The sequence below is a fragment of the Capricornis sumatraensis genome, chromosome 12, assembly GCF_032405125.1.
Source record: "Capricornis sumatraensis isolate serow.1 chromosome 12, serow.2, whole genome shotgun sequence".
Classification (NCBI taxonomy): Eukaryota; Metazoa; Chordata; class Mammalia; order Artiodactyla; family Bovidae; genus Capricornis; species Capricornis sumatraensis.
In genome coordinates this window covers 70166258-70238346 of record NC_091080.1, presented here as the reverse complement: position 1 = coordinate 70238346, position 72089 = coordinate 70166258, and the positions used below count along the sequence as shown (strand labels likewise).

Here is a 72089-nt window from a genome sequence, read left to right as displayed (position 1 = left end):
TTTTTGGTTTCCTATTATGCACATGTTAACTTTTAAGAAACAAATGTTATTTTAAAAACCTTAAAAAAATAAAAATAAAAATAAAAATGATAAAAAATAGTTTTGCTATTTAGTTTTATGTAGTTTACTTAGCATTTAACATATAAGAGCATAATCTAAAATATAAAAGAATATAAAAGAATCAATCAAAAGAAAAAAAGAATATCAAAGAATATAAAAAATATCAAAGTATATCCAAGAATATATCAAGAATATCAAAGAATATAAAAGAATCAATTAATTACTCTTATTACTGGATTCACAAATATTCCTGGTTTAGTTTATTGGGTTTATGCTTCTCTATCTTTTATCTACTTGACAGTCTTGTATTTAACCCATGATAGTCTTGTATTCAAACCATGAATATATATTTTTTTATAGACAAGACTTAGTTCCCCACCTCCTTCTGTTCTTTGTTGCCCACCCCACCCCCCACCAGGGGGCAAATTTGTTTGCTATTTAGTCTATTTCCACCCCCAGTAAAACTATTATCAACTCAACTACTACTTTATATTTACATTAGAATTAGGTACTAATTTTTAACAGAACTCACAGTTCTCAATGTTAGTTTCTGAGATGTAATATGCTTCAAATTAGTCCAGACATGATCTTCTGTGTTTTAATAAAGTTTTGCTCTTTTAACAAATAATATACAATTATTTTACTAATTTTAGTTTAGGCATTTTATAATTTTATTTTCATGTCAAATGAGATAATTTCCCACATATCTTCAAATTAACTATTACAAACATACTGGAACTTCCATGTTTTTGCTCATATGTATTTAAACATGTTAAACCTTCTCTTTAGATTTACAGGTTTCCTCATTGATATCTTAAATCTGTGAATACAGTGTTTCTTTTGAGCACTTTAGATAATTCAGTGTGTGGTAAAGCACTCTTGGAATTTGGGTAAGGTTTTATTTATACATAGCATTCCCTCCATTTCCCAATACCTATTTTTTCCAGCTTTCTTTAATTTAGCTATGATTCAGTTTTCATATTTGCCTACTTAGAAAAAAAGAATTGCATATGTGCCATATGTGCCTTCTAAATCATTTTAAATGTGATGGATGATTCACATGCGTCTACACGTGACACACAACCTGGGTTCCACCATGATTCTCCAGGGAACTGACTACAGAGATATAGTGTGGCAATTTTCAAAGAAATGTTGTTGTTGTTGAGGCAAGAAGTTGTGTCCAACGCTTCTGACCCCGTGGACTACATAGCCCATCAGGCCCCTCTGTCCATTGGATTTCCAAGGCAAGAAAACTAGAGTGGTTGCCATTTCCTTCTCCAGGGGATCTTACCGACCCAAGGATTGAACCTGCATCTCCTGCAGTGGCAGGCAGATTCTTTAGCACTGAGCCACTAGGAAAGCCCTCAAAGAAATAGTACTGGTGGAATGAATGAACTTAGACAATTTCAGAAGAAAGTTTATATTACATAAAATGAAATCTCTATGAGAGCTGTGCATTTTTATTGACATAAATTTATATATAAAATGGAAAACCATTCATAATAATCAGGAACAAATTGTTCATAGAGACAGAATTTGTAGCTTTACCTGGTTTATGAGATTTTTCCTTTCCTTTCAATACCATAAGATTTATAGTGTTAAGAAACTAAAATTCTTGTAGAATTACTGAAAGACTAAAAACATAAAAACTGTAGCTTATGAAGGTGTAAAAATGAGAAAAATAAAAAAACAATTAAATTATTATATAACCACTTTTGCTTTACATGTGTTTTTAGTTTTACACCTATGGTGTGTATATATTTGGTTTCACTAGTTTTTGACAATGAATATAACACTTAAGAGAATTGAATTCATTTGCTTCAAAATTTTAATTAGAGAGATAGATCATTTTGCTTAATAATTTTGTAACCAATCTATATGTATTTAGAAAATATTACTTTATTTGATCCATAATTTTAAATAATAACTAATGCATTTTAATGATGCTAAAGCTGAAACTCTAGGACTTTGGCCACCTCATGCAAAGAGTTGACTCATTGGAAAAGAGTCTGATACTGGGAGGGATTGGGGGCAGGAGAAGAAGGGGTCGACAGAGGATGAGATGGCTGGATGGCATCACTGACTCAATGGGCATGAGTCTGAGTGAACTCTGGGAGTTGGTGATGCACAGGGAGGCCTGGCGTGCTGCGATTCACGGCATCGCAAAGAGTCGGACACGACTGAGCCACCGAACTGAATGCATTTTAAAATTTAGACTGATGTAAATCGCACATTTAAACAAATGTTAATCATTAGAAAATCATCTGATTAATTCAGTGCTAAGCAAAGTCAAAACAGTAAAGAGTGGTTTTCTTTTTATATTAGAGTCATCCACACATTAACTAACATACTGATATCTTCTCAAAAATAGTATTTTTAAAACACTGGTGGCTCATAGAGACAGAAACAATTTTTATATCACATTTATCCTGACAAACACCAGCTTTAGATGAATATCAGTCCTTTTAATATATATTCTATATGGTGTGCTTAATAACAAAATCATACTATAGAATTTACCATGATTAAAATCTACCAGACTAATCCCCTTAAGATCAAATTTCATAATAGAGAGTCAGTGAATTGTGACTGCATTGAGGAGGGTAACTATTACTATTTTGTGCTTCATATAAGCTAGAAATTAATACTAGACTTTCTAGTGCCCAAATATTCGTTTTTAAATTATATACATGAAGAAATTATGTGCCTTAATTATATCAAGAAGAAGGACTGAAAGTAATATACTAGATGTGTATAAGTGCTCTTTTTAAAAATTTCATTAATGAGAGAAATAAATGTTTCCCTTCACTTTATAAAATATCTGAACACAAAATCCTAAAAAATTTCCTTATTAAAGGGCTAATCCAGTGAACTAAGAAAGCACAACATAATTAAAACAAAAACTAAGAGAGAGAAGTGTCACAGATGTATAGGGACCACAAATAACTAAACATCTATAACTCATTTAATCTCCCTCATGATTCCTTTTTGGTCTCCCTAGTTGAATAAGGTACATAAAACATTGTAATATACGAATGAATTATCAGTGTCTTTTAGCAGTTGGATAAATATTCAGGTTCATTTGTTGTGTCTTAAGATTGATGATCCTCCTCTGCTCACTCAGCCCCCAGTAGCTCTTACCAGAACTATGGAAGCTTCTGCATCAATTTAACCTTCTCCTTCTAGCCCCTAGATACTGTCCTCATTATTTGTAATGCAGTCATCTTATCACTTGCCATTCAAATGAAGATCCCAAACTTTCGAGCTTTGGAAAATCACAGTTCAGATAAAATAAAACTATCTCTAGCAAAGACCTCAAGAGATGCTATTGTTAGGAAAGGGTATGAGGGCATAACCAAGCCAAGAAAATATTCAGCAATGGCACTTAGTAGTCAGTGCAGAGAAAGATGCTGCATGTGAAACATAGTTCTGAGAGCCATAGAGGTGCTTCACAAGAAGGATCTCACTCTGTTGAGGACTAATATTTGTATTATTTGAATTTCCAGGACTTAAAGAATCCTGACTCAGTCAGAATTCGAGTGTTTAGGAATGTTCCCTAAACCTGCTTATTTAACTTATATGTGGAGGACATCATGCAAAATACCAGGCTGGATGAATCACAAGCTGGAATCCAGATTGCTTGGAGAAATATCAATAACCTTAGATATGTAGATGATACGACCCTAATGGCAGACAGTGAGGAGGAACTAAAGAATCTCTTGATGAAGGTGAAAGAGATGAGTGAAAAGGCTAGTTTAAAACTCAACATTCAAAAAACTGACATCATGGCATCTGGTCCCACCACTTCATGGCAAACAGATGGGGAAAAAATAGAAACAGTGACAGACTATTTTCTTGGGCTCCAAAATCGCTGCAGATGGTGACTGCAGCCATGAAATTAAAAGACACTTGCTTTTTGGGAGAAAAGCTGTGATGCACCTAGACAGCATATTTAAAAGCAGAGACTTCACTTGGCTGACAAAGGTCTGTATAGTCAAAGCTATGGTTTTTCCAGTAGTCATGTATGGATGTGAGAGCTGGACCATAAAAAAAAGTGAGTGCTGAAGAATTGATGCTTTCTAACTTTGGTGCCAGAGAAAACACTTGAGAGTACCTCGGACAGCAAGGAGGTTAAACCAGTTAATACAAAAGGAAACCAACCCTGAACACTCATTGAAAGGACTGATGCTAAAGCTGAAGCTCCAATACTTTTGCCACCTGATGCGAAGAGCCGACTCACTGGAAAAGACCTTGGTGCTGGGAAAGACTGAGGACAAGAGAAGGGGGTGGCAGAGGATGAGATGGTTAGATGGCATCCCACACTCAATGGACATGAGTCCGAGTCAACTCCAGGAGATTGTGAAGGACAGGGAAGCCTGGTGTACTGTAGTCCCTGGAGTTGAAAGAACTGGACAAAACTTAACAATTGAACAACTCTTTTAAAACGTGGACAGAATTAGATATCCTAAATAAAAATATTTGAGTTTAATTTCTGCTTTTATCAATGATAACCTTGAGAAACATTTTGTTCAGTGAAATACATGTGTAACAGAGAACAAAAAATCTGACCATACCACATACGACATATGTCAAACTCAACATCTAAACATGACCATGGAATTATAAACCTGATTCTAATTATAACACCTACTCGCTCATTGAGCTAGGCATTCGCTATGGCAGAAATAAACAACTAGAAAATTATTCTTTAGTATATTTCAGGGCTGTACCACTGGTAAAAGAAAAGTGCTAAATTTCAATTTTTTTTTTTTTCAAAATGGAAAGGTAGGCAGGTAAATGATATCTAACTCCATCTTATTTTTTATAACTCTATTGTGCTAAGAGAAAATAAATGCTCTAAAATAGTTAAATATGTAGTAAGTATTATCAAACATCAGGCTCTATACTATGACCTACAGTGAGTCAACTTAAATTTAATCAATTATTCATAACAAATCAAAAGACAGATATTTTATTATCCCAATTTATAGATAAGGCAACTAGCAAAGTGAATAGAATTTCAAGGTTAAATAGTTTTGCCTGCATTCCAGTTCCTCTTTTAACCATTGCATGATACTGCCTTGTATCTGTAGAGGACTGCTGCTAAGTTGCTTCAATCATGTCCGACTCTTAGCAATCCCATAGACGGCAGCCCACCAAGCTCCCCCATCCCTGGGATTCTCCAGGCAAGAACACTGGAGTGGGTTGCCTTTTCCTTCTCCAATGCATGAAAGTGAAAAGTGAAAGTGAAGTCGCTCAGTCGTGTCTGACTCCTAGCGACCCCACGGACTGCAGCCTACCAGGCTCCTCCATCCATGGGATTTGCCAGACAAGAGTACTGGAGTGGTTGCCATTGCCTTCTCCCTGTAGAGGACTAGTTACCTTAAAATTGATTCCAGGGTCTGTAAGTTTTTTTCTCCACTTGCTGGAGACTTCCTTACTGGGAATAATTTGTCTTGGGCAAATCTCAACCATAAATTATCCTCCAGGGGGCAATCTAACATGGCTGTTAAGAAAGTGTAGACCTGGAAATCAGACAGACTTGGATATGCCTCTTGAGTCTTCAAAAATTTATTTAAACATCAGGAAAATCCCTTCCTTTAACCTTAGTACACTCCTGAGATGTCTCAGTGGTAAATAATCCACCTGCCAATGCAGAAGACACAGAAAACACAGGTTCAATTCCTGGGTCAGAAAGATCCCCTGGAGGAAGAAATGACAACCCATTCCAGTATTCTTGCCTGGAAAATTCCATGGACACAGGAGCTTGGCAGGCTGCATTCCATGCGGTCCCGAAGAGTCGGGCATGACTGAGCGTCTCAGCACACAGACATATTAAAAAAAAAAAAAAAGCTTAGGTATATTAAGTGAAATACCCACAATTACACAGATTGTGATTTTAAAAAGGAAAAGCCTATGTTAGCTGGTTCTCAAGTCAGTTTGATTTCAACTCAACAATGCTTTTGAAATAATCTGTGAATATTCCTAAATTTTCAAGTCCTTAAATGGTTTACTATTTTAAGCTACATGTTCTTTTTGCCTAAAATGTCTTGAGGGGACAAGTATCCCCCTTTTTATTAACTGTATTATTAGAGTACATATGTATATTCTCAGGCCAGAGTTCATATGTTTGAGGTCACTGGAGATACTCCAATCATTATTATTTATAAAATTCTGAAAAGTATGTATCTGGCAATAAGAGAAGATGCAACTCTCGAGTAGTCTCATATTATTCTTGTGTGCAATTTTTTTCATGTCTTAGTATTTTCAATTGAAACTCAGAGTAACCCTCAACATTAGCATTACAACTAGTTTCAGACCTAAATTCTCATTGTCCCATTTATTCCATCAACCAAAATCCTTTCTTACTCTTTCTTCCTCACTCATATTTCTGGGCTTCACTCAGCATCTCCTATGAGCACCCTGATTCACAGATTATGAGAAACTAAACCATACTCCTTTGCAGCTAGAATTCTGCATATAAAGTTGATTCCAATGAGATGCACTGAAAGGAGATTTGGATGATTAATTAACACAGAGGCCATATTCTTACTGCCCTTTTGGTGACGGAATGAGGTTGAGACTTTCCTATGAAGCAACAGAGACAGCCTTCTAAATTTGCTCACAGGTGCTGCCACTGTGTGGTAGCAGAACCAGAAACACAGCTGGATTATCTTCTCATTTTTTTTTTTTGTATTAAATTCTTTTCTGATTTAAATATTTAATGATTTTTGTTCCATGCACTGAATTCACGCTGATACTTTCAGATAGTCTGTCCCCATAATCTCCTAAATACTTGTTTACACTTTCTAAAGAGACATGCAGTTGACAGTTGACATGGAAATCTCCCTCACTCACGTCAGTGGCCATGTTTCTTCAATAGGTGGTTCTCTATCCATATATGCACTAACTCCGGGCTTACTCATGTACTTTTTGATAGCATTTACTTAGAAGAGGGCTGAAAAATGTTCCTATTTTTCTAATCTCACAGTCTGTTTTCTTCTCTAATTTTTGTTATGGTAATTTTAGATATGCATACCATCTATGAATTTTCTTTAACATGTTTTATTTATCCTCATTACAATTATCTTTTGTTAATGCCAACAAAACACAAACATTCAAGATAAGCAAATGTAATAGATTTAAAGCTGTGATGAATTATGGATTTAATAATTTCCATTGTCCCTCTACTTAAATTTCACACCACTTTCTAAAGCAAAATATCTCTGTGTCAGTATCTCTTATCTGTTTTTATATTATATTACTATCAAATTTAAAGTCTAGTTAACTACATTGAAATGTTGCCTATATTTCTAGTCTTTCTCCTTGTCTTCAACCTCTCTACTCCAAAACTGTTAGAATCGCCATATTCTGAAAAACTTTTTAAGGTACTGCATCATGAGATCCAACTCACTGCCAATAATTCTTCTAGCCATCTCCATTTACTTCAATTCTACTTAATTTTATTCTCTATACTGATTCTATACTTGTAATGCCTCACAGGAGTGTAATCATGTGCATTCCTCCACGGCAAATGTAATCTATATAATCAGTTCAGTTCAGTTGCTCAGTCGTGTCCGACTCTGCGACCCCATGAATCACAGCACACCAGGCTTCCCTGTCCATCACCAACTCCCGGAGTTCACTCAGACTCATGTCCATCGAGTCAGTGATGCCATCCAGCCATCTCATCCTCTGTCATCCCCTTCTCCTCCTGCCCTTAATCCCTCCCAGCATCAGACTCTTTTCCAATGAGTCAACTCTTTGCATGAGGTGGCCAAAGTACTGCAGCTTCAGCTTTAGCATCATTCCTTCCAAAGAAATCCCAGGGCTGATCTCTTTCAGAATGGACTGGTTGGATCTCCTTGAAGTCCAAGGGATTCTCAAGAGTCTTCTCCAACACCACAGTTCAAAAGCATCAATTCTTCGGCACTCAGCTTTCTTCACAGTCCAACTCTCACATCCGTACATGACCACTGGAAAAACCATAGCCTTGACTAGATGGACCTTTGTTGGCAAAGGTCCGTTGCCTGCTTTTGAATATGCTATCTAGGTTGGTCATAACTTTTCTTCCAAGGAGTAAGCGTCGTTTAAGTTCATGGCTGCAATCACCATCTGCAGTGATTTTGGAGCCCCAAAAATTAAAGTCTGACATTGTTTATACTGTTTCCCCATCTATTTGCCATGAAGTGATGGGACCAGATGCCATGATCTTCGTTTTCTGAATGTTGAGCTTTAAGCCAACTTTTTCACTCTCTTGTTTCACTTTCATCAAGAGGCTTTTTAGCTCCTCTTCACTTTCTGCCATAAGGGTGGTATCATCTGCATATCTAAGGTTATTGATATTTCCCTGGCAATCTTGATTCCAGCTTGTGCTCCTTCCAGCCCAGTGTTTCTCATGATGTACTCTGCATATAAGTTAAATAAGCAGGGTGACAATATACAGCCTTGACGTATTCCTTTTCCTCTTTGGAACTAGTCTGTTGTTCCATGTCCAGTTCTAACTGTTGCTTCCTGACCTGCATATGGGTTTCTCAAGAGGCAGGTCAGGTGGCCTGGTATTCCAATCTCTTTCAGAATTTTCCACAGTTTATTGTGATCCACACAGTCAAAGGCTTTGGCATAGTCAATAAAGCAGAAACAGATGTTTTTCTGGTACTCTCTTGCTTTTTCGATGATCCCGTGGATGTTGGCAATTTGATCTCTGGTTCCTCTCCCTTTTCTAAAACCAGGTTGAACATCTGGAAGTTCATGGTTCATGTATTGCTGAAGCCTGGCTTGGAGAATTTTGAGCATTATTTTAGTAGTGTGTGAGATGAGCGCAATTGTGCGGTAGTTTGAGCATTCTTTGGCATTGCCTTTCTTTGGGATTGGAATGAAAACTGAACTTTTCCAGTCCTGTGGCCATGGTTGAGTTTTCCAAATTTGCTGGCATATTGAGTGCAGTACTTTCACAGCATCATCTTTCAGGATTTGAAACAGCTCAACCGGAATTCCATCACCTCCACTAGCTTTGTTTGTAGTGATGCTTCCTCAGGCCCACTTGACTTCACATTCCAGGATGTCTGCCTCTAGGTGAGTGATCACACCATCATCATTATCTGGCTCGTGAAGATCTTTTTTGTACACTTCTTCTGTGTATTCTTGCCACCTCTTCTTAATATCTTCTGCTTCTGTTAGGTGCATACCATTTCTGTTCTTTATTGAGCCCATCTTTGCATGAAATGTTCCCTTGGTATCTCTAATTTTCTTGAAGAGAGCTCTAGTCTTTCCCATTCTGTTGTTTTCCTCTATTTCTTTGCATTGATCGCTGAGGAAGGCTTTCTTATCTCTCCTTGCTATTCTTTGGAACTCTGCATTCAGATGCTTATATCTTTCCTTTTCTCCTTTGCTTTTTGCTTCTCTTCTTTAATATATAATAAACATATATTAATACTATCTTAGACATTTACCATTCATATTTTCTTGTCTTGTAACTCCTTTACGGTATTTACCTCCTATTTTAGTACTGACTTTCTATTGGTTCTCTAGGCTCTTTGAGACCATGAAGCCTTCCATGGCTCTTCCACAATAATTCTATATTTTATCCGAAATATATTAGAGGTTAATCTCTTCTCATGTTTTATATCACCCTCCCTCAATTTTCATATTGTCCTATTAAATTCAAAGGTGTCTCAATAGATGAAACAAGTTATATTCATTTTGTGCTTTCCAAATTTCTCATGTCTCTCTGTAGCATTCTGTATCATACATTCAATTCACAATTTTGCACTGGCTTTATGGTTTCAGTGGCTCCATTCACTTAAAATAGTGTTTCTAAGACCCACTTATCTGTTAAACAAATTTGTCAACTGCTAATTCACAAGTTTAGTCTATGGTCCCTCTTCAATTTGAAAATTAGGTTCTGAGATAATGTATTAGGAATTTGGTATAACTTTTCTATTGTGTTACTTTGGTGTATCTTAATAATTTTATTTCTTCTAAGTTGCTGAGAAATTTCTACCTTTTATGATAGACAGCTTTACTGTAATATCATGTAAACATCAGCAAATAGATAATTGTTTAATAAATAATGAATTCAATTTTTAGCCATAAGATTCATCTGATGTATTTAATAAAGAGTTCTGGTCAAATCTCTGGGAAATGAAAATCATATTTTCATCAACTAACTAAAGGAAAACATGCCACAATTTATTTAATTTGTGCTAGTGTTTCCTTAATTAAAACACTACATTACTTCCTGATTTTTGTCATGACTATTTAAATACCTTTTAAGGTATTTTGGAGATTTTCAATGTTGCCATCTGCTGGAAAAGTATCATATGTGCTGTTATGATGGTTGATATTGATATATAGCTTTTAATTAGAATCATTTTAAAGCATTATCTCAAATAATTAATACTTTAAAACATTAAAATAAGTTCATAAACTTATTTCAGACATATTTCTATGAAATTATTATTATCAGTTCAGTTCAGTCGCTCAATCGTGTCCGACTCTTTGCGATCCGATGAACTGCAGCACGCCAGGCCTCCCTGTCCATTACCAACTCCCGGAGTTCACTCAAACTCACATCCATAGAGTCGGTGATGCCATCCAGCCATCTCATCCTCTGTCATCCCCTTTTCCTCCTGCCCCCAGTCCCTCCCAGCATCAGACTCTTTTCCAGTGAGTCAACTCTTCGCATGAGGTAGCCAAAGTACTGGAGTTTCAGCTTTAGCATCATTCCTTCCAAAGAACACCCTTCATCTCCTTCAGAATGGACTGGTTGGATCTCCTTGCAGTCCAAGGGACTCTCAAGAGTCTTCTCCAACACCACAGTTCAAAAGCATCAATTCTTCGGCACTCAGCTTTCTTCACAGTCCAACTCTCACATCCATACATGACCACTGGAAAAACCATAGCCTTGACTAGATGGACCTTTGTTGGCAAAGTGATGTCTCTGCTTTTGAATATGCTGTCTAGGTTGGTCATAACTTTCCTTCCAAGGAGTTAGCGTCTTTTAATTTCACGGCTACAATGACCATATGCAATGATTTTGGAGCCCCCCAAAATAAAATCTGACACTGTTTCCACTGTTTCCCTATCTATTTCCCATGAAGTGATGTGACTTTAAAATTTAAGAAAAATTGTACATAGCCATAGGTCATTAATAATCTCAATTTCTATTCTCCTAGATGTATTTTTTTCTCCAAATTTAAAAATACATACATTTTGGGACTTGTGTAATTCAGATTAATAAGATTTTTCTACCAGTAACTTAACTTCAAAATTACACTTGTAATCACCTATAGCCTGTGAAGCAAGCAAAACTGTTGATATCAGGCATAGTTAGACACCCATTTCTTTATGTGATGATGTAGAAAAACTGACCACTCTAATTCTTCAGAAGACACAGTGCAATATATTGAAAGTTGTTAGGAAGTGACAGACTGTTTTTATAGTCAAAAGCTATTGGTGAATTGATATATTTTACAAATTAAATATTGAAGCATTTAAAAAATATTCTATCTCAATAATTTATTTTCTAAATTTATATAAGTTTTGGGGTAACTTGGAATTCCTGTACAGTATTCTCTTCAGTTAAGCTTAGAACCATTACCACACTGTTACCTCATGTCTATGATAGCTCTTTTACAGCAGATGGCAGTACTTGCAATATTATATTTTATTTAAAATTCTATTAATATTCAAATAGTTGAATTCAATATATTTAAATATTTAAGCATTTGTTACTTGATATATTTATGAATTTAACATTATTAATACAATAATAATAACAGATAATACATCTTCCTGAAATATTTAAGAAATATTTAAAGAAAAAAATGCCTATGTATTTAGTGCCTCAACAGACCTACCACTTGTTATGCAAAATGTCATGCTAAAACTAGTATTGTGAATGGGATTATAAAATTATAGCTCTATAAGTATTTTTAAAGAGATAATAATAATCAATAATAATGAACATAATAGAACAAAACCTTGTAAATTTCATTTGGAATAATTCCATACAAATCAATTTCTATATGAATTAAATTTATCATGTTAAGAAACCACATTTTTTTCATATTTTGTTCACTTTAAAATAAGACAGTCTGTATACGTATACATCACCTCTAATTAGAATGCCCTTATAGGAAACTCATTCCAGTTAAATAAAATGCAATGCCAATAATTAGATGGTTGCAGTAAATAATTTAACATGGAGCTTTTTAGTAATATATCAAATATCCAAAAACAAGAGCCATGATTAAACATGCCTCAACTCCAAAGATACCTACTACTGTTTTAAATATTCCTAAATTTTACTAGCCTGTAGATTAAAACAAGTCAGTTTTCCTTTTCAATCTCAGACCACTGTAATATCCCCCAGCATGTTTCTACTGTTTCTACAGCATCTCTCAGCATCAACATCTGATGCCCACAAGCCAATCTGATCATGCCAGTCTTACACGTACTACTCCTTTTCGTAGCTTCACATTTTTATTGTCTTCTCTATTACTTTGAGATAACCTCGTCATAATCAGAGGGGTGCTCTTCTCATGTTGAGTGTGCCTTTGCTATCTGAGCTCCAGAGGAGCTCTGTATTGTATTTAGAAGTGAGTAACTTTCTCTTCTGGCGCACACTTTGTCACATTTTAACAAACAAGCAAAAACAACAGTAAGACTTGTAAACTTTCCACCCAAAACTTTATCTAACGGAAATTTCCTTGAAAACAGCATCTTCTGATTTTGCCCATAATTCCTCCATGCACATAAGCACAAATTTAGCATCCCCCAAAGCAAACTTAAAGGACTCATTAGGTTGAAAGTATTCAGTGCATCATAAAGACTTTTCATTTTTATCACATCTTTTTTCCGGTCTTGGTATATATATTTATTTCATCCTGACACAGGCATACATTTTTGTCTACCAAAGACAAAACTCAAAGAGTTCTTCAAGAGACATACTTCAACATATATAATTAGAAAACTTGAAATTCCCTTATGTAAAACTGTAACTATAAGGGATTGAAGTAATGGAATAAACATCACCAAGTACCCGTGCCCTTCATTCTCCATACTAACTTCTGATCTACACATATTACAATGGCTATGATGGGAATGTTCCAATTAGACAGGACCAATCATTTAAGAAGTGCACTTGCAATCAAGGCTCCTCAAATCAAACTGAATGGGATACGTATTTTCATTGACATTCAGAAGCCTCCAAAAGACTTCAAATTTCCAAAACAGTTTAACTGAAAGATTCATCATAAGAGATTAGTGCAAAGTTGAAGACAGAAGAGATACTGAAAATAAGAGACTATAATATTAACATGAATCCCACTGCTCCCCTTTATCCTTCTATATTCTGTCTACAAACCTTCTATCCGAACTGCCTTTCCTCTCTAAAGAAATCACAGACTGGAAACAGAAGTTTCACAACAGCAGCAGCTGCAAAGCTGGAAACAAAACACCTGTGCCTCCCCTACTCCACCCTCACAGGGGTCCACTATCAAAGCACTGGCAGAAAAAAATAGTTTCTTATTTTCAATCAACTAGGACATTGGGGAAAAAAATGAAACTGTCCTTGAAACTTTGGTCAAATACCAACTCAAATGCTCCCAATCTAGCCTTGAAGGAAGCCCCATATGAACATCTTCCATGGATAACAGAACTCTGCCACCAGTTGTTCCTTTAAATAATTAAGGAGAAGCGAAAATTAACACTGATGAAAAACCATGCCAAATTCTCTTAGTTACTGGGGCTACATTCCTTACTTTACACCCGTCTCACTTTGGCGATCCTAAGATGGGATCTTAAGAAAACTAGCAGATGTCAGCCAAGAGTGAGAATTTTTACCAAAGTCAGCTCTCTCGAATCTCTGGAGTGTCCAGTTGAGAGAAGAAGATAAAATTTCACATTGCCTGGTATTGGTTATTGATTCTTCTCTCTCCCAGGGATAAATATTCCATTCCAGGGAAGGCTAAAAAGACTTCTTGTTTGTTTCATTTGTGTCCTGAGAAGGTGGCATGGCTTTCTGCTAACCTTGGACACTCAGACTGTCAGTTCTTGCAAATGCAGGCACCTCAACCTTCTGGTTGGGAATCCAAAGACATGACAAGGAAAGAAATGTGGGTTTGGCACCAACTGTAATTAGGTATGGCCTGACAGAAATGTGAATTGTGCTTTATTTGCAGTGTGGGTCCCATGGACTCCTGCCAGTTCTCAGGTTTAAGTCTTTTGGGCTCTTTGGAAGTGGCTGTACATCTTGGAAGGGTAGTATCTTTTGCGTCCTCTTTAAGGACATCTCTCTCATTTATTAGGTCATTCAATACTGCCAGGAATATTTGTTGGTTGTCCCAGCAAAAGCTGGCCAAATTAGAAGCTGATACTAAAACCTGATTTATTTTTTAGGCCTTCTTCTCTAAGAAAAAATGAAAATATTAACCCAGACGGAAACATTCCAATGGCAAGCAACTCTTAATCTAGAATGTAGATATTATCTGATTTCTCTCTTAGTTGAAGGACTTCTCCCCATTGTAAAGAAGCAAATTGAAGAAAATGCAATTTGGGTTGCAACCCAATTCTTTGAGGAGTTAAAACATCTGTCCTACAAATTGCAGACAACTTGTGTAACTTGTCTGAAAAATTGAGACTGGAAGAACAGAAAAAACCGACCTATTTTTTCTCAATCCTAAAACCTCCCCTTGAATGCACTGTAAAAATTCTGTGCTCCAGAAACAAAGGTCCTTCTTAGAGGAACTTTCATTCTTTCTTTGTGTCTTTGAGATGCAAGTCTTCTCTAGGAACTAAGAGACATTTCTTCAAAGAACAAACTTCAGAAGAAAAAAATCCAGAGAGAAATCTATTCAGAAACTAAGCAAATGAAAAATCTTTGAAGTCTTCTCCACAAATATTAGAAAAAAAGTTTATATCATCTGAACAGGTAACCATTACTTACTCTACCTGGCAGAAACTCAATTTAAATACAACTATTCTTTTGTAACCTGGTGACTTTTGCATTATTGGATTTTTTCCATGGCTAAAATATTAAAAGGAAAGCTGTAAGGCCTCTGTTCGTGTCTGTGTGTTTATATATGTCTACATTCCTATGTTATAGATGTATATTTCTCTACCTTCAGTTAGTATTACCAAAATGAATTTATAAAGAGCACCATTTCATTGGCTTAAAGAAATTTAAGTGTTGATTTAAATATATAATCAAAGTGTCCCTCTAAATGCTCTGCTTGATCAGAAGTATAGTATATCCAGGATGCCAATCCCCAAACATCAAGCCTAATCTAGGCTTTCTCACTGCAAACAAGACTGACTGTGTACCCTCAGCCAATCAGGTATTTCCTGTTTTCCTTTTCTTCATCTTTATCCTTTGTTCTATAAAAATTTCCTGCCTTATGCTGAATTTTGCAGTTTCCCAAAAGAAGACCATTCACATCAAGAAGTGTTAAATAAAATTGTATCACCTAAATTTCTTTCTTTATAACAGAGATAAAAGCTCAATCTTATAGATTTTCTCTATCTCTTACTTTCCAAGAGGGCATCTATCTGTATAGGGAAAGAGTTTTGCAATCTGTGCCGATGGGGACAGTAAGAATTACATATATGATTAATCCACTGGATTCTCTTTGATTCTTGTCATGGATTATCTCACCTATTCTATTTCTACATTGGCTTTTAATGAGATAGTTGGCTCTGTTTAGCTCTTTAGAAGGCATCATGCAGGAATTTACTGTTGCAGTCATGTGATTTTAATAGAAATATAATCTTTTCCTACACCCTCCAACAGAGATGGAAGCAAAAGACCCTGGCCTTTGGATTTCCATTTAAATTTTTCTAATACATCCCTCCATGCTCAGAAGAAGGCCATGATAGATTTGATTAGGACATGTCCTTCCCTATATTTTCTTTTTTACCTGTCAGATATTATTTTGGTTTTAAGTCTTCTTTTTCCCCACTCTGTATCTCCTATACATTCTATCACATTTATTTCTGCTGTAGAATTTCTTCTATAGCTTCTGGAGCTAAAATGACATAATAAATAAAAGAGACAAGTATTCACTTGACAAAAGAATGCACATCAAATCAAACTGATATTTAATTGGAGCTCAGGTGTAAAAATTGGGTTAAAGTTCTTAGATGATATCGCATTATCATTTAATTTTAATATTGTAACACACTGTTAAAATGTGACTTGTTTCAAATCACTTTTGGCTGAGGTATCAGAACACCATGATAAGTAAATATTTGGCAAGGATCCCCATACCCAAAACAAGGTGGTACTTAACATACCTAAGACAAATAATAAAGGTGCAGAAATCTGTTTTGAGACCAGAGCCATCATAAGCCTTCAGATATAAATGTATATTCTGAAGGGAGAGATAACTTCTTTGGAAAATGTTGTAATTCTGTGGCATTTTCTTAATTTCCATGGAAAGGAGAAATATATAATTTATTTTTTTCCTAATTTGTGCTGAGAAGGGGCTCAAGGAGACCACTCATAATGTGTGACCCCTGATTTTGAAGTGATGGACATGGACATGGGCCAAATACAAACCTAGAAATGCAAGTTGAAGACTATAAAAAACAGGTCTCTAATGACAGAGTAAGAGAAGAGAACTCCATGAACAATGACTAGAATGTCCACAGTCTTTCAAGGAAATCTCTCCAAGAGTTGCCGTGAACCAAATGTTTTGCTAAGAGGGAACTAGGAGGTCTGTAGCCATTTTAAAAGTTCTTTGTCCTCAAAACCTTCTTGGAAGCATAAGACCAGAAGAGATCTCAGAAAGAAACTACAAGAGAAGGCAACAGAAATAGGAAGCTGGAGAAACACAATTTTCCATATCACAGAGTGTACAGTAAAGCAGAAACATAAAATAAGTCACAATTTGTACCTCAGGTTAAAGAGTCAACTTTAAGCATCTGAAAATGCCAGAGGAATAACAGATCACTTAGCATCAGTGAAGTCCTGCCTTTGCTACCAGTGAAAGTGAAAATGAAAATGTTAGTTGCTCAACTGTGTCCAAATCTTTGCGACCCTATGGACTGTAGCCCACCAGGCTCCTTTGTCCATGGGATTCTCCAGGCAAGAATTCTGGAGTGGGTTCTTCTTTCCTTCTCCAAGGGATCTTCCCAACCCAGGGACTGAACCCAGGTCTCCAGCCTCATAGGCAGATTCTTTACCATCTGAGCCACCAGGAAAGTGATCTCTCTTTACTAGGCCAATCCCAATTTGCATGCATCCAAAAACAATATGGTCTCCGTGTGTGAATGGGGTGACACACAGACACACACACAGACTCTATTGTTTCTGGATGCATGCAAATGGTGGCAGAGTAAGTGGGGTTCTATGTAGAGATATAAGGAAGCTCAACATCCTTCTTTCCAATTTGGGTTCCTAAATGTGAAGCAGTCCCAACTAAATAAGAATAATTAACTTTAAATCAAATGTAAGCTATTTAGTGATTCCTCTAGAGAGAGAAGAGGTTTTATACAAAGAGAGAAGAGTGCCAGGAACCACAAAACCACCATCAGTAATCTTGTGTGGCTAGTTCACAGGTCAACTTTTCTAGTATTGGAGGCACTGTCTACTCTCTGGGAGAAATAAGACAGGGAGTGCAGAGGGATGGACAACAGCTGGCCAGTCAATTTGTACTTTCAACAGTTTACCTGTTATCTGATGTCCACCCAGACCTAACACCCTCAGCTAAGGCTGCCAATTTCTGCATCTTGGAGAAATGAGCAGGAAAAACTCTTAAGTGAAAATGGAAATAAAGCAAGAGTAAAATTTCAAAGCTTTCATTCAAATTAGTCTGCTATGTCCCAAATTTTCCATTCTATGATTTCTTATCCTGGACACAAATTGGGGAAACGAGATCAGCCCTGGGATTTCTTTGGAAGGAATGATGCTAAAGCTGAAACTCCAGTACTTTGGCCACCTCATGAGAAGAGTTGACTCATTGGAAAAGACTCTGAGGCTGGGAGGGATTGGAGGCAGGAGGAGAAGGGGACGACAGAGGATGAGATGGCTGGATGGCATCACTGACTCGATGGACGTGAGTCTGAGTGAACTCCGGGAGTTGGTGATGGACAGGGAGGCCTGGCGTGCTGCGATTCATGGGGTCACAAAGAGTCGGACACGACTGAGTGACTGAACTGACCTGAACTGATGTTACCTTAGGCATTACTCAGGGTTTTGGGGGTTACAAGATTCACACTTACACACCATGCACATAGCTTCTCCAGAGTCAACTTGGGAGTAGACAGCCTTCTCTATATATTTCTATTGCTAAAATTCCTTTCATGTACCTCTAATTTTAAAACTTTACCATAAACAAAACACTAACCTGAGGGGAGGTAGATCCTCAAGATCTTAAATCTCTTCTTGGACTGGGCAACACAGGCTAACCTTAAAAAAAAAGAAAAAGCTTACCATGCAGGTTTTGTAGCCTGATTCATTATGTGTGTTCAAGTACTTCAGCTCTAGAAGAAAATTGAAAAGAGATCTTCAGTTACATATACACTTGGCCATGGTGTTATGAGGATATGGAATATACAAAAGCAGCTAATCTTCACTGGGTCTAGATCACAAGCTTAGTTTCCTTCCAAATGTTTAGTAATGACAACTGCAATTATCAGAATCTCATATATATTTCATTTTTTTCACAAAAAACACCCCATTATCACAAATACTTATACACAATCAAGCCATATTATGACTCATTTTTCCATAAATGCCAGAACAAAAATCAATTCTATGTACAGTATTAAATTCTCAAATCAAGCTATGTACCCAAATTACAAATCAACATTTTTTACATTTCTATTTTCTATAAATCATCTCCTAAAAGTACATGAGAACTTCATTATATCTTAAAAATCATAAGAGTTCAGACATGAGTATTTACTTAGGCTTATATCACCCTTCCACAGTTATGAATATAGTTACATAGATGGATGTGAGTCTTAAGGACTTATGACTCCCTCCACATCATGTCCAGAGAAAAGAATCACTAGTTGATTCCACGTTCTATGTTATTTGCTATTTATTTGGATTATCACATATGACCTTCTTCAAGGTTAAGCAATGGGTTGAGAAAAGAGGGGTAAAGCAGCAAAGATCTATGGTCCTAACATTTTACGTTTTATATTTCTCATCATCCTTCTCATTCTTCTTCATGGCAGACACAGTTTTCCATAGCTTTTTTTTATAGTCTCTCAAATTGAGGTTAAATAGGAACATGGCATGTTTCATCAGAAAAAAATAAAAAAAGAAACAACTGTTCTGTGATTATTAATCAAAGAGAATACAAACTATTACCACTGTTATTTAAAAACTAAAGCTCCAATACTTTGGCCACCTGAAGCAAAGGGCCACCTCACTGGTGAAGAACCAGTTGTTGGGAAAGACTGAACGCAAAAGAAGAGGGCAGCAGAGGATGAGATGGTTAGATAGCATCTCCAAGTCAATGGCTGTGAGTTTGAGCAAACTCTGGGAGATAGTGAAGGACAGGGAAGCCTGGCATGCTGCAGTCCATGGGGTTGCAACAAGTCGGACATGACTTAGCGACTGAAGAACAACAACTTTCAAAAACAAATCAGTCAGTTGCAATAAACAAAATGTACTAGTGACTGCTGTTGTTATTGTTTAGCCACTCAGTCGTGTCCGACTCTTTGCGACCCCATGGTCTGTAGCCCATCAGGCTCCTTTGTCCATGGGATTCTCCAGGCAGGAATACTGCAGTGGGGTGTCATTTCCTTCTCTAACTAGTGACACATAGTTTCCACCAAATATCTAGTTCATCCAGTAATGTAGTGAAAATGATATATACCACTTCTGGGTCTGCCTTATAGTGCTCTGGCAATCTTTCACATTCTCTCTTTTTCCCTATTTCCATAACTAGAAGTGAGGGACTTGAAGGCTTTAAAATTTGTAACCACCACAGTGTACAGAGATAGGACCTTTTAATCACTGTGAAGGGGACAGATTCCTAGCTAGAAATAACTGCACTGGAGTGCATGCAAGCAAGACATCTATTTTTATTATAGGAAATTAAGATAAATTGGACTATAAAAATTAACTACAAATTCATATGGGGTTTAAAATAAGCTGTAATGGGAATATTTAAACAAACAGGGAGACTGGAATGTAGACTGTAGTCAGAGATATTAGTTGTGTGCTGGATTTGGCTTGATTGTGTGATTCTGTGCTTCTTTTCATAATTCTACACCCAATAATTTCAAAATATTATCTTTTAATTAGATGGTCTGGGAATATTTATGCCAGACAATTTGACAAACAGCATGTACCAAGTTTTTTCTCATTATTTTTGTTGTATTTTGGATTTGTATGGTTACTTCCCAGGATGCTGGGTGTTAAACTATCAAACCACTAGAGAGTGTTTCATACTTAAATTCATGTATTAAAGATGAGGCATTTGGTGACTGTGACAAGGAACAGTATGTGACTGAGGAAGTGAATAGCTGAAGAAGAAATTAGGGAAATTTATTAGAGGTCTGGATGGTAGAATGATAGCTATAAGATTTAAGTGGAAAAGAAAACGGAGAGGCAGTTATTTCTTTCAAAGGAAGGCACAATGAATCCAAGGCAGATAGTTAGACTGCTGGAAGGAGCTAAGAAGAGTGGGTAAAGTTTTTGGCCCTTGGGCTCAAAGGAACAAAACTGTTCCAAAGAGGTCAAGGATTACATAACCAGATGTAAAAATGGGAGCAAACAGGTATAGTTTAGCTTTCACTATATTAAACCATTATATTAGGTATTTCTATAAATAATATATTAATTTCATTATAAAATATATTTCATCAGATTACAAATAGTTTTATGCTTTTTTCCCCTACCTAGATTAATCTGGATTAATTTAATTGCTATATATCTCTGTCCTTTGATAAAAGTACTTAATTTTTCTACTTATTTAATCTTCAAATTTCTGGATTATTTGATTTTTCATAAACATAGAGAGTATTAAATGTTATCCATTCAACTACCAACGACAAACCTAACTTTAGGAAATAGCTTATAAAACACTTAACAGAAAATTAAAAAAATATATTATATTCCTTTTAACATCTATGTTATACTTTCAGAAAGAAAAATGCTTGTAATCATGTAATATATTTATATGATCTATGGTTTTTGTTTGTGATTCTTATTCTTTATTATTAGGAAATTTTATTTAAATTGTATGTAAAGCCTGTCAATTTACTTATGTAGCTATTTAAAAATTATATGTTTAATTACAGTAATTTGTTATCCTGTATATCTTTGAAATTGGAAATTTTTCCCTAAATTTTAATTTTATAATGGAAGAAAATTAGTATTCCAATTCAAATTAGTATGGATGCAAACATTTATCATTTGGGATAACAGAAAAAATTTGCATCTTCTTTTATTTTTAATACTTGCTAGATAGAATGAATACCTAAAGCAACTTTATGACAGACAAACTTTCAGGAGAGCAAATTAATGATATAAATTAGTAATATTATCAGTTTAATGTCTAAGAGTTAGGAATGGAATTTTTAATATAAAAATCACAATTTCAACGCAGAATAAAAGAAAGCTTTGAAAATTTTAATGTATTCTGATGTGTTAAGTGTATAAAGACAGTCAAACATCTAAGTAAACATATATGCTTAAACAATTTTCATTAGTATTTTCTAACAGCAGAGGGAGATATTGAACTACAAATTAAATATTTTTCAATACACATCTTTTGCAGAATGCTTTGTAGGCAATCAGACTTCTATTTTGAACTTAATTTTCCTGAGAAAATGCCTTCTTTATTTTATTAAGATGTCTTTTCCCCAGAATCTGTTTCAAAACCAACAAAGTCCTTTAGAAAACCTGAATATCCATTATGCCAATAGGAATATCACTGATGTTTTATTTAAATAACTCACAGTAAAACATTAAACAACACCCATCTTAAGCATGTTATATGTTGTCAGAACTGGTTGGTGCAGTAGAGAATGGCTTTTTTACCCTGAGCCAGACTGGAATGGCTGTCTCTGTTATTTACTAGCTGTGAGACCCTCAGCAAGTTATTTTTCTTTCTTAATATCATTTTCCTTTAGAATGAGAATAAAAATATTGTCTTTTATAGTGCTGCTGTGAAATTTTTTAAAAAATTGAAATACAGTAAGTGCCCAGTAGTAATCTCCCATTAAAAACTCTCAATATATATTTATTAAATTACTACTTTTAGAATCTAAGAAATATATATTGAAGTAATAAATACATTAAAAATATACCATTATGCAATTATTATCATATGAAACTATATTACCGAAAACATTTCTGATACTCTGCATTTATACTGTATAATAATTTGTGTATGATAAACACAAATGTGTCTGATATGATTTGAATACTAAACATGCAATTTAAATGTTTTTTGTCCTGTACAATATAGTCATTCTAGTATAACATTTCTCTGTGTTTTAGGTTTTATTATAATAGCTAATTATTCATTTAAAGATTTCAGTGTGATCAAAATGAAATTATAATTTTAACTAATATATTTGCAAGTTATGGTGTATTAGCCTGTCACTGTTAGGAAACAAAAGTCATAATAGACCTAAAACACACACACACACACACACACACACACATATTAATCAGCAAAATGCTTTTTTTCCAAAATTCATGTTCCTTTATGCCAATAAATAGGTATATAACAGCAGACTTCAAGAACTACCAGGCATGTGACCTGATCTTTATGGAAATATCTAGTGAAAAATAAGAAAATAAAATATTTTGGAAGAACTTTTAAAGTATGAGAGAATTATTTTTATAATAGGTTTTTTGGGTTTAGGAGTCTAAAGTTTAATCCAGTATTTTAAAATTCATATAATAAGGCATTACTCTGATATCAAATCTATTTTATTTTATCATCATGAAATTTAATTGGAAATAGTTAACTATTTAGTTCAGTAGCTCAGTTGTGTCCGACTCTGCAACACCAAGAACTGCAACACACCAGGCTTCCCTATCCATCACCAACTCTTGGAGCTTCCTCAAACTCATGTCCATCGAGTTGGTGATGATATACAACCATCTCTTTTAAACCCCATGGACTGCAGCATGCAAGGGTTCCCTGTGCCTCACAATCTCCCTGAGTTTACTGAGACTCATGTCCATCGAGTTGGTGATGCCATCCAACCATCTCATCCTCTTTCATCCCCTTCTCCTCCTGCCTTCAATCTTTCCCAGCATCAGGGTCTTTTCAAATGAGTCAGTTCTTCACATCAGGTGGCCCAAGTAATGGAGCTTCAGCTTTAGCATCAGTCCTTCCAGTGAATATTTAGGACTAATTTCCTTTAGGATTGACTGGTTGAGCTCCTTACTGTTCAAGGGACTCTCAAGAGTCTTCTCCAACACCACAGTTCAAAAGCATCAATTCTTCAGCACTCAGCTTTCTTTATGGTCCACCTCTTACATCCATACATGACTGTTATTTTAGTGGTATTTTAAGCATATTTTCAAGTCTTCATTAAAGCATATATTAGAGGGAAAAAAATACCATCCCAATCACATACATTTCCTAAAAAGGATATTACGAAATGAACGTGGAGAATGAGATAATACTGGTACCACACAGCTGTATCTTGGAGCAAGGTTACTTTCATGACTTCAAATGAAGTGTAAGATCGAATTTAATTATAATGAAATTAGTGGCTGCAGTTTTCCTTTGGGTTTATATCATTCTCAGGACTTTCCTGTAGCTCAAATGGTAAAGAATCTGCCTGCAATGCAGGAGACCAGGGTTGTATCCCTGGGCTGGGAAGATTCTCTAGAGAAGGGAACAATAATCCACTTCAGTATTCTTGCTTGGAGAATCCCATCGACAGAGAAGCCTGGTGGGCTACAGTCCCATGGGGTTGCAAAAAGTCGGACATGACTGAGCAACTAATATGCACATACTGTATCATTCTCATTGGAAAGATTGCTGTATTTTTCATTTAAATGAAACATTATTCTATATAGAATGATTAAAACTTGACTGGATGCTTGGGGCTGGTGCACTGGGATGACCCAGAGGGATGGTAAGGGGAGGGAGGAGGGTGAAGGGTTCAGGATGGGGAACACGTGTATGCCTGTGGCATATTCATGTTGATGTATGGCAAAACCAATACAATATTGTAAACTAATTAACCTCCAATTAAAATAAATAAATTTATATTTAAAAACTTGACTCTTGTTAAGTACTTCATTTTCTGAATTGTGTTATTATGTTATTATACTTTACAAAGAATTTTTCTAATAAGTTCCCATTATAGAAGAATGTTTTCTTGACTAGCAGAACCAACAACCTTAATTTCTACCAGTTAATTCAAATGACAGAGTAAACAAGAATCAAGTATTCCTCTAGATGCTGGATTCAAAATCAGTCTTAAAGGAGAGAAAGGGCTTTGACAGGCAAGATGAGCAAAAGGAAGCAATACGTATTTCAGTCAGAAGGAACAGCTTAAGCAAATAATAGAGGAAAGAGAGGAAATGAGGGAATCAACTCTAAGTATGATCTACTGTTGGATATACATGGAGGTCTGTAAGAAGTATGTAAGCATTTAGGAGTCAAATTATGTAGAATTTCTAATGCCAGGTTGAGTCCTTAGGTTAATAAAATGGTTGAAATTCCCTGGTAGCACAGAAGGTAAACAATCTACCTGCAATGCAGGGGACCTGGGTTCAATCCCTGGGTCAGGAAGATCTCCTGGAAAAGGAAATGGCTACACACTCCAGTATTCTTGCATGGAAAATTCCACGGAGAGAGAAACCTGGTGGGCTACAGTCCATGGGGTCATAAAGAGTTGGACATGACTGAGCAACTAATGCACAGAAAATCTTAATGACCTACTCGTGAATTTATTTGCCAGCCATTTGCTCTGAGTCTGAAGATGATAAAGGCAGGTCATTCCCTCTAGCCACTGACACTGTTCAAGGGTACTCTAGTCAGTTAATGACCCATATGCTTCTACTGCATGGTTTCAAGGAAGAAAATGTAAAAAGTGTAACTTTTACCTCTGATAGATCAATGTGATATATTTTACTAAAATAAGTAGAATTAAATTATGCTTTATATGTTGTTCAACATATATTCAAATTCAGAAACCATTATAACTACTTTTTCCCAGAAGCCTATTGGAAAATATAAATCTATTTTTATTTCTATGTGGGTACAAGTTTCCAACTGACACTCTAATTTGTCAACCAATAATCAATTATGTTAGATTAAAGTTACAAGGATGTTGTGAATTCACTTGTACTGAAAGCATTTACTTAAAATAGTGAATACTCTTTTTAAGCCTCACTTTTTGTAGTGGCCTAATGGATTACTTTTATATTTTTATCTCTGAGGGAACTATAAAATAATTCAAAATTCTGTTAGTACACAGGAAGGAAATGTTAGAAGAAAAAATTCTAAACAACTTAAAAGAGAAGATAGTCACTGACTGACAGAAACAAATAAAAGACTCAAATAGTAAGCATAAGTGTTTGGTAAAAGCTATAGGACAGAGGAGAAGGAAAAACTAATACTTTTTGAGGCATTAAAGAGGTATTCCCTAACTAAGGTCTTCATGTATGTAACTCTTAGGTATTGGAGGAGTATTTTTAATAGGTGAGAAAAGAGAAGATTGAAGGAAACAGAGTTAAGTGCCAAAAAGTCTATAGTTATCAGAAAAGTTAAAGCTAACAATAACAACAAATTCAATTATTTCACTGAAAATTTGTGCGCACTAGGAAACATGCTTAGTAAATAAAAATTGTAGTGATGTGTAGCATCTATTACTGGAAAGAAAAATTTGAATTTGAAAAATTTTCCTAAGTGTATGTAAGAAGAAATATTAAGACTACAGAATAAATAGTGTGGATAAAATGCAAAACCAACGTGAGAAAGAATAAACATTTAGGGAGAAACAACAGAACTTCAAAATAAATTGAAAGCTGCATTGGTAAAAATAGAGAGGTTCTAAAGATTGATACTGAGGTCACTGGGAAGACAAAATGATGTCAGTGATAACATCAGAACACAAGATAATGAGCAGTTCTCTGGAAGACTGTGAATCATTTTCTGAAACTATGCTTCACTATATATTAGGATACATATTTTAATTACAAAGAAAAAGGCACTATTTCAATTTTCCACTTTTTTCAAATCTCCTATATATTTAAATTTATAGCAAAAAGATGTGTTTTCAAATATATTTACTAGAAATGTATTAGGTAACTGTAATCTTTCTAGTTAAGAGAATTCAGACCAATTTAAAACACTAAGCATTTACATTCAGTGTATTGTTAAAATTACTATCACCTTATGATGCTATCTTTATATATATATAATATATATAAAGACAAATATATATAAAGTCTATATGTATTTAATTGAATACACATAAACTCTGTTCTACTTTGCTCATACAATATTAAGTTTAAACAGACAACTAGAATCTTTGCTTAATATTTACATAATAACTATCTGGATATGATATTTAAAGATTTAAAAATAGGCATGACAATATAGTGGCTTCCCAGGTGGCGCTAAAGAACCCGCCTGCAGTGCAGGAAACATGCATTTGATCCCTGGGTTAGGAATATCCCCTGGAGGAGGGCATGGCAACCCACTGTAAGATTCTTGCTTGGAGAATCCCACGGAGAGGAGATGGGAGCGGGGAGGCAGGGCTACAGTCCATGGGGCTGCAAAGAGTTATACACAACTGAAGCAATTTAGCACAGCACATGATAATATATATTAATATATAATCCCTAAATAACAATAACATACAATGCAATATACATCATACATAAGTAATATACCTCTCTATATATTCCAATCTACATGATCCTGCCTACTAAGTGATATAAACTTACCATGTACAATGGTAATTGTTTAATATTAGATGGTTTAATACATAAACTAATACATAAGTAAATTTAATATATCCCTCTCTAATTCATTAAAAAAACTAAAATCTATAGGTTATCCAAAGTTCTATTAAATGTATCAGTCAAAATTCAACCAGAAACTCTAGTTAGGAGTATCAGTTCAGTTCAGCCGCTCAGTGTGTCTGCTGTTTGCGACCCCATGAATCGCAGCATGCCGGGCCTCCCTGTCCATCACCAACTCCCGGAGTTTACCCTAACTCAAGTTCATCGAGTGGGTGATGCCATCCAGCCATCTCATCCTAGGTCGTCCCCTTCTCCTCCTGCCCCCAATCCCTCCCAGCATCAGGGTATTTTCCAGTGAGTCAACTCTTCATATGAGGTGGCCAAAATACTGGAGTTTCAGTCTCAGCATCAGTCCTTCCAATGAACACCCAGGACTGATCCCCTTTAGAATGGACTGGTTGGATCTTCTTGCAGTCCAAGGGACTCTCAAGAGTCTTCTCCAACACCACAGTTCAAAAGCATCAATACTTCATCACTCAGCTTTCTTCACAGTACAACTCTCACATTCATACATGACCACTGGAAAAACCATAGCCTTGACTAGACAGACATTTGTTGGCAAAGTATTGTCTCTGCTTTTTAATATGCTATCTAGGTTGGTCATAACTTTTCTTTCAAGGAGTAACTGTCTTTTAATTTCATGGCTGCAATCACCATCTGCAGTGATTCTGGAGACCAAAAAAATAAAGTCTGACACTGATGCCACTGTTTCCCCAGCTATTTCCCCTGAAGTGATGGGACCAGAAGCTATGATCTTAGTTTTCTGAATGTTGAGCTTTAAGCCAACTTTTTCACTCTCCTCTTTCACTTTCATCAAGAGGCTTTTTAGTTCCTCTTTATGCCGTAAGAGTGGTGTCATCTGCATATCTGAGGTTATTGATATTTCTCCCGGCAATCTTGATTCCAGCTTGTGCTTATTCCAGCCCAGCGTTTCTCATGATATACCCTGTGTATAAGTTAAATAAGCAGCGTGACAATATACAGCCTTGACGTACTCCTTTTCCTATTTGGAACCTGTCTGTTGTTCCATGTCCATTTCTAACTGTTGCTTCTTGACCTGCATACAGATTTCTCAAGAGGCAAGTCAAGTGGTCTCGTATTCCCATCTCTTTCAGAATTTTCCACAGTTTATTGTGATCCACACAGTCAAAGGCTTTGGCATAGTCAATAAAGCAGAAATAGATGTTTTTCTGGAACTCTCTTGCTTTTTCCATGATCCAGCGGGTGTTGCCAATTTGACCTCTGGTTCCTCTGCCTTTTCTAAAACTAGCTTGAACATCAGGAAGTTCACGTTTCATGAATTGCTGAAGCCTGGCTTGGAGAATTTTGAGCATTACTTTACTAGCATGTGAGATGAGTGCAATTGTGCAGTAGTTTGAACATTCTTTGGCATTGCCTTTCTTTGGGATTGGAATGAAAATTAACCTTTTCCAGTCCTGTGGCCACTGCTGAGTTTTCCAAATGTGCTGGCATATTGAGTGTAGCACTTTCACAGCATCATCTTTCAGGATTTGAAATAGCTCAACTGGAATTCCATCACTTCCATTAACTTTGTTCGTACTGATGCTTCTTCAGCCCCACTTGACTTCACATTCCAGGATGTCTCACTCTAGGCAAGTGATCACACCATCATGATTATCTGGTTGTGAAGCTCTTTTTTGTACAGTTCTTCTGTGTATTCTTGCCACTTCTTCTTAATATCTTCTACTTCTGTTAGGTCCATACCATTTTTGTCCTTTATTGAGCCCATCTTTGCATGAAATGTTTCCTTGGTATCCCTAATTTTCTTGACGAGATCTCTAGTCTTTCCCATTCTGTTGTTTTCCTCTATTTCTTCGCACTGATCACTGAGGATGGCTTTCTTATCTCTTCTTGCTATTCTTTGGAACTCGCATTCAGATGCTTATGTCTCCTTTTCTCCTTTGCTTTTTGCTTCTCTTCTTTTCACAGCTATTTGTAAGGCCTCCTCAGACAGCCATTTCGCCTTTTTGCATTTCTTTTCCATGGGGAAGGTCTTGATCCCTGTCTCCTGTACAATGTTAGGAGTGTAGAGATCAGTGAATTTGTCTAAAAGAGTGATCTTACACAATCTTGGAAGCTAGTCAAGTAGTCACCATATCACTGATGTTTTCTGTGCATCCAATGCTGCAGCTTAAAGTCCACAATGCAGGCAGTCAGAAATAGAAGATCACAGGCTGGAAATACAGACAACTGTATGCTGGAACCCCATAATAACAAATTAAGAGTTTAATATTTTAGGAATTTAACAAAGAATAGAATAGCACAATAATCCTCAGGACTATATTAAATTACTTAGAATTTAAATTACTTTTAATTATTAAATTACTTATGTTTATTGTGAGAAGAATAACTAAGTGATCAGAAATCAATAATAGCACTTCCCTGGTGGCCCAGTGGTTAAGAATCTGCCTTGCAATATAGGGGATACTGGTCAATCCCTGAAAGATCCCACATGCTACAGGGCAACTAAGCCCAGTGCCACTACTACTGAGGCTCACGCATCCTACAGCCTGTGCTCTGTGACGAGAAGCCACTGAAACAAGAAGCCCACAAACCGCAACCAGAAAAAGCCCACACAGAAACAAAGACCCAGAACAGTCAAAATTTGCAAAAAAAGAAAGACAGAAACTGATAACACTTCAGCACTTTGTCATGCCTGCTGGGCTTGTTCCCGCAAATCTCAATCCTGCTCATGTTTGTTATTTCAAGAATCCAGGAGTCTGGTGGATGTCCACTGACATCATTAGCACATGTTCACCCCTTCAATTACTAAGATACACCTGTGTCTCTATGGGTGGGGGTGGGTGGGATGGAGGGAGACACGAATATTATAAAGGAAATACTATGTATCTACCTGGGGAACTTTAAGAAATGTATGAGCTCCACTCTAAGTCAGGAAGAATACAGAGCTCCTGCGACGTAGAACATGAAACATGAGTCTGATCCAAAGACCTTCTGACTGTATAGCTCACAAGAGGCTCTTCCCTCAGGCATATCTAGAGTAAGAAGAGGATACTTGATATAAACCAATTTCCTTTTAATGCCAGTCTTTATACTTAATCTTAGTTCTCCTTGACATAGAGCTAGAAGAAGAAAGTATAGTTAGCATAATGTAATATGCTGTAGAACCTGCTATTTATACACACATCTCATCACTCTTACAGTTTTTCAGATACATCTAAATATGTATGAGCCATATATATGTATGAATGTGTTAGTCGCTCAATCGTTCCAACTCTTGGCGACCCCATGGACTGAAGCCTTCCAGGCTTCCCTGTCCATGGGATTCTCCATGCAAGAATACTGGAGGGGGTAGTATGCCCTTCTCCAGGGTATCTTCCTACCCAGGGATTGAACCCAGGTCTCCAAAATTGCAGATAGATTATTTACTATCTGAGCCACCAGGGAAACCTCTGCATATATGTATATGCATGAATAAATATAAATAACTCATCTTTGTGTTTTCCACTTAGCAATGATTTGCCCACAACTGTCAATAAAGTTTATACATTGAAAGACATGTTTTAGAAAACTATTTTTTATTCAAAAGGACAAACAAAAGTGTTCTTTTCAAATTTGTTCCTCTTATGTAGATGACTAACACCTGATCTCATTATAAATTATGTCCACTTATTAAAATATTTGTGCTAAGTTGCAATGTTATCTGATGAAAAAAAAATGAATTCTTAAGCCATAAATGAACTTGGTAGATTAAAAATATAGATTTTTCCCTTACCAGTTCTGTAGCATTGTACAAATAACATTTCTGCTCCAATTTTCTACTGTAATAGTAATTGTGGAATCCCTTTGTTCAGAGTAAAGGTGTTACTATAATTATAGTGATCACATTAGTTACAGACATGGGGAGTGCTCAAAATTGTATAAAATGTTACTTGTTATTAATATTAAATATCTAAGGTTAAAAAACTGCATGTTTAGAGAGTAAAATTTGAACGTTAGCCTACTTGCCAATTTTTCAGCTGTTTAGAAGTTTTTAAAGTACCCACTAGAGGGTGCTGAAAGAGAAAAAAAGCTTTAAACCAAGGGACGTGTTACGAATGTCTCCTAATTCTTATCAATACTATACCAATATTCAAGATTACTTTTAGATTTAAAATCCTTATTTTCATCCCTCCCCCCATATCAAAGATTTCTACTAATTTCAATGATTTTTAATGTTTTGCTGAAAGCATGTGTTTCTGTGTATAGGAAGAAAGAGCAGGTAAGTGCTATTTTGAATTTCTTCTGTTCTTAAGCTAGATAATCTGTGTTTTTAACATTGCTTTAAGGCTAAAAAATGTTTAAAGCTGTGAAATTTCTAAAATTTAATATTCTTAAGTTTGAATATGTTACAGGTACAAGTAAAACTACTTTTTAGAAATGTCTCTCTGATTATAATTAGCAAAAAAAAAAAAAAAAAAAAAAACCGGTAAAATATTTCAAGGAGTATTTGCTTTTCTATAGTCATGTGACTTCAAATTTAATACTATTTGATGCTAAAGGAACTAGAAGTCCTTCTTAGTTCAAATGACTGTTTTATGAAGATTAGATTTTATTTCCCCTAGAAATCTTGTATGATATATCTAAAATTAACTTGATTCTTCCCTCTGTCCTTCCCTTCTTAAATAAAGCAAAAGGCTGCCTGTCAATTTAAACAAGTTATAACTTATTATCAGAGAAGGCAATGGCACCCCACTCCCCCACTCCGTGGGATGTCTGATTCTTAGGTCTTAATTTTTATTAGAATCTCTTAAGTGCTAATATTTTTTGGTATTTGTTACTTACTCTGTATCAAATTATCCATGTCCTGTTTCAATATAGGAATACATGAAAATTTTAAGTAATATTTAACTTATTTTCCTGAACATAAACATATAAATGTTATATGGGATATATATACTTTCTAAATATGTCATAAGAAAGCTGCAATTATTCAAGAAGATATTCCAGATATATAAGAAAAAGGATGTGGTAAAAGCATCAAAAGGATAATAAAAAATTTATGTTTATTTTCATGTAGGTGTGTAGGTAAATGATCAATGCATTTTTTACATATATATAGATTGATTCTGAAGGAATAGCTTTCCCTGGCTATCTGAGTAAATTATTTACAACTCAAAAGTTAATTCTCTTAAGTTCTGTAACACTTTGAAAAATATTACATAGCAAAATGCAACATTTCTTATTTTGTTTTGGAGTTTTTCAGCATGATTTCCATTAACAAAATAAGCCAACATTATTCAGTGGAATCTGTCACTAATAATTCATTCACTTTCTTGGTTACTATTAATATTCCAGTCATGACATTAATAGTTCAGTGTCCTTTTATATTAACAGTACTGTTACTGAGTTAAAACGCAAAATAAAAAATGAGTCATCTGTTGAACTATATACTTAGAGTTTTCAACAAACATGTATACCTTGTCAATTATTTTCTTTCTTTATAGAACACAGATCTAATTGTAACAAAAAATTACTTCTCTCTATATATATATTATATTCAAGGTTATGATAGGCATAGCTTTATCTTATTGAAGTAAAATGAACTAAATGAGACTGACATATTTTATAAAAATGCTTGAATATCACAATTACAAGATTAAAAGTATTAAATTAAGTTTGCATCCTTCAGTGACACAGCAATATGTGCTAGTAAGAGACAGTGAGGTCCAAATGGTGACTGGCAATAGGAAGATACCCAGGAATTTAAAACTCCCTGTAGATAGTCCACTAAGCCTATCAGGCATATTCAATTCAGTGGTATTTACCTACCATTACTGTTAATCATCTGAATCCAAAGTGATTTAGTCACACAGGTTGTGTTAAAATACCTGTAAGACAACAGTTGGGAAGATCCATGGGGATAAATTTTTATTATTATTTTTTTTATTTTCAATTCTTATTTTTAGCATTAGATTTTGTTATATGGACAAAAATTTTAAAATAAATCTGTATATGTTCCTGAGAACAAGGCGGTAATGTCCTAAGATGGCAGGATAGTGAGAACATATAAAGAAATTATTTGACTTGAATAACTGCTTATTTGACTGTTTTCTAAGTGCAATTCTGATACTTGAGGGAAACTATGAGGCAGACATTAGCCTTCCCTCAATGAATCTTTACAATCAATATAATAACACACAGCATCTACCATTATCCCACTGGACCTGTTCTCTTACACACTCCTCAATATTCATCATAGAAATATCCATCAACAATTTTTAGCTGTTTTTTGTAAACTTTCTTGGTTTTTTTGAAAAAAAGTCTTAGTCATCCATTTGAAGTAGGGGATTTTTTTTTTTTTTTTTTTTTTAAGGAGAGAAGACAACTTTTCAGTCCAAGCTTCCAGGAGAAAGTGTTTGTTTTTGTTTTTAGTTTTTCCAGGTTAAGCAACGGTATCAAAGAGTTCCTTTGTGCCAACAGATTTCAAATCAAAACAGGAAGTTTTATTGTAAAGCCTGTCTTAGAATAAGGCAATTTCATTATTAGTTTAAACCTTTTCTCTCAGATCAAATTGAGCATGAAGGAAATTTAAGATTTAAATAACAAATGAACCTTTTTATTAAGGGTTCAATGCAAAAGGCAAGTTTCCTAAAAACTCCTTCATGTGTCAATTTAGAAAGTATATCTATCATACTAATTTTTTCTAAGATGCATAGACTTTTCACTGAGAAGACATTATTCTTCATGAATGTGTGCAAATGTACTAAAATACCAAGATGTTACTGCTAAAATGTGAGAAAATCTATTCTCTCTCATACAAAGGTCATATTCCTTTAGCTAAATTGCATGTTATTGTCAGAAGTGAAGGTATCCATAATCATTATGTTCTGATTCTAACAGAACCAAAAAAGTAAGTAATTACAGTAAAGAGTTTGGGGCCTCTCTTCCAGTGAAATGTGAAAGAGAATCCTAAGTTCAATATCTGGGCATCAAATTCAGAGTTTACTGTATAACATGGCACTGTATAAGATAGATAACATTCTTTTATTATTATTTTCTATGAATGAGATTTGTGTATATAAGTAAAATTTTTTCAAGTAGACTTTACCTCATTATTATTTTAAATAAATCTTAATTTTAAATAAGAAAATGTTAATAAAATTTATATAGTGCATAAGATCTCTACATATCTATACATTTAAATATCATTTGCAAATATTTGTAATATTTAATCTCAATAGTATTATCATGAATTTGATTGTAATTCCCTGAGAGTACAGAGCAGATAGAGCCCACAATAATATGTTTCTCAAGGATGTGTATTGTGTTTTTCTTTTATGATAATGATACAGGTACTTTAAAAATGTTTGCTTAGAATAATTTCTTTAAATTATTTCCTCAAAGTTTACATTTGTTCTTAAAAGTATGAAATCACCACTACATATTCAAAGTCCATCTGTAGTTTTATCATCCTGAAAGAGTCACCAAATTTTATACATTCTAACTTCAGAGTATCTAAATATGCCTCAGTCTACACCAGTGGCTTTCTCGGTGGCTAAGTGGTAAATAATCTATCTGCCTGTCAATGGAGAAGCCTCAAGAGATGTGGGTTCCATCCCTGGGATGGGAAGATACCTCAGAGGAGGAAATGGCAACCCACTAGAGTATTCTTGAAAGGATAAACCTGTAGACAGAGGAGCCTGGGGAAATTTACAGCCCGTGGGAATCAAAAAAATGTCAGACACCAATGAGCACACAGGTGCAGACTATACCATACTTGGTACAAAAGGCTTCTCTCTTCAAACCTTCCATTCTCTTAAGTGAAAATAAATTTGACATACATCTTCACTTTACCACTTAAATGTGGCACTGAAAAAGGTGGAGAGATGTTCTGAGGTAGAACTAGACCTAAACAGAATTAAAAAATCGTTCATTGTTATTTTTATTTTTCCTTTTTCCAGAGAGCAATCTTGGGTATTTTCATTCTCTTTGTTCCATATACATTATCAGTCTGATAAAATATCTTTCATCTGGTCTTTGTCACATTGCATTTGTAAGATGATCCCCTCCACTACCTATATAAGCAGGGAAGGAGAAGCCTTCTCCAAAGTCCTCACCGTGAATGAACTGTGCTGCCTTACGTATGCTGTCACTCTAAAGGAACTAACACAAACTGGTATATTTCTTCTGACTGCTTGGTACTCTTCAATGTGACTAGAATACTTTCCTGTTTATTATTTAAGATGCACATTCTAAAGAAGCATAACTTAGAAGATATCATTAAAAATGATCATACCTTAAAATTTTCCAATATGGAGTCAATAGGGGTAAACTACATGGAAAAATTACTAACACTGAGTGTTTATTATGATCATTTAAATTTATCATTAATACTTGGAGCAAGCTACACTGGGAAAGTACTTTTCCATGTAATAATTGGAAATTAAAAATGTTGCTAAGATAAATTCCATGGCGGAGGGCATGGCAACCCACTCCAGTGTTCTCGCCTGGAGAATCCCATGGACAGAGGAGCTTAGTGGGCAATGGGCTGGTCTACAGAGTCACAAAGAGTTGGACATGACTGAAGCCACTTAGCATGCATGCATGCAAGCAACAATAATTAACACACTGGCCATGAGCATTTTGGAAAGGATGGCTGCATTATTGACTGAGTGAAACAACTGAGGAATTACAGTTAACAAAAGATAGAGATAGGTGGATTTAGCTATTAGGCTTTGGTAGAGAATCCGCCTGCAATGCAGGAGACCCCAGTTCAATTCCTGGGTCAGGAAGATCCCTTGGAGAAGGGAGAGGCTATCTACTCCAGTATTCCTGGGCTTTCCTTGTGGCTCACCTGGTAAAGAATCTGCCTGCAATGCAGGAGACCTGGGTTCATTCCCTGGGTTGGGATGATCCCCTGGAGAAGGGAGAGGCTACCCACTCCAGTATTCAGACCTAGAAATTCCATGGACTGTATATTCCATGGGGTCACAAAGAGTCAGACACAGCTGAGCTACTTTCACTTCACTTCACTGTGAATGTGTTAAGCTGTATATTATTAAGTTTGAGGTAATACTAAGTAATGCATTATCAATATTACTCCTTTGAATTAAGTTAAAAGTTACAGAATTCTTCTCAAACAGAATGCTTACCTAACCTTCATGTTCCCAACAAAGAGAGTTATTTCAAAGGCTTTTATTCACTTCTTTCCCCCCTGACTATTGTGTAGTTAACCAGTAACTTACGCATGAAAAATAATGACATGTTACATATAGGTAAAAGACTTAAGATAAATAACATCAAATATATGCTAGGTATACATTATGAATAAAATCAACACATCCTCCAGCTGGAGAAGATATTCAATTTACCAAAAATTTCATTCCATTTGTTCTCATATGGCTATTTGAACAGCTTTTCCACCATAGACTATATTTCAGAGCATTTCTCCTGTGATTTTGCCTCTAAAACCTAAGTGAATGCATTTGGAGAATTATGTCTACAGTGTTGGGAGGGAAATTATTCTAGTTCCTTCTTTTCTCACTGATTCTATTTTTCATCACCACCTATCTAAAGCATTAGACTGATTTAAGTTAACTTGACCCTCAGCTAGCAGTAGACTGTGCCAAAAAGTAATTCGCTTCTTTTATTCCCTTTATTATCTCATTCCATATCTTTACTCTCTATCTCCACACTCTCGTCCATATTATAATCTCTTTCTACTTTAAAGCACATAATGCTATTAAAATAAAAGATGAACTTAATGCATGAGAAACTGTATAATATAGGAAACTGAGAATATTATAAATTGCCTTAAAATCCCTAGCTTTTAAAACAACCATTCCACAGATGTGAGAACTTTGTGAATCTGAGAGCATAACTGCAGAAAATCATTAAATAATGACCTAATCTTATATTTTCCGGTTTTAATAATATAAACTGCATAAAACCTCTTTTTTAAAAAGAATAGCTGTTGCTGAAATGGGACCTAATAAAATATAGGTAACCTCTAGAACCTATAGGCAAGAGAGTTTCTAAACACAGACTGTTTCAAAATGAATCAACGACAGCATTTAGTATATTAATTCTGGCTGTGGAAAAAGTTCAGTTTCTTGGAATGTAGGTAAAGAGGAGTGACTTTTAAAACACAGGCATTTGGGGAAATAAAGAATCTGACAGTTGAGAGTTTCATTGGTGATAATTCAGAAACTTTTAAGAGCTAAAGAAACAAGTAACTTATTAAATATTATATTTTAGGAAAAAATGCTCCCAGAGTTAGTAACATAAAAATCGGGTTATTGCAATTACTATATATTGAAATCACTACATAATGAAAATGCTTATTTCATTTTATCTGGAAAGACAATTTCATATTTTTGAGACTGATAAGTTGTTTTCAACTAAAGAAAACCATGTATAATTAAGATTCTTGCATGCAGTTTTAAATGATCATATTTCCATTCCAGATAAATACTATCTACCTGAAAAAAAAAAAAAAAAACACTTCATTTCTAGTCTCATAATTGAACACTAGCTATAGGGAAAGAAATAATGAAGTATAAAACTTAAGAATCTCAGACATGAGGCTTTAAATTGCTTTTCAAATGGTAAATACAAAACTACAAGTATTTTAGGAAAACAGTTCATGCTAACATCCTAAGATTTAATTAGTACACAATTTCAACCTTAAGTACCAGTTAAAAAAATAAAACTGGAACTATAGTTAGCATGCTTACAGTTTTTCTGAACATGTGTGCAAACAGTACAATACTGTGCTAGATGAGACTTTAGGGTATGATTTAGTCTGCTGTAGTAACAAAATATTATTAAACATATGTCATTATTTGCATCAAAATTCACTTGCACTATATTTGGTATTTAAAGGGAGAGGAAGACCGTTTGCAGGAGGAGGAGTTGAGTCCCAAGGTGGAGCTGTCTCTTGTGTTAAATGACACTGGCAGAATAAAGCGCTCTGATGGGGAAGGGCTTAAAGGCTGAGTCAAAAGCCAAGAAGTCTCTTTATTTACGCCTACCTCCTAGCCCTTGGCAATCTGACTAATAACAAACTGAGCTAACAAGAAAGACTAGAAAGGGAGGAAGGAGAACAGTGCTGCAGCTTGGATCTACAGCCTAAGAAAGCAAGAGTGATCAATCTCAGCTCTGTTAAACATCTTGTTTGTTTACTGCACGCAGCAGCTTGCAAATGGTTAACTATATGCAAAAAAAGTCAGCATAGCTGTGAAGTATGCCGTGAATTTTAATTGGGGAATAAAAGGACAACTGCTTCAGGATGATCTAGTATGCAGTCTGCTTGAAATGTTTTCAATGAAATGCTCAGCATTTTGTCTTGGACCAGAGGTTTTAACTTTATAAAGCGATGGAACTTGCCAAAAAGTGATATTTGAGAAGAAAGAACACGGTGGTTGGTGTTTTCTTTTTTAATAAAGAAACTGAATTTACTTTGAACATCTCTTCCAGCTGTGCATTACAGATAACGTCAGGAAGTCTCTGCTTTACAGGTAAGATGAATGTTTCCAGGATTTCCTTATACCTATTTTTGCATTATTCTAAAGTGATTGAATATATGTTTGCCTCTCTAAAAAAGAACTTTGCATTAAAGGATATCCAGTTTCTTTCCTGTTCACTGGCACAACTAACGCGGTAGCAGATGCCTGTTTTTCTGAGCAGCAGACATCTAGACTAACAGCTGGCTGTGGAGAAGAAGTAAAATAATCTGCCACTATTTCTTTTACAGCATGCAGTTTGTTATTGGAAACTAACCTATGTGTGCTCTGTGAAGGAAAGATTACTTCCAAATACCATTGTTGAATCTCAAATACAAGCAGAATATCAAAAGATTCTTTGTATATTGTATACCACTTTTACTCTTTCTGACTTGAAAATACGTAAATAGAGATTTTTTTTTACCTCTTTAACACAGTATCTCTATACTATCAATATAGAACCACTTTTAATATTTATGTGTATTTCTGAAAACATTAGAAACTGTTCCCTACGACCTTTTGAAGAGCATAAAATGCACGTGAGATAAAAATAACAAGAAATTCTCATCTGGAAGTTATTCACTATTTTCTTAAGATGCGTTGTCTGGTGAAATAAAGAGTATTCTTTCTTGGTCATCTATGGAGAAATACGGAGAATGGCTGTGAAGCTAATCCACAAGTTGAAGACTCCAACTCCAAGCTGCTCGATTCTAAGCATAGCCCTCAGAGCTGTTTAGAATCAAACTATTTTCCTTTGGAAACATTCAGTCAGCTAACTTTCCCTTCCTATAGAAAGGCACTACTCAATTGTTTCACGTCTTTGGTTGTCTTCTACCTTTCAGAAACTTCATACTATATATGTTTTCAATAAGACTGTGTATTTTCATGGAATGGAAGTTTACTTTGGAGATTATTGATTGGGTTTTGGGATGTATTACCCGATTGTGAATTTTAATTAGATTCAAAATTACTGTTTACATCCTATCCAGACAAATGAAAGCATCTATCATTTCCAAAATTTGAATAGTTACAAGATGTGGTGTTTGTTTACCTTTGAATTTAGTCTAAATTTAAAATGCACTATTTGAAGGAAGATAATAAAATCAGATACATTAGAGTTCAAAGTATTTACCACACCACTGCTGTTATTTTAGAGTTAGCATTTCTTTTAATTGCTGTTTCAGATCCATGTATCACATTTTTAAGGAGTTGGAATATGTGATGTTTTATCCTGAACTGTCATTTTTTATTTACCAAATTAGAGAAATCTTCAAATATTTTTAGAGTGAAGTTTGTTTCAAAGTTTATTGTTTGCATCATTAAGCCTTACAATAAAGAAGATCAGCTGCTTAATTATGAGATATTCAGTGCCCTAAATCCTGGTTCAAGACCTCATTAGGAAGTCATTTATTAGAAGTTTATATGAGGTATTGTTCCTTCTTTTGTAAGAGCCAGAAATGTGTGTCACAGGTCAGTTTTTCTTCTTTAGTTTTTATGATGTTAACCTTATCCACAGAATAATTTAAAAGTAACAGTGAATATTTCACCTCTAGAAATTAAAGTGTGAAATTTGAATGGATACCTTTAAACGTATATATCTGATACTTAGGCTTATACAAACTACCCTAGACAGCATCTTAAAAATTCTTTTATAAAGGTTTACTTTACTACGTAGACATATTTTTCTCAAGTTTTTTAAATAAATAATGGAATTAATATCTTAAGCCAAAATCAAAGCAGGTTAAACACAGAGTTATTAGATGTTATATTGTGATACCAATTCACAAATAGAACTAAAGGAAATGCATACATGCAGTCTTTCTATTGTTTTTTAATTTCCTACAGGTCTCTCGCTTCTGGCTATCTCTAGAGGGGTGGGAGGTGGGAGGGAGGTTCAAGAGAGAGGGAACTAATTCATGTTGATGTATGGCAGAAACCAATGCAATATATTGTAAGGCAACTGTCTTCCAATTAAAAATAAATATAAAAAAAGAGTCATCATCTAGTTTAAGCTAAAAAAATAAAAAAGTTAAGGTCTTCTCAAATATACACCTTTGCATCATATCAAGTTATCAATGGTCCATTTAGCCAACACCCCTCACATCTGTTAAAATGCAATTAGTTGGTGATATGAACACAAATTGATATACTTGAAGTTATCCTTGACCTAAATTTTAAATTGTTATCATAATACAAGTTAAAAGTAAAACAAATCTACTGGTCATATTTGTAAAAAAATAAAAGAAAATGTGGACTCAGCAATGCAATTATATATTTAAAATAATCAATATTTTGCCTATTAGGAGAAAACCTATCATTTTGAAAATGTCAGATTCATCTCCTCCCTGCTGCTGGCCACTAAAGCCCATTGCTATTGCATTGTATTTTGCAGAATCAGATCCATCACATGACAACATGAAGCTCTGGATTCATCTCTTGTATTCATCTCTCCTTGCCTGTATATCTTCACAGTCCCAATCTCCAATGTCCTCTGTATCGACCAGAGGTTCTTGTGACTCTCTTTGCAATTGTGAGGAAAAAGATGGCACGATGCTAATAAACTGTGAAGAGAAAGGTATTAAGAAGTTATCCCAAATAAGTGTGCCACCATCACGACATTTCCACCTAAGTTTACTAAATAACGGCTTGACAGTACTTCACACAAATGACTTTTCTGGGCTTACCAATGCTATCTCAATACACCTTGGATTTAACAATATTGCAGATATTGAGACTGGTGCATTTAATGGCCTTGGCCTTCTTAAGCAACTTCATATCAATCACAATTCTCTAGAAATTCTTAAAGAGGATACCTTCCATGGACTGGAAAACCTGGAATTCCTACAAGCAGATAACAATTTCATTACAGTGATTGAACCAAGTGCCTTTAGCAAGCTCAACAGACTTAAAGTGTTAATTTTAAATGACAATGCTATTGAGAGTCTTCCTCCAAACATATTTCGATTTGTTCCTCTAACGCATCTAGATCTTCGTGGAAATCAGTTGCAAACATTGCCTTATGTTGGTTTTTTAGAACACATTGGCCGAATATTGGATCTCCAGTTGGAGGACAATAAATGGGCCTGCAATTGTGACTTATTACAGCTAAAACTTTGGTTGGAAAACATGCCCCCACAGTCTGTAATTGGTGATGTTGTATGCAACAGCCCTCCATTTTTCAAAGGAAGCATACTAAGCCGGCTGAAAAAGGAATCGATTTGCCCCACTCCACCAGTATACGAAGAACACGAGGATCCTTCTGGATCATTACATCTGGCAGTAACCTCTTCAATAAGCGATAGTCACATGTCAGCCAAGACCACGTCTCTTTTAAAACCACCCACCAAACCACCAGGTTTAATACCTTATATTACAAAGCCATTCACTCAACTTCCGGGACTCTACTGTCCTATTCCTTGTAATTGCAAAGTACTCTCCCCATCAGGACTTTTAATACACTGTCAAGAGCGCAATATTGAAAGTTTATCAGATCTAAAACCTCCTCCACAAAATCCTAGAAAGCTTATTCTTGCAGGGAATATCATTCATACATTACTGAAGTCTGATTTAGTGGAATACTTCACTTTGGAAATGCTTCACTTGGGAAACAATCGTATTGAGGTTCTTGAAGAAGGATCATTTATGAATTTAACAAGATTACAAAAGCTTTATCTGAATGGTAACCACCTGACCAAATTGAGTGGAGGTATGTTCCTTGGTCTCCACAATCTTGAGTACTTATATCTTGAATACAATGGTGTTAAGGAAATATTACCTGGAACCTTCAACCCAATGCCTAAACTGAAAGTGCTCTATTTAAACAACAACCTCCTACAAGTTTTACCACCACATATTTTTTCAGGGGTTCCTCTCACAAGGATAAACCTTAAAACAAACCAATTTACTCATCTACCTGTAAGTAATATCTTGGATGACCTTGATTTACTGACCCAGATTGACCTTGAGGACAACCCCTGGGATTGTTCCTGTGACCTGGTTGGATTGCAGCAATGGATACAAAAGTTAAGTAAAAACACAGTGACAGATGAAATACTCTGCACTTCTCCAGAGCACTTACACAAAAAGGAATTGAAAGCACTCAATAGTGAACTTCTTTGCCCGGGTTTGGTCAATAACCCATCCCTGCCAACTCAGACTAGTTACATCATCGTCAATACTCCTACAACCGCAACTACAGCTGATAATATTTTTAAATCACTTACTGATGCTGTACCACTATCTGTTTTAATATTAGGTCTGCTGATTGTATTCATAACTATTGTGTTCTGTGCTGCAGGGATAGTGGTTCTTGTTCTCCACCGCAGGAGAAGATACAAAAAGAAACAAGCAGATGAGCAGATGAGAGACACCAGTCCTGTGCATCTCCAGTATAGCATGTACGGCCATAAAACAACTCACCACACTACTGAAAGACCCACAGCATCACTCTATGAGCAGCACATGGTGAGCCCCATGGTTCATGTCTATAGGAGCCCATCCTTTGGCCCAAAGCATCTGGAAGAAGAAGAAGAAAGGAATGAGAAAGAGGGAAGTGATGCAAAACATCTCCAAAGAAGTCTTTTAGAACGAGAAAACCACTCCCCACTCACAGGTTCAAATATGAAGTACAAAACCACAGACCAATCCACTGAATTTTTAACCTTCCAGGATGCCAGTTCATTATATAGGAATATTTTAGAGAAAGAAAGGGAACTTCAGCAACTGGGAATCACAGAATACCTAAGGAAAAACATTGCTCAACTTCAGCCTGATATGGAGGTACATTATCCAGGAGCCCACGAAGAGTTAAAGTTGATGGAGACATTAATGTACTCAAGGCCAAGGAAGGTATTAGTGGAACAGACTAAAAATGAGTATTTTGAGCTGAAAGCTAATTTACATGCTGAACCTGATTACTTAGAAGTCCTGGAGCAGCAAACATAGAGAGTTCAAGGGCTTCTGCAGAAATGCTGTGATTCTGTCTTAAGTCCAGACCTTGTATATAAGTGCCTTATATGAGTGTGTCATCAATCAGAACTTAAGCACAGCAGCAATCCTATGGGACAAGAAAAAGAAACTCAGGGATCACTGGGAGAAGCCATTGCATTGTCTTCAGGCAATTTTGTCTATCCCCAATAAAATAAGTCCTTGCATGTAAATCATTCAAGGATTATATTAATATTTTCCCATATAAGTAAAGTGTTTCATAGATGTCCTCTTGCACATCTAAAAGGGTTTAATATTTAACCCTTAATTTCTTGAGTTATATTACCCATGGATTAAATAGAATTGGATTTTTGTCATTTGAAAACTGTAACAGTAAATGTAGCTATAATATGTAAGAAATATATTGTTTATAAAATCATTATATGTACTTACAAAAGTGTAAGTTGTTAGATACACCAACTTTTCTTGCAATAAAGGCAAAAGGAACTGGAACTTTAAAATTAACAAATAGTAATAGAAAAGAAAAAATGGAAAGTTGAATTACATAGGGTATGAGTGGCTCAAAACTTTGAAACTTTGAGAATTAAAAAATGCCACTGAAATGCTTTCTGAATTTAAAAATAAGAATGATTAACAGTTCAGGTGGAATGAGGAAGAAAACATTTTGGTTTTTCTGCACATTTTGTGTGGACAATCTTCTTGTTAATGCTGCTGTGAACTAAGGTATGTCATTTGTGCTCAAAGTTTAATTCTTACTCTTGGGATATTTTGAAAATGCTACTGATATTCAACTGTAAATATGATTAGTGCATCTATTAAGTTTGGATTCTTTCATAGCATTAATCCTTTGTAAATTTGAATACCGAGATAGAAATATGTTTCTTGTGGCAAGTAATACTTCACTGGTGTAAACAAATAGGAAAAAATATTTTATTTTTATTGATGTACACTGATAGATGCCATAAATTAGTAGCAAAGGCACGTCTAAGGGTAAGTGGTTTAAGTTGCCTCAAGAGCGGGACAATGTAGCTTTATTTTACAAGAAAGTATAGCTAGATTTTTATGAACTATTTATTCTGTACAGTTTTGTATATTTTTGGTTCACAAAGGTAATTATTCTTGGGTGCCTTTCAAGAAAATTAAAAGTACTGCTCACTACAATAAAACTAAAATGAAAACCCTTTTTTATATGTGCTTTCTTCAATTAGTCTGATCTGTAATTCAGTCGAGTCAGGATTAACACCTGCACATTCATGGAGGCACTTAGGCACAAACACACAAAAACAGGATTTCTATTTGTTGTCACCCACACAGAGCATTTGGTTTATCATGTGTGAAAAGGCCTTTCAGTGTCACGATGTGATTGTCATGGAGCCCAACTAAATGGCCCATAATTTTCCCTTTCTGGCAAATTATTTTCCTACTATTAAGTAAAAATGATTTCACTTTCTTCTTTCTGGTTACAGAATCAATTATACAGAAAATTTTCACAAGGCAAAGTGTAATTAATCAAGGTATTTTAGTTCTGTGGTGTTCACCATTCAGATGCATGTGCAGGGTTAGGAAGGAATATATTTTCTATTAGGAAGGATGTTTTTAATTTACTTTATACTATTTTAGTGATTCATGAATGTTCTATTAAATGAGTTGCTTTTCAACACGCAACTGTCTGCATGACTAGCTAAATATACTTTCTTTCTTTGATTATGAATGAGAAGACTTCCCTTTTAATAAAAACAGGGGGAGCCTGTGTGGCATGGTATGAAGAACAGTTATGGTTCTATTATGACATCATATCACTAGGTTTCTAAAAAATCATTGCATATACTAATATAAAGTAATAACAAATTATGTATTAATAATTAAAAGATTTCACTGAAAATCTACATTTCTTGATTAACCTTTAAGGTTGGAAATCAAAAAATGGGAAATCTTTTTTTTAAATTAATGCTTACTAAAGGGAAATCTAGGTTCATATATAATACTTTATATGTTTAGCCACTGTACTCAGCACAGTAATGAACAGTAAACCCTCCAAAGCATTAATTTAAATGTTACATTCTAAAGAAAAGAACAAAGCAAGAGCAGAATTCATGTTACTGCACTTCTGCTCAGCAGAGTATCTGCAAGTATTTCCTGATTCCAATCAAGTGCACGGAAGTTTCAGACTTCACTCGCCTGCAGGATCTTTGGAATGGATCCATGAATGCAGACAGAGACATGTCCTGAGGAACATTCTTCTCTTTTGAGTGAGGTAATTTTTTTTTTTTTAATCTTTACTGTTAATTGCCAAAAGTAATGATATTCACTCAACTTAAAAATCAAAGACAAAACAAAGTTGTCTATGGTGTCATGTAAATATATCTTTCAAACTAGGCATAACCCCTAATTATGTAACATCAACCCTGTATGCTGTTACGAAAAACCTGAACGAACTTATCTGTCAACAAAATAAAACCCTATGGAGTCTGGATGTTATTTACAATGATGCAGAAATAATTATGGTTTCCAAAGAGTAACAGATTTTTAAAGCTTAGCTGTTTCATTCATGATAGAATCTTTCTTATGTAATTTGTTTCCCTACTACAAGTAGTTGAGAGTTGGAAACTCCAATGATGATCTTTAATTTTTAACAGGTCTTGTGACTTATGATAATCACTCAAAACTTTGGTTATTTTACCTGTATTTCCTATTATTCTCCCTGCCCCCTCACCTACAGAATAATTTTTATTATATTGCCTGGTTTATTACACATAAGGCTAAAGTGGTCTCTTTCTGCAATTAATTGTTAGATTCAAAATCCCAAATCATAATTCAGTATGCTCAGACATTTAAAATATCTGGGCTTTCTTAAAAAAGACTTCATCACTTGAGGGTTTTTTTTTTTTTTTTTTAATTTAAACAAATGGTACTCTGTTCACAATACATGAGAGTAACTTTTCACTCATGTCTGAATCTTGGATGTTTGTAGTATCATGATAGTAGTGTATAATCATACTGGATCAAATCTTTTCGATTCTGTCAATCTGTTATTACAACTTGAATGAATTATTTTCACTCAATTACCATTAAAATACTTACTGGGAATTGAAGAGTGTTCTTCAAATATCTCCCATTGATCTCCATACCAGGATGATAATCTTGTAACATATAAAAAAGGAATATATCAATAACTCTGATTCTTCCTTTGAATCAACCTTAAACCACAGAGGAACATTTTTCCTTCCTAATCAAATAATAACTAAAGGGAAAGATCATCTTAGTGGCATTTAAGCTGCCTGATCCAATTACTTTAAAAAGCTTAAGCCAGGATTGAAAAAAGTGATATGGCTATCCCCTGGTCATTAAAATCCATATTTTAATATACTGGTGTATATATTTATGTATATGTAAATAATTTTACATTTATATATACGTGCTGTGAGTATTTAAGTCACTGCAGTCATGTCCAACTCTTTGCAACCCTATGGACTATAGTCCACCAAGCTCCTCTGTCCATGGCATTTCCCAGGCAAAAATATTGGAGTGGGTTGCCAGGGATAGAACCTGTGTCTCCTGCACTGCAGGCAGATTCTTTATCACTGAGCCATAGGGGAAGCACTTTTTATGAATGACTACATACATATATTTTTGGAGAACTAATAAATAGGTAGATGATGGATGGATAGTCTCAACATGCATGTAATTTATTCATAATATTATTCTATGATACCTAGTAGATGTATAATTGAAGGTTTTTTAAAAAGAATAATAGTAAATACATTGCAAAGTTGTTGGACAATAAACTGTTTTCTTTAACATAAGCAAATGCATATCAAAGGGAAGATCACAATATTTCTCATTTATAAGACTTCCCACATAATTATCTTTGGCAGAAGCTGTTCTCTACATAAAAATAGTTATGCATGGGCAGAAAACGCTGACCATTTAGAAAGAGAAGTTTGGATCTCCTGGTAATTGGGAAATGGTTTTAAAATGAATTTAAGGATTCTTTTCTATTTCTTTTCCCTGAACACTTTTATGTCAAATATGAGTGGCCACAGTTTTCTTCTTTAGAAGGTGGGATATCATAAATGGACACTATTTTATAATAAGAAAGGAGACAATTACAAGAAGTGAAAGCGTTAGTCTCTCTGTCGTGTCCAACTCTTTGCAACCATGGACTGTAGCCCACCAGGCTTCCCTGTTCATGGAATTCCCCATGCAAAAGTACTGGAGTAGGTGACATGCCCTTCCCCAGGAGATCTTCCTGACCCAGGGATCGAACCCAGGTCTCCTGCATTGCAGGGAGATTGTTTACTGTTTGAGCTACCCGGGAAGCCCAATTACAAGAAGTGACCCTATATCCGGGCAGCCAAGTCAAGAATGATCTCTTTGATGAAGAGAAGACAAGTGATTAAAAATATAGTTATCTCTTTGTGCCTTTTCAATTCCATACAAACTGAAATACAGATATTTGTCCAAATATTCCCTGAGATTTATAACTACAATAAATAAAATATAGAATTGTTGTTTATTATCAACTTATAAAAGATAACTATATCATTAAAATTACATTAACAAATTTGTTTTATATGGAAATAAATTGCATTATTTCTTTTATAGAACACATCTATCTTTTCAAAAATTGAACTTATTACATGCACATCTATTCTTATGTATATGGAAAAGAGATGGCCAGATGTACCTGCACTGAGAGTATACACAAACAGACAAGTATTGTTCTGTTAGTGAATGTTCTTCAGCAGATTAGTAAATAAAAATGGAAACAATTCAAAACAACAAACTGAACACACAAACACACATGATGCATTTCAAGTAAAATGATTTAAAATCAAAAACTTGAAGTAGAGACTTTTTTTAGAAATTTGAAACATGGAAAGCAGAAAACCTGACTTTCCACAAATAAGCATTGCCTCTTACATCATGAACGCACTACCAGTGAGAAAATTACTGGTAAATTATTATGGTATTTTGAGTTAATTTTTTCATATAAAATATCCAAGTATTTAATTGTCATGTCATCATATTTGATGTTATAAAATTCTTGAACAAGTATTATATACAAAATGAATCATTCTGTTACCAAGATGAACATGCCCAATTTTAAAAGTGTGGTGTTATCAGTGATGATTTTATAATTAGTGAGTGGATGTTAAATGTACTTCTATCCTTTTACTTGGTATTATGACTACTCTAAAGATATATAAGTCTCCATTACTATGTTTTCATGACTCGTACTGTTAAAAGTTAATATATTGATATATGGTAGTATCTGAAAAGGAACAATGAAGTTCAGAGGAATAATGACTGTAGAAGGATAAGATCAGTTTAAGTGCTATACACGATTTCCTCAATGAAGGCTTTCATGGACATGTCATGGGTCTATTCCTAGAATTCTAAAGTATTTTGGTTTCAGTTCAGTTCAGTCACTCAGTCATGTTCGACTCTGCGACCCCATGAATTGCAGCACGCCAGGCCTCCCTGTCCATCACCAACTCCCAGAGTTCACTCAGACTCACGTCCATCGAGTCAGTGATGCCATCCAGCCATCTCATCCTCGGTTGTCCCCTTCTCTTTCTGCCCCCAATTCCTCCCAGCATCAAAGTCTTTTCCAATGAGTCAACTCTTCTCATGAGGTGGCCAAAGTACTGGAGTTTCAGCCTCAGCATCATTCCTTCCAAAGAAATCCCAGAGCTGATCTCCTTCAGAATGACTGGTTGGATCTCCCTGCAGTCCAAGGGACTCTCAAGAGTCTTCTCCAACACCACAGTTCAAATGGATCAATTCTTCGGCGCTCAGCTTTCTTGACAGTCCAACTCTCACATCCATATACTACCACTGGAAAAAACATAGCCTTGACTAGACAGACCTTTGTTGGCAAAGTAATGTCTCTGGTTTTGAATATGCTATCTAGGTTGGTCATAACTTTCCTTCCGAGGAGTAAGTGTCTTTTAATTTCATGGCTGCAGTCACCATCTGCAGTGATTTTGGAAGAAATATATATTTGAAGACATTTCATTATGATGCAGGAAACACAATTCCACGTATCAGCACAAGATAAATATCTATCGTTTATCTAATTTTTTTCATTTTACAAATAGATGAATTAAAATTTTGCCTTACATTATTTACAGGCTATACAGAATCACAGAAATGTATGTCTTCCGTTTGCACATTTTTCTATTTCTGTGTTTAGATAGGGCACACTTAACATTTCATGGAAGAAAAGATGTAAGTTTGAGTAATATTAGACACAGGTTACATAATTCTAAAGTATTCAAAATGTTATAAAAGCACATTGATGATACAGCTAGAAAATTACTGAATAGTCATTGGAGTACTGGACAACAATACTAACTGGACAACACAAACATGTGGCAGGCAGAAACTCATTACATAGATTACTTTTACATTCAGAATTATTATTAATGTTCTTTATATTTTCAAATATAATTTATCATTTAATTTGTCATATTTCTGAGACTCAAACATTGACAGAATAATACAAAATGTATAGTTCTCATGTTATTTGATTGATTTAAAACTCTAAGTCCTGTAAAAACAGTATGTAATTTAAGTGTTGTTAGAGATTATGGTATCTGATATTTTCACTATTTCATTTTTTAAGACCTCTATCTGAAGTAACTACATCTACCTGCATGCATGTTAAGTCTCTTCAATCGTATTTGACTACTTGTAACCCTATGGACTATAGCCCCCCAGGCTCTTCTATCCATGGGATTCTCCAGGAAAGAATACTGGAGTGGGGTTGCCATGCCTGCCCTTCCTCCAGGGGAATATTCCCCACCCAGGGATCGAACCCGTGTCTCTTATGTCTCCTGCACTGGCAAGCAGTTTCTTTACCACTAGCACTTTATGATAAAGATCATTATTTCAATGAATTCATCATCTGAATCCTAGAAAAACAGCTTTATAATACTAAGGATTATATTTTTCTTTTTAAGTAAATTCTCCTTAAAGCAGTTTTAAGTTCAGATCCAAACATGCAGAGTTCCCATATACCCACTGATCCCACAAAAGCCAGCCACCACCACTGTAAACATTTTCTACCAGAGTGGTACAGTTATTATAATTAATTAATCTACATTAAAGTATTTTTATCACCCAAACACCACAGTTTACATTAGGATTCCTGTAGATGGTGTACATCCTATGGTTTTTGAGAAATGTACAGTGATATATAGTCACTATTATGGTATTATACAGCATGTTTTCACTCTCATATAAATCCTCTGGGCTCTGTCTGTTCATCCCTCTCTGGCAACAAATGATCTTTTAACTACTTTCAGAGTTTGCCATTTCCAGAGTTTCATATAGTTGAAATTGTACAGTATGTATCCTTTTCAGATGGATTTCTTTCACTTAGTAATATGTATTTAAAACTCATACTTTTTCATGGCTTGATTCTTCATTTCTTTTCTAATTTATGTTTTTATTGAAGGATAATGCTTCACAGAATTTTGCTGTTTCCAATTTCTTTATAGCGCTTAATAACACTCCATTGTCTGGATGTACTGCAGTTTATTTACACATTCACCTACTGAAGGACATTATGGTTTTGCTTCCAAGTTTGGGAAATTATGAATAAAAAAGTTATAAACATCTGTGCACAGATTTTCATGTAGATAGAGGTTTCTAACTCATTTGTTAGTTGCTCAGTTGTGTCCAACTCTTTGCAAACCCAGACTGTAGCCTCTGTCTGTGACATTCTTCAGGCAAGAACACTGGAGTGGATTGCCATTCCCTTCTCTAGGGGATCTTCCCAACCCAGGGATCAAACTCAAATCTCTTACATCTCCTGCATTGGAATGTAGGTTCTTTACCACTAGTGACACCTTTGACTCATTTGGGTAATACTAAAGAGAATCAATCTCAGATCACAGGAGTGTGTGTAGCTTTGTAATACTGAACTGTCTTCCAAATGGCTGTACCACTTTGGAGTCCCTCCAGCAAGGAATAGGAATTTCTGTTACTCCACATCCTCACCATTGTTAGTGTTCCAGATTTTAGGAATTCTAATAGATGTGTAGTGGTATCTCATTGTTGTTTTAATTTACATTCCTAATGACATATGACTTGCACCACCTTTTCATGTGCTATTTTACCATCTGTATATCTTCCTTAACGAGGTGTTTTTAAGCTTTTCAGCCCCTTTTTTTTTTTTTAAATCATGTGGTCTGTTTCATGATTATTGAATTTTAAGAGTTCTTCTGTGTTTTGGATAACAGATGCTTATCAAATGTATATTTTCCAAATAGTTTTCCTAGTCAATGACTTGTTTTCTCACTCTCTTGACAGTGTAGTTCACAGAGCATACATTTTTAATTTCAATGAAATCCAGCTTATTTCTTTACAGATTATGATTTTCATGGAATCTATGAAATCATTACCATATTCAAAGTCACCTAGATTTTCTTCCACATTATCTAAGAGTTTTTGTTTTACACATTATATTAAGGCCCATGATCCATTTCCATTTTGAGTAAATTTATGTGAAAGGTATACGGTTTGAATTCAGATTTTTTTTTTTTGCATGCAAATGCTCACTTGTTGAAATAACAATAATTTGGGTTTCTAAAATCATACATAATTTAAAATGGATTGTTGCCTTCTTTATAATTTAGTCTTTATATTTGACCCTTGAGTGCTATTAACATGACATATTACTTCATGTTTAAGAGAAAATAATATATGAGAGAAAAACATCAAATTATAAATGTTAGTATCATTGGGTCTGAACTTCCTATAGCTACAAGAGTGTTCAATATGAATGTAAAAAAGTGAGTTTAGCAAGACTCTTCTTAGCACTGTCCTTTATAAGGGCTGTATTACACCTGGGAGTTTACATAAATGATAAAGATAGCTATAGTTTAGTGTTTGCCTACCAGACATCTATACCAAGTAGCAGGTGCTCTGTATATACTCAGTTGAATCCTCATTTTTAATCTGCAAGTAACAGTACTATCCTTATTTTAACTATAAAGCCAATGAACCTCAGAATGTTAAATTGCTCAAAACCACACACACAGTAGTGGTCAAGTTCAGATTTCTCTTACTTGAAAAATTTCTGCTTCTACCATCTTATCATGCATCATCTCATAAATTTATAAAAACATTTTAAAATGTAATTACCATTTCAGTTGACTAAGGCAAATACTACATTGTTCACAGCTGCAAACATTGTACTCGTTCATCACACTTATTATTTTAGTGTTGAATGTTTGTTTAGCTTCTCATCATACCATAAGCCTATCATCAATATAAATATAACCTTTGGTCTTGCAAGGTCTGAAGTCTCCATGTTTGTGTACATTTCAACTTCAAAATAAATGTATTGGGAAGTATGTATATTTCAAACACTATTGAAGTGTTTCAGTTTCAACAATGAATCTACATCATCTGAATGAAAACTTTCAACATCACGTTAATGATATAGATGAGAACACAGAAAACAAATTTGCCTAATTATTAATTTGACCATGTAGGTAATTAATAATAAAAAAAAACTCGCTTCAGGATGCAAAGCTTGGTTTTCATTTGTAATATGTATTTCCTAATGCCTTTTGGATTTCTTTTTGATTTCATAATTTGATCCACATAATAACATTATGAATTAGGAAATGTTATTATTGCCATATTGAATGGAGACAAAAACTCACATTTGGAAAATGGTAGATCCTAGATTCGCCTGAGATTTTCTGAGCCCCAGAGTCTATGCTCTTAAATCAAAATGGTTTACTAACTCAATAGCAATAAAAAATTGGTAAAAGTAATACAGCTCTTAGCAAGAAATATAATTTAGATCAGTTGGGTAATTTCCCCCAACAAATCATATAAAACAATAGAATTCAAATGGAACAAATTAAATGTACTTTTAATAACAGTCATTTGGCTTCCATATCCTTATCATAAAAAGTAATGCAAAAATATTTTTATTTTTATTTTAACATATATAATATTTAAACATATATTTTAACATTGAATATTATATATTAACATACATAAACAGGAAATATTTTATATAACATACAAATATTTATATTTTATCATATATGCAAATACTATATTCTACTTGTTTAATAATTTCCATATAATTTAAACTAAAATTATATCTACCATTTTGAAAAAATACTGTCATGAATATTGTGGAAGACTGAATAGTGTCCTCCAAAATTTATGTCCACCTAGAACATCAGATTATGACTGTATTTGGGAACAGAATTTTTGCTGGGGTAATTGGTTGAGTTCATACTGAATTTTAGGGTAAGTTCTAAATTCAGGAACTAATTTTCTTACAATAAGGTTGTGCACAGATATACAGAGCACACACACAAAAAAACACTACGTGACCACAGAGGCAGAAAGTGCAGTGATACATGCATCTACTATCCATGAAATCCAATTACTGGCCACCACCAGAAGCTGGAATAGTCTAGGAAAGACTATGCTGATCACATGAGTAAAGCATTCTATATACAGTGTCAGACTTTATTTTGGGGGGCTCCAAAATCACTGCAGATGGTGATTGCAGCCATGAAATTAAAAGAAGCTCACTCCTTGGAAGGAAAGTTATGCCCAACCTAGATAGCATATTCAAAAGCAGAGACATTACTTTGCCGACTAAGGTCCGTCTAGTCAAGGCTATGGTTTTTCCAGTGGTCGTGTATGGATATGAGAGTTGAACTGTGAAGAAGGCTGAGTGCTGAAGAATTGATGCTTTTGAACTGTGGTGTTGGAGAAGACTCTTGAGAGTCCCTTGGACTGCAAGGAGACCCAACCTGTCCATTCTGAAGATCAGCCCTGGGATATCTTTGGAAGGAAAGATGCTAAAGCTGAAACTCCAGTACTTTGGCCACCTCATGGGAAGAGTTGACTCATTGGAAAAGACTCTGATGCTGGGAGGGATTGGGGGCAGGAGGACAAGGGGATGACAAAAGATGAGATGGCTGGATGGCATCTCTGACTCAATGGACATGAGTCTGAGTGAACTCCGGGAGATGGTGATGGACAGGGAGGCCTGGCGTGCTGCGATTCATGGGGTCGCAAAGAGTTGGACACGACTGAGCAACTGAACTGATGGATCATTAAAGGATAACATAGTTGCTTTAAAATTTCAGTTTTTAATAATATATTGCAAGAAATTAGTTTTGAGTCTTGCCTAACATTATCTCTCTATGGTTCACTGAGTTTGAGATACATATATATAAGTAGAAAATACAAATTTCAGAGTTGCAAATACAGAAAAAGAAAGTTTTTAGAAGTTTAAAATTTCCTCCCACATCCACTGAAATAAAGTACTGAAGAATAAGGAACCAGAGGTTACTTTTCAAATAACTTTCTAAAAGCTATCCATTTTCTGAGTTAATTATCTGATATAGAGTCAGTGTACAGAATTTTAAAATAATACACATTTAAATAAAATTCTTTACCATCATCAACCATGCATCAACAGGGATCAGTATTAAATATATCTCTAAGAAATGTATTGTTACTTGCCATATTCTGACAGAAACATAAAAATAGACAAAGTTTAGAAGGGAAATCAAAATTAAAATATGTAGTTAGGCTTTCTTTTTTTATTCAGAAGGAAAAGACATCATAATTTTTCAACTTATCATGGTTTTAAATTAGTGAATGCCTTTTAAATAACATGCTGTTTAAGTACAATTTTGTGTCTTTTAGTTTCAGCTGGAATCATACAGTAAATATGTTCATGATTCATCTCTTTTGTCTATATTCAGATAAAAACAGGCAATATATTCACAATTTGGAAGGAATATGAGAAATATATGAGAATGGTATGAGAAAAAATGTCACATCTCAGGAATGCTAAATGTAGTGAAATAGGAAGGCATGTGCTCTCCGATAGAAAAAGTACCTGCACTAGTGCTGTGTGCCACTGATGCACATAATACATTATTTTCTTCCCAGCTCTCATAATGGGTTACATTATCATGGAAAAAGAATTCAACAAAATAAGGAATGTAGACTCATAGTGCCAGTGTTGGGTAAAATGTTAATTTCAGCACTTCTAGGAACGTATTATTACAAAATGAAGCAACTAGCAATAATGCACATGCATATATGTGTTAATGTATGGTGGTGGTGGTGGTTTAGTTGCTAAGTTATGTCCAACTCTTGTGACCCCATAGACTATAGCCCACCAGGCTACTCTGTCCATGAGATTTTTCAGGCAAGAATACTGGAGTGGGTTGCCATTTCCTTCTCCAGGGGATCTTCCCAACCCAGGAATTGAACCTGGGTCTCCTGCATTGCAGGCAGATTCTTTACCAACTGAGCTACAAGGGAGGTCTACAAGTGTTAATGTATAAAGACAGGTAAAATAATAAATTTTCAAATTTTTGTTTATGCAGTTCACAGGTCCAAAAACAGATTACCATGGGTGCCCAAAGGATTCAGGATGAGGTAATGTTCAAATCCATATCTCATAACATATCCGGACGTGATTAGACTTCAGTTTTACTATAGGGTCATAGTTCACCAAACCATTTCCTGTTTGCCTTTGTCAAAATTAGTACTGCCTTTTCTCTATTGCTACTACTCTTCTCTGAAAAATTCCAGATTTAAAGGGGTACATTATATCTGAGTTACTTTAGCTGATTTTTTTTCCTATGTAATACACTTTTTTTTAACCATAGAGGAACAGAATTCTAAAGGAAAATAATTACAAATGACCTTGACCTTGTCGCTTGAAAATTAACTTCTCTGATTATCAGTCTTTTTGCTCTGGCCTTTAGTAAAATAACATAATTGTGTAATTAGTATTAAAGTCAAAGGAAAGATGAATTGATATAGGACCAGTGTTTCACTGTGGGGTATTTAGTCGTTTCAAAAGCATGTTACCCTTTTCTCTAGGGCATGAGTCACACATAGTTACAGCAATAAAACATCAAACAGAATAAAAATAAAAGCATTTAATTGTTGGAGCTCTCAAAAATTGTAAAAGACTCAACCTTTCGTGACTCAATTACAAGAAGAGCGGTTATTAACTGATATGTGAAGATACATGTGGCTCTTGTTTGGAGAACAATTATTGTTTAGAAAGATTAGATGGATACAGTGCATGTTTTAGCTGGGAAGAAACATATGTATGTAATTCAAAGAGGCTGCAGATTCTGAGGAATACTTCATTTGTCTGTTATGACAATACTAATTAATGATGAGAAAATTAAAAATATAAAATAAAAAGACAATAGTTTGTTGTTTATATTATATAGAAAGTCTCACAAAAAATGAGAGGGTTATTTGCAGTCAATTTTATGGAATTCTAGAGATTTTTAAATTATCTTTTCAAAAAATCATTATTTGGAACAAAACTGTAATTCACTGGATGTTTAAATAGTATAATATAAGGAGGCTAATAATTGATAGTAAGTGATCAGGAGAATAAAAGGAATTTTCAATCTTTAATTATTTTGACAAGAAATAACATTTTTGCATTAAGTCTATTCCCTCCGACTTAATTTTAGTGCACAGCATCAGTTTTATAAACAAAGACAAAAACTTAGCTGCTAATAAAACTGTCATTGACTGTTATGTTTAATCTCCTCTTATCCAGAGTCAAATATGCTATAAAGATAAAAGAAGGTTGGCAAGAAAGAAAGTATAAACAGAGAGATAATTAGCCAGTGAAGATTTTTAAATGAATCATACTTTTTCTAAATAGTTTTATCAAGATATCTGGTTAGTTTAAGAAAACAGTATCTAGAAATACTGAGTGGTAAAAGGCAAATTGTATATTGATCCAAGGAAAATTAATATTTATAAAACACAAGAAACACATTTTTTTGTACAAGAAACACACTGTACCCCTATAATATTTATACTGAAAATAGTATTATAGATTTTTGTAAAATAGCAAAAAACATTCTAATCAAATATTAAAAAATATTAAAATTATACCTCATAATTGGAGAGGACCTTATAAAGAAACTTCCATTTTGACTATAACCACTGCTGTGATTAAAAAAACAAGATTTAATATATCTTTATTCTTTTTAATTTTGAAATCAAAGCAAAACTCTTAAGTAACATATACATTTAGTACAAGCTAACTTATCTCACATTTCACTGAAGTGACACTTTCCTCACTCACTATTAGATTGCTATTATACTTGTCTAGAGATGATTTTTCATTTCTGTTTCACTATTAAAGCTGCTGGTTGATCAACAGTGACTGAGGTATTGAGCACTTAAGAATATGTACTTGGCATGGTGTCAAATGGTTATAGAACCACTACTGGTAATAACATAAGTGAATGACTGTGCATTTACTCACTTCTTGAGATATTCCTCACATATAATATTGAAGATTCTCTCCTGGGTACCTGGAACTCTATGTATCCAATGATGGGAGTGAAAAGAAAGCAGCCTGGGAGAGGCTGCTGGGATGATGGCTAAGTCATCACCCCAGCAAGAGCTGGACTTCCTGACCTGAATTTCAACATTAACTTACATTCAAGTAACTCCCTTTAAACTAGAATGGCCTGATTTCTATTAAGAACCTAGGATCCTTCTGATATATCTTCATATCATGACTAAACTGAGATAATAAATGCAATGCAACAGATGGTTTCCAAAGGAACATGTCTTTATACAGCAGTAAGGCCAGTTGATCATAGAATATACTTAGTTTAAAAATTTATGGATATAAGTAGAGTATTTAATGAAAGAGAATTTATTTTTATGTAGGCATTTACCAACATTGAAGTATATCCAAGGTTATGGTAGTTAAATTTAAAAGCATAATTTAAGTATACTTGTTCAAAAAGTCCTATTCACTTTACTGAGTGCAAATTATAGGTTGAGGCATTAGAGGGTATAAAATGTTTAAAAAATAGCAAGGTTTGTTCTTCCAATAGCATTTCATTTTATTAGAGAGACTTAGTACACCATCCAAAATACATAACTAGCTAAGATCAATTTTACATGAGGAATTAGTCTTTATTGTCTTTCAAAATTTCAGGATTACAAAATTTCCCAATCACTTTTTGATCATTAATGGAAGACTGAAAATTAGAATACATATGTTTAAGTAGTCAAACCAATCTTTTCTACATTTCTCAAAACTTATACAAACTAATAATTTAAACAGGTCAATGAATAACATTAAATTATCAGAAACTCAGAAATTCCTCTCAAATTTCAATATTCTGATTATTCCCTCTCTGCAGTTTTTTTGTTTTGCCAAATGGACTATAGAAATTTTACTTAACATTGGTGCAGATTCTAATATAATATCTTTGGTTTATACGATCCCTTCTGTTTCTAAAACTCTCAGCCCACAAACTCACTTTTCAATGGGTCTTGACCCAATACCCTCAATAATCTTCAATCAGTTCAGTTCAGTTGCTCAGTCGTATTCGACTCCTTGCCACCCCATGAATCACAGCTCACCAGGCCTCCCTATCCATCACCAACTCCCAGAGTTCACTCAAACTCATGTCCATCGAGTCAGTGATGCCATCCAGCCATCTCATCCTCTGTCGTCCCCTTCTCTTCCTGCCCCCAATCTCTCCCAGCATCAGAGTCTTTTCCAATGAGTCAACTCTTCGCATGAGGTGGCCAAAGTACTGGAGTTTCAGGTTGAGCATCAGTCCTTCCAATGAACCCCCAGGACTGATCTCTTTTAGGTTGGACTGGTTGGATCTCCTTGCAGTCCAAGGAACTCTCAAGAGTCTTCTCCAACACCACAGTTCAAAAGCATCAATTCTTCGGCACTCAGCTATCTTCACAGTCCAACTCTCACATCCATACATGACTACTGGAAAAACCATAGCCTTGACTAGACGGACTTTTGTTGGCAAAGTAATATCTTTGCTTTTCAGTATACTATCTAGGTTTGTCATAACTTTAATTCAAAGGAGTAAGCGTCTTTTAATTTCATGGCTGCAGTCATCATCTGCAGTGATTCTGGAGCCCCAAAAATAAAGTTTGACACTGTTTCCACTGTTTCCCCATCTATTTCCCACATGAAGTGATGGGACCAGATGCCATGGTCTTAGTTTTCTGAATGTTGAGCTTTAAGCCAACTTTTTCAATCTCCTCTTTCACCTTCATCAAGAGGCTTTTTAGTTCCTCTTCATTTTCTGCCTTAAGGGTGGTGTCATCTGCATATCTAAGGTTATTGATATTTCTCCCAGCAATCTTGATTCCAGCTTGTGCTTCTTCCAGCCCAGCGTTTCTCATGATGTACTCTGCATATAAGTTAAATAAGCAAGGTGACAATATACAGCCTTGACATACTTCTTTTTCTATTTGGAACCAGTCTGTTGTTCCATGTCCATTTCTAACTGTTGCTTCCTGACCTGTGCACAGGTTTCTCAAGAGGCAGCTCAAGTGGTCTGGTATTCCCATCTCTCAGAATTTTCCACAGTTTGTTGTGATTCACACAGTCAAAGGCTTTGGCACAGTCAATAAAGCAGAAATAGATGTTTTTCTGGAACTCTCTTGCTTTTTCCATGATCCAGCGGATGTTGGCAATTTGATCTCTGGTCCTCTGCCTTTTCTAAAACCAGCTTGAACATCAGGAAGTTCACGGTTCACGTATTGCTGAAGCCTGGCTTGGAGAATTTTGAGCATTAGTTTACTAGTGTGTGAGATGAGTGCAATTGTGTGGTAGTTTAAGCTTTCTTTGGCATTGCCTTTCTTTGGGATTGGAATGAAAACTGACCTTTTCCAGTCCTGTAGCCACTTCTGAGTTTTCCAAATTTGCTGGCATATTGAGTGTAGCACTTTCACAGCATCATCTTTCAGGATTTGAAATAGCTCGACTGGAATTCCATCACTTCCACTACCTTTGTTCATAATCTTCATTAAGCTTCATTAGTCACCATTAAAATACATTGCCTTATATAGTTTTTTATCTCTCGTTCTTTTCCAACCTCTGTGTATCTAGATTGCAAAGTCTTTGATGACGAGAGGTGTATTTTACACTTCCCAATGTTCCCACATTTAATAGAGGAGTATATACATGGTAGGAACTCAAATATATATTCATAATTTGGTATTTTTTGTTCTTTGCCAAACTTCATCAACTGTTTGAGAAAACTTTTTTCTTTGGAACATCATCACTGTTGAAAATCTATAATCTAAATATTCTTTATTACTGAGTCCACATTTCCTAATTTACTAGGAAATATTAATGTGATACTACTATTGACACTTTGCAAAGAGTGATAGGAATAGAAATTTGCTCCTGTTATCATGTATATTCTATATTTCAAAACCTAATTATTTGACAATTGTAAATATTCTCTGGGAATGTTTAATTAGTTCATTAAAAATTATTATAGAGAGAACACAACATAAAATTTACCCTCTTCACAGATTATTTTAACTATTAAAAATATTGTTAACTATAACCAAAATATTTTATGACAGATCTCTAGGACTTATCCATCTTGCATAACTAAAACACTACACCTCTTGATTAGAAATCTCCCAATTTCCCCCTCCCTCCAAAACCTAGCAACCACCATTCTTCTCTCTGCTTTGTTTCTATTAGTTTGACTGTTTTAGAAACCTCATATAAATGTAATCATGGAGCATTTGTCTTTCTGTGACTGGCTTATTTAACTTATAATACACTCATGATTCATCCATGTTGTAGCATGTTGCATGATTTAATTTTTTAAAAACTGAAGAATATTCCATTGTGCATGTGTATTATGTTTCTTCTGCCCTTTCTTCTGTCATGGACAGTTAGGCCACTTCCTCATCTTGACCATTATGAACAGTGCTTCAGTGAATATGGAGGCAGCAATATTTTTTCCAAAATCCTGATTTCAGTACTTCTGGATAAATATCCCAAAGTTGGATTTCTGAAATATATGGTAGCTCCATGTTTAGTTTTTTAGAAACTTGTTCATTAGTGGTAGGAAAACTATATACCCAGATTCAAAATATATATCATATATATACATATATATATATATATATATATGTAAATTGAACATTTTATCTTACATCCTACAAGGAAATCAATGTGTAACAAATTAAAAACATTAAGGTAATTCCTGGAACTGTAGGACTCCTAGAAGAATATGTAGTATAAAAGCTATATCCATTGGTCTTTGCAATGATTTCATAGTATTAATGCCAAAAACACAGGGAACAAAAGCAAAAATAGACAAGTTCCTTTTCTATCTTCTGCAAGCAAAGGAAACAAACAAATGAAAAGACAATCCATGGAATGGGAGAAAATAGTTGCAAATCATACATCTGATAAGGGGTTAATTTCAAAACTATATAAGGAAAGAACTTGATTTAAAAATGGGCTAAGGACTTGGATACACAGTTCTCCAAAGAAGATGTGCAAATGGCCAATGTGTATAGCAAAGTGTGCTCAAAATCACAAATCAGCAAGGAAATTCAAATTACAAACCACTATGAGCTATCAGCTCAAACTTGTCTGAATGGCAATCATCAAAAAGAAAAAAAGTAACAAAGGTTACAAGAGTTGATGAAGACACTGAGAAATTCAAACATATCCACTATTGATGGAAATTTACGATAAAGCCATTTATAGAAATCTAAGCTACCTTACCTAAAAATTGTAGCACCTTGATTATGGTGATTTAAGACCACCTGATGAGAAGAACTGACTCATTGAAAAAGACCCTGATGCTGGGAAAGATTGAAGGCAGGAGGAGAAGGGGACAACAGAGGATGAGATGTTTGGATGGCATCGCCGAGTCAATAGACATGAGTCTGAGCACGCTCTGGGAGTTGGTGATACAAACATATACACCAATTTGTATCTGTTAAATTTGTCTGTGTGACTGGGAATCCCATGGACAGAGGAGCCTGTTGGGCTACAGTCCATGGGGTCACAAAGAGTCAGACACAACTGAGTGACTGACTTGAAAACAATAGGTGGTACTAATGGTAAAGAATCCACCTGTCAATATAGGAGATGTAAGAGACACGGGTTTGATTCCAAGGTTGGGAAGATCCCCAAGAGGAAGGCATGGGAACTTACTCCAGTATTCTTGCCTGGAGAATCCCATGGACAGAGGAGCTTGTTGGGGTACAGTCCATAAGGTTGCAAAGACTCGGACATGATTGAAGCGACTTAGCACGCATATACACACAAGACAACACCAGAAAACAAAATTACCTGTAATTTTACTCCTTTCCATAAAATTCTTATGTTGTGTGAGGATGGTGACTTATTGTCTAGATTTTAGAACAGAATTGTTTATTTGGTCAATTGTTTGAAAATAGTGATGCATTTGTTATTAAAAAGTTGAGAAATCAAATTTATTCTATTATATTCTGGTCATATTATAGCATTTATCTCCCCATATTAAAAACATTAAGGGTTTTGATTTATTAGCATATTACCTTCAAATTATTATATTGAGAGCCTGCTAAAGATCATAGACAGTATTTCTGAAGAGAGCAATCACATCCAGGATTGTTTTATTTATGAACTAGTTTTGTAGAAACTACAAAATAATCTAAAGATACAAAGTAAGAAAATTTTGAGAAAGTGGTTTAATTGAAGTTCTACTGAAATGTTTGATTCGGATTTGCCAATTTGAACAAAGATGTCAGTGGAAAAATGCAGTTTAAGCAGATCTATGCTTTAATTCAGCATTCTGTATTTCTGATGGCATGCCTGCCCTCCACATAAAACATTTAAAATAAAAATATCCCAGAAATTATTAAAGTTACTATTAAATTAAAGTTACTATTCACTAATGTGCTAAGATCAGAGTTAGTGAGAGGTTATACAATTATTGGGAGAAGGCAATGGCAATCCACTCCAGTACTCTTGCCTGGAAAATCCCAGGGACCGGGGAAGCTGGTGGGCTGCCGTCTATGGGGTCGCACAGAGCTGGACACAATTGAAGTGACTTAGCAGCAGTAACATACAATTATTGACAAAATTTATGGAGACAAAACTGAGAAAAAAATAAGTTGGAAGAGACTGAAGAAAATGTAGGAAAGGTATTTTTTTAAGTGATCTACAAGCAGTAAACAGAGAATATGATAATTTTCAGCCACAAATAGTTAAGCCATATATGTAAAGCAAAAGTAATTCACTGTATCTTAAATAGTGATACTATAAAATATTAATACTAAATTTGCTTACTGTTAAAAAATCATTCCAATATAAATATCTTTGTTTCTTCTTTTTATTTATTCTGCACTTGACATTAAAGTTCTAAAAACTATGACTGGAGAATATTTTCATTTATCTCTTAAATTTGTTATACTTTGTCTTATTAATGTGTAATTTCATCAAGGTTATTTTGGATTCATTTGCTTTAGAATACTTTGAATATTTTAATTTTCTAACTGGGTCCAAATATTCTTCATATTTCTAAGTGACAAATTATAATAGGCACTTAAGACATATCTTTATTCAATTTTTTGCAGAACACAATGCAGTTTATTTTGATTGTTTTTAAGTTTTTTAGTAACCATTTGATTTTTTATTTACAGAAGCATCATAAATAATGTGATATGTTCTCAGAAAGAAAATACAAAAGCTTGATAAAGTCACTTGGATTAAAATACATAATTGAAAGATTGTACCTTTAAAGTGTGCCAGTCAGTGAACGTAGAAAGATGCTAAAAATGATTGTACTGAATAAATATTATGATCCTTATTTTGGATTCATTGAGCATGATGCCTCTCTTTCTGCAACTGATTTGTTTCCTATTAAAGCTGTTTCAATTTCCTTCTTTATGCAAATATCCCATAATAAAAGCACCATATCTGCTGAACACTCTTGATATTATAGGTTGAAATGGTCCTTGTATTCATCATATCATAAGTTATGCTTATGATCCATGCTGACACATGGATCTCAGGATATCATTAACACTCTTGATGGGTGATAATGGCTCTAAAGAGAAGCAGAGCTATCTTCTGGTTTTTAAATTAAATTTTCATAGAGGCAGTTCTTTGTCTGTAAACTATGTTCTTCTTGTAGGAGATCTATTATCAAGATGACAATTTTAGTTTGATTTATATTTCATTTGTTTGGCTTTTTATATTTTCTAGTTTTCTTGCTAACTGACAATTCACATTTAGCCCTACTAGTACCTACTAGAAGCACCATTCATGAGTGATCACTTATGATTTAAATAGGTCAAATATACCTGAGATGCTGGCAGCAGTTAACAAAACTATTAAACACAATATGTGACATTTCCAAATTATTTTGGATCTAACTGGATGTTTAGAGGCAGTAAAAATTTTAATTTCTCAGTTAAAAATCTAAAATTTACACCTTTTCATGTCTTTTAAAAAATACTTGCCTAAAACGTGTTTTTAGATGTTAAGTATTAAAATATAACATGTTCTTAATTAAATGAATTTCCCTTTTATTTTTGAACACAATCATTCTTTAAAAATAAGACATCTTCAGTAGTTGGCCACAATCTGTTAAACATTCTCCAGGAGAAATTTCTCCTGGAGTTAGATTTTTTTTTTATAAGGTGTAATTTCTGGTGTTCTCTAATCTCAGCTTTTTTTTTTTTTTTTCCTGTACTATGAAACTGGCCTTCCCACTATTCTATCTACAGCACTATTGTTATGCACGATATTTATAATGAACTTTAGAAAAATTTCCTTGGAGGACTGTGGTTCCAAGGGTGTGTTTTTTTTTTATTTTGGCAAGATTTAATAAATCAAAATAAACAAAGTTCCTTCCTCTTTCCTCAGTCTGATCAGATCTGATCTTCAGACTTTTTACACTCAATGTTTCTCTGCCAGCAAATACCTCCATCTTCCCTTTGAATGGACAACATTAACTCATTTATTAGTTCTAAGTTCAGCCTTGTCTGATGCTCCATCTTGGACAAAACTCCCGGGTATATACACTGACTTAAGACTACACATCCTTTTTTAAGCACTAAAATAATTAATTATACTTCTATACTTGTGTATTTTCTTGATTAAAACCTCTTCTCTAATAAACTATGAGCTCCACAAAGTCAGGTCATTTCTTTTCTTGCTGACTATTTCCAAAAGCCAGTGCAAAATACACCATATAGCAGGCACTGGATGAATATGTAAAGAATAAAGGAACAAATGAAAAATCTTCAGAAAGTAGATTCCATTAGGCATAGAAACCTAGCAAAAAAAAATGATGTCTAAATTTCAAAATAAAGAATTTTTAATATCCCCAGTTTTCGTATTTCTGGAAAGACAGCTTTGGAACATAATTTATGACTAAGAGGAACTCCTGTCTCCTCAATACTGGTCAAGTAATTCCAGTCAATGTGTACTAGGTAGAAATTCAAGCTTCCTTATTTCTAAGAGTGGAATAAAAACACACACTCAAGGCTGAATAGGAGGCTACTATGAGCGTTACATGAGCAATGAATGTAAACATCATGTCTGCTGTATAGGTAATGTTAACCTTATTAACATTATCACAATGCTTATCAAATGTCAATACAGGCTGGCTACTATGTTACACGGATAATAATGATTGCCTGCCTTTGATGTTAATAAGGAAGTTACAATTTAATGAATAAATAGGAATGGGATTGTAAAATACACATAACTTCATTTCTAGGGAAAGAAAAATGTATCTGTTAATCATGGAGAGTCAGCAAAGAATACAATGAATAAATGACACATATGGCTTCCTCTAAAAGAGTAAAACAGTATTGTTCAGGTACTAAAAGGTACCAAACACAATGCTTCACACAGTAAGAAAACAAGGGTATCTCAGTAAACTATCAGCAACAGAAAAAGCAATATTGTTAAGTGGATTGAGCCCCAGTGTCTTTAAGCCATTTAGGCTAAGTACACCTATGACAAAGCACTAAGCATGGACCAAATGCTCCTCACATTATCATAGAACATGGTCAGCATACACATTTTAGAGAAATGTCAAAAATTTAACAAATCAATAATTAGCTAGTTCACATGAAATATAGAGTGAAGTCCCAGGTTACTATCATCCTCATGGAAGCATTCACTAACAGACTGCTATTAGTTTTCTATTACTGCTCAATGAGTTTTTCCCTAAAATAGAAGCTTAAAACAATACTTATTATTCACTATTTCCATGGGTCAGGAAATCAGAAGCAGTTTTGGTTCTGTGTGTCTCATTATATGACATCAAGATATTAACTGCAGTGCTGTCCTTTAAGGGTCTGACTGTTACTGGAGGGTCTGCTTCCTACAAAGTTTGTTCCTGCGGATGTTGGCAGAATACATCAGTTTTTTGCAATGTGGCCTTCTCCATGGTGCTACTGAGGGGTCCTCCTGCCACGGTAGCTGGCTTCCACCGAGCAAGTGATATGAGGGAAAAGTGTACATTGCAATGTCTACTATAACCTTGCCTTGGAAATTGCACACTGCTATTTCCTCAATATCCTTGCAGTTTCATAAGTCAGCCCTAGGTACTATGGGAGGAAAGCAGAAAACTGTGTCAATAATCTGAAGTAATCAATGGGAGTCACCACCATCTTGGATCACTTAGCAATTACAGTTACAACCAAATGCAAATAGTGACATCATTTTGGAGATTTTGAATTGTATTCTATTGAAATTGATTTATAAGATTCCATGGGTTATTTTAACATAAACAGTAGGATAAATGACGTGTTTGTGTTCATATTTTATAGTCTTAATTTATTAATATCCCATTTCACAATCCACAAAGAATTATCTTCAAAGTTGTAAAATAACAATTTTCACTTCCTTTTTGTAGAAAGAAAATGCACTCAAGAGCCTGCCACTCTCAAATGGATTAACCATGTATCATCAACTGTCATCTCTATAACTGAATTTGATAATGTAAGGTAGTAAAGGGGATTTATTCTTTGTATTACATAAAACTCAATATGTTCACAAGATGCCTGTGGAGAATTACAGCATATGACCCTTCCTAACTCACTCAGGCTAATTACCAGCTGAATCTAAAGGTAGATTAATATCTTCCATTAGGAACACATTTTACCCTAATTAATTTATAAATAAGTATCCTGCAAGTTATTATAGCATCACTGCCTCAATGGACATGACTTTGAGCAAAATCAGGGAGATAGTGGAGGACAGAGGAGGCTGGCAGGCTACAGTCGATGGGGTCACAAAGAATCAGACAGGACTTAGCGACTGAAGAACAGCAACATCCTAAAAGTGCAGGTGAAAGATAACAGTGAATGAGACTTCCAGCTCCCAAGCAGTCTACCTAGCTAGATTCTTGCTATTTTTTTGCTTCTTTTCCCTCGAAATTTCAGAAAACGAAAATTCAGATTGATTTAATTTCTTCCTACGAAACAGCCTGAATGTGACAACAGTGAACACTTCAAATTTTGGTTGGTCATGGAGCCTTGAAAAAAATCTCACCTAAATAATCATCCTGTGTACCAGAGTGTTCATCCTCCTGTTGATCTGAAGTAATGTGCAGCTTTCAATACAACCGTCTCCCATTTCTAGGAAAAAATGTAGCCTTCATGTATTCTTATTGACTTTATCTATGCAATTTTCTTCAAAGGCATTTCATCAATACAGAACCTTTGCAGAATAACAGTATATATACATATATATCAAAGTTAGTCATCTCTTTTAGGATCCATAAATATTACAGTGCATGCTTCTGAGTGCAGGCATATTTGTTACATGGTCCAGTTTCTTTGAGCTAGTGGTCCACTCTAATGCTCTGCTGCCACAAAATGCAAAGCATCTGTTACTATTCATCAGTAGCTAACAGGATTTCTGGCTTTCCATTAATCAACTGGAAGAGAAGACTATTTATTCACTTAGATGGCAGGTAATTTGTGATTATAAGAAGCACACGAAGAGAGGGAACACAATTTCAAGAAAGCAAAGAACAAAGCAAGTAAATGACTGACAAATACCTAATGTAAGGGAAAGCATGTAACATCATCACATCCCAGAAGGCCTCCCAGATTTTTGCTTTTATAATAACTGCTTTACATAAGGAAATACAAGTATTCTCATAAGACAGTGATATAGTAACTCTACCACTTTCAACCTTCATTTTTAAAGAGCTGCTACATATGTAATTCTTCAAAGTGTATTCGACATTAAAAAAATAACTGTTTAAAAAAAGGAAGAATGAAAGCTTTGCCCTTCCACTTAACATACTACAGATTAACTTCTAGCTACTTCTTTTTCATTTTGGAGTGTCAGAAATTTGTTGAGAGGGTACACACATGTGTACACATTTATCTGGTGACTAAAAATTGAGACATTTTAAATATTAAAAACAACAAGTTAATAATAAAATGGAGAAATAATGATAATAGTATTATTTTATAAAAATAATCTCTCCAAGTGGGATATTTTTCAGCTATGTACAGCTGGTTAAACGTTCAGAAACCAATTAAGGTAACCCATCACATCAACTGGCTAAAGAAGAAAACATCACATGGTCATGGGATTAGATGTAAAGAAATCATCTGAAAAAATACAAATTCCATTCATGATAAACAAACTCAGAAAATTAGGCAAAGGGAGAACTTCCCCACCTTGATTTAAAAATCAACTAAAAAATCTATAACTAACCTCATACTAAATGGTGAACAACTAGAAGAAGGAATAAGTAAAACTGTCTTTTTTCACAAACTACATGATTGTCTATAAAATCTTAATAGACAAACACCAAACAAAACCAATTATTGCAAAGTTTCAGGTTATAAATACAAAGAAGCTAATACTTTTGTATAAAGATATACATAAGCAATGAACAGTAGGAATTTACAATTTAAAAAACACAACATCATTTACTTTAGCATAAATAGAAATGTGGGGGGGTGGGGGGAGAAAGAAGAAACCAACATGACGTTGTAAAGCAATTTTCCTTCCATTAAAAATTTCAAAAAAGAAAGAGAAGAAGGAAAGGAAGGGCAGAGAGAGGAAGAAAAACTTAGGTATAAATTTCATAAAATATGTGTAAGGTCTATATGAGGCAAATAGAAAGCTCTGATGAGAGAAATCAAAGATGATCTAAATAAATGCATCACTGTAACAGGTTCACACATAAAAAAGACAATATTAACATGAAAAATTTTTAAATATCTGATCTATAGATCCAATGCAATCTTAAATAAAAATTCCAGCAGGTTATCTTGTGAATTATCAACTGAGTCTACATAAATGTAAAATGTAAAACTATAAAACTTCTAGAAAATAAGATTAAAGCAAAACTCAGTGAGCTTGTTTTGGTAATGATTTTTTAGAGTGATAACACCTAAAAAGCTCAATCTATGAAAGAAGAAAATAGACACTTTGGATTAGACTTCATTAAAATCAAAAAAAAAAAAATGCTCCACAGGACGTTAAAAAAATGAAGAGAGAAGCCAAATTAAAATGGGCAAAGTTCAGAACAAACACTCAGCAAAGAAGATATACAGATGGCAATAAGCATACAAAAAATATTTACCATCATATATTATTATGGATTTACAAACTAAAACAACATTGAGATACTACTATAAACCTATTAGAATGGCCAAAGTCTCAAACACTAGCAAACTCAAATCCTGGTATTCTCATTCATTGCAGATGGGAAGGCAGAATGGTCTAGGTACTTTTTAAGAAAGTTTGTCAGTTTCATAGAAAACTCAACATAGTTTACTGTACAATCCAAAAATAATTTTCCTTGATATTTACTAAAGTGAGGTGACAATTTATGTCCACACATAAACCAGAACTTGACTTTTTATAGAAGCTTTATCCATAACATACACACAGCCTAAAAAAAACATCAGTATCTCTTCCATCTGAAAGATCATAACCAAAACAACAGATGAAACCAACATGATGTAATAGAATTAAAACATAAACAATAATATGTTGAGCATATATTTGTATTTTTCTTTGCAAGAGATATAAAGCAGGAAGAACCAATTTTCTCATTGCTGAACTGATAAAAATTAGAAAGAACCAAGATGTCCTTGTAAAGGGATAAAAACACTGTGGTTGGTACATGCTTGCAATGGAATATGTTGAGGTGTGTGGATCATCCCTTACCTCTCTTAATTCTTTTGACTGCTTGAATAATTAAATGGGCACAAGACAACTTAACAGGAGAAAACAAACAAATTTAACTTTGTACATAGAAAGGGCCCATAAATAAGGAACCTAAGAAGTGATCAAAGCAGGTTGTTTATATATGTTCTACACAAACAAATTTTCAAATAACAAGACAAAGAAATTTAGGCTTGGGGGCTTGTGAAGAAACTAATTTGTTTACACAGCCTTTTTGGCCCCAAATTCCTTCTTTTCGCCCATAATGGAGTACTTCTTCCTCCTAGTACAGGGAAGTTATTTGACAAATGAGAGATTTATTATTAGTTGTCAGGGGTCAGAGAGGAAGGTCACAGGGTCCTTCTTGCCTAAGTTGTTTCCCAAGTAATTTTCACTTAAGATAATGAATATGCCAGTTTAGCATATTTGGGAGCTGGCCTGCTCTGAATTCCATCAAATGTTATTCAACAATAAAGAGAAATAAATTATCAAGTCACAAAAAGCCATGAAGGAACTTTAAGCCCATATTTGTAAGTGAAAGAAGGCAATCCAAAAAGGCTCAATATAATTTCAACTATATGACATTCTGGAAAAAGCTAGACGATAGTGACAGTAAAAAACATCAGTGATCACCAGTGGTTCAGGTGAAGGGGAAAGGGTAAGTCAGTGGAGAATAGTTTTTTTTTTTTTTTTTTTAATGAATAGTGAAATTATTCTGTATCATACCATAATGGTAGATGCATCATGGAATGCATTGGCCAAACCAAAACATTACAACAGGATAAATCCTGATATCAACTATGGACTTTACTTAAAGTCATGCATTAATACTGGTGCATCACCTGTCATAAATGTAAAAGGAGTACATCAAGGCTGTATATTGTCACCCTGCTTATTTAACTTATATGCAGAGTACATCATGAGAAATGCTGGACTGGAAGAAACACAAGCTGGAATCAAGATTGCTGGGAGAAATATTAATAACCTCAGATATGCAGATGACACCACCCTTATGGCAGAAAGTGAAGGGGAGCTTAAAAGCCTCTTGATGAAAGTGAAAGTAGAGAGCGAAAAAGTAGGCTTAAAGCTCAACATTCAGAAAACTAAGATCATGGCATGCGGTCCCATCATTTCATGGGAAATAGATGGGGAAACAGTGGAAACAGTGTCAGACTTTATTTTGGGGGGCTCCAAAATCACTGCAGGTGGTGACTGCAGCCATGAAATTAAAAGACGCTAACTCCTTGGAAGGAAAGTTATGACCAACCTAGATAGCATATTCAAAAGCAGGGACATTACTTTGCCGACTAAGGTCCATTTAGTCAAGGCTATGGTTTTTCCTGTGGTCATGTATGATTGTGGGAGTTGAACTGTGAAGAAGGCTGAGTGCTGAAGAATTGATGCTTTTGAACTGTGGTGTTGGAGAAGACTCTTGAGATTCCCTTGGACTGCAAGGAGATCCAACCAGTCCATTCTGAAGGAGATCAACCCTGGGATTTCTTTGAAAGGAATGATGCTGAGGCTGAAGCTCCAGTACTTTGACCACCTCATGCAAAGGTTTGACTCATTGGAAAAGACTCTGATGCTGGGAGAGATTGGGGGCAGGAGAAGGGGACGACTGAGGATG

General features: G+C 34.7%; 1 protein-coding gene across 1 annotated transcript; it reads left to right on the top strand.

Annotated features, from left to right (window-relative positions):
• Window positions 1-40914: 40914 nt before the first annotated feature.
• Window positions 40915-43443, top strand: SLITRK6 (SLIT and NTRK like family member 6). Its single transcript, XM_068984784.1, has one exon. It carries the CDS (start codon window positions 40915-40917, stop codon window positions 43441-43443), a length of 2529 nt encoding a protein of 842 aa, XP_068840885.1.
• The last annotated feature ends 28646 nt before the right edge of the window (window positions 43444-72089 follow it).

Excerpts from the sequence above, each read along its gene's own strand:
- SLITRK6 (XM_068984784.1), top strand. The coding sequence starts at position 40,915 with ATGAAGCTCTGGATTCATCTCTTGTATTCATCTCTCCTTGCCTGTATA.